This window comes from Mobula birostris, chromosome 4 (genome assembly GCF_030028105.1).
Source record: "Mobula birostris isolate sMobBir1 chromosome 4, sMobBir1.hap1, whole genome shotgun sequence".
Lineage (NCBI taxonomy): Eukaryota > Metazoa > Chordata > Chondrichthyes > Myliobatiformes > Myliobatidae > Mobula > Mobula birostris.
In genome coordinates this window covers 191,786,625-191,858,713 of record NC_092373.1, presented here as the reverse complement: position 1 = coordinate 191,858,713, position 72,089 = coordinate 191,786,625, and the positions used below count along the sequence as shown (strand labels likewise).

The 72,089-nt window shown below is 42.6% G+C and overlaps 2 protein-coding genes across 3 annotated transcripts; both read right to left on the bottom strand.

The window, feature by feature from the left end:
- Positions 1-13,848: 13,848 nt before the first annotated feature.
- Positions 13,849-16,034, bottom strand: ap5s1 (adaptor related protein complex 5 subunit sigma 1). The gene is made up of 2 exons (XM_072254809.1): positions 15,799-16,034; positions 13,849-15,025 (listed from the first exon to the last, which is right to left on the bottom strand). The coding sequence occupies exons 1-2, from the start codon at positions 16,008-16,010 to the stop codon at positions 14,599-14,601; spliced, it is 639 nt and encodes a 212-aa protein (XP_072110910.1). The 5' UTR covers positions 16,011-16,034; the 3' UTR covers positions 13,849-14,598.
- An 11,868-nt stretch (positions 16,035-27,902) lies between these two features.
- Positions 27,903-68,758, bottom strand: cdc25b (cell division cycle 25B). 2 transcript variants are annotated; one of them, XM_072254807.1, is made up of 16 exons: positions 68,346-68,758; positions 67,320-67,393; positions 63,748-63,799; positions 52,871-52,912; positions 48,941-48,974; positions 47,409-47,534; positions 45,190-45,300; positions 43,439-43,567; positions 42,510-42,596; positions 42,244-42,420; positions 41,242-41,343; positions 36,382-36,444; positions 35,835-35,933; positions 34,067-34,197; positions 30,794-30,911; positions 27,903-29,928 (listed from the first exon to the last, which is right to left on the bottom strand). In XM_072254807.1, the coding sequence occupies exons 1-16, from the start codon at positions 68,573-68,575 to the stop codon at positions 29,788-29,790; spliced, it is 1,716 nt and encodes a 571-aa protein (XP_072110908.1). In that variant the 5' UTR covers positions 68,576-68,758; the 3' UTR covers positions 27,903-29,787. The 2 variants fall into 2 exon arrangements, with proteins under 2 accessions (XP_072110908.1, XP_072110909.1); XM_072254808.1 differs by lacking the exon at positions 52,871-52,912.
- Between the last annotated feature and the right edge of the window lie 3,331 nt (positions 68,759-72,089).

Genomic DNA, 72,089 nt, shown 5'->3' with positions numbered 1-72,089 from the left:
ACCAGTGTCATACTGAGGCAGAGCTACAATGAACAGTTGTTATCTTTCAACGTAAATATCAAAACAAGCCCCTTAATCCCTTCGATTGTGAACGGTGTACCTTTACCTAAACAGTACAGGGAGGTAAATTGAAAAGGAAGGTGAAATTTTCCCTTGAATTAAGCAGTGGAAGTGCTCAACATATTAAGTGGAACTGATAGGACCAATAGCAAAAGTCAATTTCTTCAGGTTGGAGAGCCTTGGACCAGTAGAAGATGAAGAAGAAAGCCCTTAACTCCCAGTGGAGTTTTTGGGACGCCACCATGACGTTTTTTTTAGCAGGCTTTCTTATTTTTATGAGGCCGAGTTGCTAGCTCAACACTCAACCCAGCACGGATGGAAAGCGTGCAAGGGAGCCGGCTGGATTCAAACTTGGGAGCCTTCACTCTGAAGTCCAGTGCTGATGCCACTACGCCACCACCCGGCATCCTTGAACCAGGGACAGAATGTAAAATTAGACCAAACCCTCAAAGAGTCGTAGTCGCAAGGCACAGAGGCAGGATCTTTGGTCTATTTAGTTCATGCTGAACATCATACACTCATTTACACTAACCCTTTACAAATCACATTTTATCCTCACATTTCAGAATCAGGTTTATTATCACTGTCTTACTGTATATGATGTGAAATATGTTGTTTTGCAACAGCAGAAAAGTTCAAAAGCAAAATTACCAGAAATTACAAAATAAATAAATAGCGCAAAAGAAAGAAATAGTGAGGTAGTATTCATGGGTTCATGGACTGTTTAGAGATCTGATGATGGAGGGGACGAGGCTGTTCTTGAGCCAGTGAGTGTGGATGTTCAACTTCCTGTACCTCCTCCCTGAGTGAGAAGAAGGAATATCTTGGATGGTCAGGGGCCTTAATAGTGGGTGCCGTCTTCTTGAGGCAACATTGATGTCCTCATTGGTGGAGAGATTTATACTAACCTGGCTAATCTACAATCCTCTGCAGTCTCTTGTGATCCTGTACGTTGGAGCCTCCATACCAGGCTATGATGCAACTAATCAGAATGCCCTTCATTAAACATCTATAGAAATTTGTAAGAGTCTTTGGTGACGTACCAACTCTCCTCAAGCGCTTAACAAAAAGCTATTGGTGTGCCTTATTGTTGATTGCATCAATATGTTGGGCCCAGGACAGATCCCTGAAGATGTTGACACCCAGGAACATAATGCTACTCACCTTTCCATTGGTTATTCCTTTATAAGAACTGGAATGTGTTCTCCCAACTTCCCCTTCCTGAACTCCACAATAAATTCTTTGTAGTCTTATTGACGTTGAGTGTAAGGTTGTTCCTGTTACATCAGTCAACCAGCCAATCTAACTCACTGCTGTCTGTCACCTTGTTGGCGTTTGAGATTTTGCCAACAGTGGTGCCATCTGCAAATTTATAAATGGTCTTGGTTAGCATGTCATTAATTTCACACAGAATTTCCTCTTTTCTCTCACATTAGCCTTCTGTAAGTTGCACCTGGACTTCTTGCAGAGTTCTGGATTGGTGGTCTTAAATGCCCCAGATCTAATTTGCAGCAAACTACAACTCTCTTGGTATAACCAGGGCTTCTGATTTGGAAAAACTAAGTGTTCTCAAAGGCACACTGATTGCTATGGGTCAGGGATAGGAGACAAGAAATAGCAAAGTTCAAAGTAAACTTTATTATCAGAGTACATATATGTTGCCACATACAACCCTGGGATTCATTTTCTTGCGGGCATACTCAGCAAATCTATAGAATAATAACTATAACTGGATCAATGAAAGATCAAGTAGCGTGCAGAAGACAACAAACTGTGCAAATGCAAATATAAATAAATAGCAATAAATAACAAGAACATGAAATAACAAGAAAAAGAGTCCTTAAAGTGAGATCATTGGTTGTGGGAATATGTCAATGGATGGGCAAGTGAGGGTATTATCCCCATTTGTTCAAGAGCCTGATGACTGAGATGTAGTAACTGTTCTTGAACCTGGTGCTACGAGGCCCAAGGCTCTTGTATCTTCAACCTAATGGTAGTAGCCAGGGAAAAGCATGACCTGGGTGGTGAGGATTTCTGATTATGGTTGCTGCTTTCCAACAACAGTGGTTCATGTAGATCAGATCAGCCATGATACTACCAGATGGTGGAACAAAAGAAAGAGATAGAATTAACTCCTCTTGTACCTATGTTTGTTGTTCTGTAGCTGGAAAGAATGCAGATCAAGTTTCCTGGATGATGAAAAGGCTCTGTCATGTTCAGGAAATGAGTCACTCAAAATCAGAATCACATTTATAATCACTGACTTATATTTGTTGTGTTGCATCAACAGTAACATGCAAAGATACAGCAGTGAGGTAGTGGATTCGTGGACATTTCAGAATTCTGATGGCAGAGAATATGCTGTTTCTAAATCATTGAGTGTGGGTCTTCAGGCTCCTGCGCTTCTTCTACAATGACAGCAATGAAACAGAGATGCTGGATGTGAGGTACATAGTGATCGATGCTGCTTCCTTGAGGCACCACTTCCTGAAGATGTCCTTGATGGTGTGGAAAGTAGTGCCCATGATGAAGCCGGTTGGGTCTACAATCCTCTGCAGCCTCTTGCAATCCTGTACGTTGGAGTTTCCACACCAAGCAATAATGCAGCCTGTCAGAATGCACCACAGCATATCCAATGGCCTGCTGGTGTGACAATGGTAGTTAAACCATTGGCCTAGTTGAGTCTCTTGCCACTGATGACACTAGAATATGTGGATGATGGAAAACTTTGTGATGGTAATAACTTTGATATCAAGGGTAGGCCATCAGCCACCATTTTGGAGAGCATTATCGATGACCTTCTATCTCACTGCTACAGATGGCTTGACTGTTTGTAAAGAGACTCCTTGGTTCTGAGTGGCGATGTTGTGGTTTTTCAAGGACACTTCTGTTTACCTTGAATAGATGTGTTCCAGAAGGATCTGATGGCAACATCGACCAAAGAACCAGATTCTCAAAAGGACTGAACACACAATGCCTCAAATGAACACAACCTTTAATCGAGACTTGAGAGCAAAGCAGTGATGTGTACACTGAGCTGCCAATTAAGTACTAAATGCAGCCTTGATTAACATCTGTTATCAAACCCAAAGGAACTGGCAGAACATCTGTGATGATACTTAACCCTCATTATGTGCAGGGACAGCATAAATTAATTCAGAAAGCCCATTTGAATGCTTTTTAAGGTTTGGATGGAAACATCACACAAAGGAAGTTATCCCGATGCAGCCATGATGACCTCTGTGCAGATGGAAGAGAATCTCAAAAGGCAAATGGGGCTTGGAGATTTAAACACAGGAGGAACTGAATGAACTATTAAGAAAGCAATGCTGAATTTATATGAAGCACCAGTTAGTCAAGCATGGCAGAAATTTACCCATTATTGTTTGGAAAAACATTTAAAGGATTTGGAGCCAATGCCAGTGAATGGAGGCTAAGCCCAGGATAATTTGCAAGATGATAAACAGGTTTGAGATACTGAATGTCTTCTGATTACTATGTGGCCTTAATTCATTCATAATGAGACAAGAAGGGCAAAGGTTCATGCCAGTGATAAGAGGTCATGGTTATGAAGAAAAGCTCAATAATGCTAGAAACTCTCAGCAGGTGCATGAAATGTGCAGCTTGAGAATTATCTGGATCTGACTTGGAGAGTCGAATAATCCATGATAAAGACCGGATCTCAGGGGACTTCCTTGCTATCACCAGGTCACCCAAACATAAACCAGGCATGAGGCTGCAAGCTGCACTTGTATCTGCAGACCCAAAGGCTGGAGCTGTGTAGCTAGCACTTAGAAATCATGGTCAATCAGGTGTCATTAGATTAATTAGCTTGGTACAAAACTGAGGGCTGAAGGGCAGATTCCAGTGCTGCACTGTTCTATGTTCTAAACTAAAGCAGTAAGTTCCACCATTAAATTCAGCAGGAATCAGGAGAAATTTGCTCGTCGTTGCTTTCCGATTGCAAAGTCAGAAGTTGTTTTTTCCTCTCTCCTGGAAAAGATTGGGGCTCCATTTTATCTCACAAGACCATAACACATAGGGACAGAATTAGGCCATTCAGCCCATCAAGTCTTCTGCACATTCAATCATGGCTGATTTAATATCCCTCTCAAACCCATTGTCCTGTCTTCTCCTTGTAACCTTTCACGCCCTTACTAATGAAGAACCCGTCAACCTCCACTTTAAATATACCCAATGACTTGGTCTTCACATGATATGTTATGTGGTTCCAGTACTTACTATGTTTTGCTTTATACATCCAGTATTGTGCTTTTATCTGGAGAATTTGAAACTTTTGTGGATACTGGGTAATTCTAACAGTGTATTCAGTGATGGTGAGACTACTTTCACTATTTGTTAAAGTATCTTGACTGGCTCCATCAGAATCAGAATCAGGTTTATTATCACTGGCATGTGACTTTAAATTTGTTAACTTAGCAGCAGCAGTTCAATGCAATACATAATCTAGCAGAGAGAGAAAAAAATAAATAAAATAAAATATAATAAATAAACAAGTAAATCAATTACATATATTGAATAGATTATTTTAAAATGTGCAAAAACAGAAATACTGTATATTAAAAAAGTGAGGTAGTGTCCAAAGCTTCAAATTCCATTCAGGAATCGGATGGCAGAGGTGAAGAAGCTGTTCCTAAATCGCTGAATGTGTGCCTTCAGGCTTCTGTACCTCCTGCCTGATGGTAACAGTGAGAAAAGGGCACGCCCTGGGTGCTGGAGGGCTTTAATAATGAACGCTGCCTTTCTGAGACACCGCTCCCTAAAGATGTCTTGGGTACTTTGGAGGCTAGTGCCCAAGATGGAGCTGACTAGATTTACAACGTTTTACTGCAGTTTTTTTTGATCCTGTGCAGTAGCCCCTCCATACCAGACAGTGATGCAGCCTGTCAGAATGCTCTCCACAGTACAACTGTAGAAGTTTTTGAGTGTATTTGCTGACATGCCAAATCGCTTCAAACTCCTAATAAAGTAATTGAGAGGCATAATATGATTAGGAATAGTCAGCATGGCTTTGTCAAAGGCAGTTCATGCCTTTTGAGCCTGATTGAACTTTTTGAGGATGTGACTAAACACACTGATGAAGGTAGAGGCATAGATGTAGTGTATATGGATTTTAGCAGGGCATTTACTAAGTTTCCCCATGCAAGGCTTATTGAGAAAGTAAGGAGGCATGGGATCCAAGGGGCCATTTCTTTGTGGATCCAGAACTGGCTTGCCCACAGAAGGCATGGAGTCATATTCTGCATGGAAGCCAGTGACCAGTTGTGTGCTTCAGGGATCTGTTCTGGGACCCATCCTCTTTGTGATTTTTACAAATGACCTGGATGAGGAAGTGGAGGGATGGGTTAGTAAATTTGCTGATGACACAAAGGTTGGGGGTGTTGTGGATAGTGTGGAGGGCTGTCAGAGGTTACAATGGGATATTGATAGGATGCAAAACTGGGCTGAGAAGTGGCAGATGGAGTTCAACCCAGATAAGTGTGAGGTGGTTCATTTTGGTAGGTCAAATATGATGGCAGAATATAGCATCAATGGTAAGACTCTTGGCAGTGTGGAGGATCAGACGGATTTTGTGGTCCAAGTCCATAGGACACTCAAAGCAGCTATGTAGCCTGACTCTGTGGTTAAGAAGTCACACGATACATTGGCCTTCATCAATTGTGGGATTGAGTTTAAGAGCCGAGAGATAATGTTGCAGCTATATAGGACTGTAGTCAGACACCACTTGGAGTACTGTGCTCAATTCTGGTTGCCTCACTACAGAAAGGATGTGGAAACCATAGAAAGAGTGCAGGGGAGATTTACAAGGATGTTGCCTGTATTGGGGAGCATGCCTTATGAGAATAGGTTGAGTGAAATTGGCCTTTTCTCCTTGGAGTGACAGAGGATGAGAGGTGACCTGATAGAGGTGTTCAAGATAATGAGAGGCATTGATCGTGTGGATAGTCAGAGGCTTTTCCTCGGAGCTGAAATGACTAGCGTGAGAGGACATAGTTTTAAGGTGCTTGGAAGTAGGTACAGAGGAGATGTCAGGGGTAAGTTTTTTTATGCAGAGAGTGGTGAGTGTGTGGAATGGGCTGCCGGCGGCAGTGGTGGAAGCAGAAGCAATAGGTTCTTTTAAGAGACTCTTGGATGGCTACATGGAGCTTAGAAAAATAGAGGGCTATGGGTAAAGCCTGGGTAGTTCTAAGATAGGGACTTGTTTGGCACAGCTTTGTGGGCCAACGGGCCTGTATTGTGCTGTAGGTTTTCTATGTTTCTATAGCCGCTGTCTTGCCTTCTTTATAATTACATCGATGTGTTGGGACCAGGTTAGATCCTCAGAGATCTTGACACCCAGGAACTTGAAGCTACTGATCCCTCTATGAAGATTGTATATGTTCCTTCACCTTACCCTTCCTGAAGTCCACAATCAGCTCTTTCGTCTTACTGATGTTGAGTGCCAGGATATTGCTGCGGCACTATTCCACTAGTTGACATATCTCACTCTTGTATGCCCTCTCATCACCACCTGAGATTCTAGCAAGAATGGTTGTATCATCAGCAAATTTGTAGGTGGTATTTGAGTTATGCCTAGCTACAGAGCCATGTGCATACAGAGAGTAGAGCGGTGGGCTAAGTACAAACCCCTGAAGTGCGCCAGTGTTGATCGTCAGAGAAGAGGATATGTTACCACCAATCCGCACAGACTGTGGTCTTCCTGTTAGGGAGTTGAGGATCCAATTACAGACGGAGGTACAGAGGGCCAGGTTCTGCAACTTCTCAATCAGGATTGTGGGAATGATGGTATTAAATGCTGAGCTATAGTCGATGAACAGCATCCTGACGTAGGTGTTTGTGTTGTCTCTAGGTGGTCTAAATCCATGTGAAGAGCCATGGAGATTGCATCTGCCATTGACCTTTTGTGACGATAGGCAAATTGCAATGGGTCCAGGTCCTTGCTGAGGCAGGAGTTCAGTATAACTAACCTCTCAAAGTATTTCATCTCTCTCGATGTGAGCGCTACCGGGTGATAGCCGTTAGGGCAGCCCATATTATTCTTCTTTGGCACTGGTATAATTGTTGCCTTTTTGAAGCAAGTGGGAACTTCTGTCCATAGCAGTAAGAGGTTGAAAATGTCCTTAATACTCCTGCTAGTTGGTTGGCACAGGTTTTCAGAGCCTTACCAGGTACTTCATCAGGACCTTCTCCCTTATGAGGGTTCATTCTTTTTAAAGACAGTCTAACATCGGCCTCTGAGACGGAGATCATGGGTCATCAGGTGCAGCAGGGATCTTCACAGCTGTAGTTGTATTCTCCCTTTCAAAACGTGCATAGAAGGCATTGAGTTCATCTGGTAGTGAAGCATCGCTGCCATTCATACTGTTGGATTTCACTTTGTAGGAGGTAATGTCTTGCAATCCCTGCCAGAGTTGCCATGCATCTGATATCGCCTCCAACCTCATTCAAGTAGTCTGGTGCAGCAATTCCAATGTGCAGGAACTCAAAAGGTGCAGAGAGTAATGGACTCAGCCCTCCCCACCATCAGTAGTATCTACATGAGGCACTGCCTTAAGAGGGCAACTTCTGTTATCAACAGTCCCCACCATCTGGTTCATGCCATCTTGTTGCAGCTACAGCAGCCTGAGGTCCCCCAACACCAGGGTCAAGAACAGCCATTTCCCTTCAACCATTTTGTTCTTGAACGAATCTGTGAAGCCGTATTTAACACCTCATTACAGCAACATTATGACTACTAGCAGTACAATACAATGTGTTTTGTTATTACTCTAATTTCATTCTTGTATAAGTTGTTGTACTCGTGAATGCTGTGTCACTGCACCAGTGATGTCGCTGCTAGTCAGTTTTTCATTGCACATGTGCATAAATATACTTGTCTAAACTCAACTTTGACTCTGCTGAATGGGGAATAAAGCAGATTGTGAACAATTATCAGTGAATGAAGATCGTTCTTCTACGTGGATGAAGAAAGATGGGCGAATAGTTAAAAGCAGACTTGTGGCATTTACTCTGCTGTGTCATTGAGGACAGTGCATACCAAGTCATTGCACCAATTTCTATAGAAAGCATCCTCTCCAGATGTATTGCAGCTTGGTATGGCAACTACTCTACCCAAGAAATTGCAGGGTGTTTTGAGTGCAGTACAGTCTTTCATGTATACTTGCCTTCCCTCTGTTATTTATTCCATTGACACTTCCCACTGCCTCAGGAAAGCAACCAATATAATCAAAGACCCCTCCCACCCCATCTTCTTTTCTCTTTTCCCACCCTATCACATAGAAGATACAAAAGTTTGAGAACATATACAACCTGACTCTTCTATCCTCCTGTTATCAGACTCTCAAACACAACTCATATAAACTATAAAATTAATTATTAAACTTTATATTTACTTCATTATTGCACTTGCGACTTATTTGTCTACCTACACTGCACTTTCCCTGTAACCGCAACAGTACATTCTGCTTTTTTCACTGCCGCAACGTACTTATGTACAGTATGATCTGCCCGGATGGCCCACAAACAAAAAACATGCATCTCTGTCCATGTGATGATAATAAACCATTCACAACCCCTTAACCTGCTGCCACCTACGGCTCTAAACAGCCCACGCAGCATTGTGGTTTTGATCTGCCATCTAGCCACGTTAACCAGCAGCAACTGAGATAAGGGAGGAAAGAAAGGACATATAGCTGAATTTCTTTGTTAATGAAATTCCATTTCACAATAAAAACACTGCTGGATTCAGTCTAGTTCATGGATGCATGACTTCATGGGATCAGTAAGGCCAAAGAGCCTGTTTCCATGCTATCTTGCCAATAGTCTCCAATTCCAAACTAAAACTTAAGCCTACCATTCTAACTCCAACACTTAACAGTGTTACACTTAATGTGAAACATATCAAGTTAAGTCAAGTCAAGTCACTTCTTATTGTCATTTCAGCCATAACTGCTGTTACAGAACATAGTAAAAATGAGATAACGTTTTCCAGGACCATGCTGCTATATGAAACAATACAAAAACTACATTGAACTACGTAAGAAAAAACACAAAAACTACACTAGACTACAGACCTATCCAGGACTGCATAAAGTGCACAAAACAGTGCAGGCACTACAATAAATAATAATAAATAATAAACAAGACAGTAGGCACAGTAGAGGGTATAGTAGGTTGGTGTCAAACCAGGCTCTGGGTATTGAGGAGTTTGATGGCTTGGGGGAAGAACCTGTTACATAGCCTGGTCGTGAGAGCCCAAATGCTTCGGTGCCTTTTGCCAGATGGCAGGAGGGAGAAGAGTTTATATGAGGGGTGCGTGTGGTCCTTCATAATGCTGTTTGCTTTGCGGATGCAGCGTGTGGTGTAAATGTCTGTGATGGCGGGAAGAGAGACCTCGATGATCTGCTCAGCTGACCTCACTATCCGCTGCAGGGTCTTGCGATCCGAGATGGTGCAATTTCCGAACTAGGCCGTGATGCAGCTGCTCAGGATGCTCTCGATACAACCTCTGCAGAATGTGGTGAGGATGGGGTGGGGGGGGGGTGGGAGATGGATTTTGCAATAGGCACAGACTGTTTAACAGGACCTGGTACATTTATTTATAAAGAACTAGCTAAATCCTTCTTAAAGAGAATGTAATATTATCTTGATACCCGATCCAACCAAATGTGATGCACATTACTGGATCCCCTCAGGTTTGAATCAGAATTCCAGAATAAATCATCAGATTAATACTAATGGCTGAATATTGTGTGTTTTAATCATTTTTACCATAAATATTTCCACAACCTAATTAACTTAAATGTTTCATAGCCAATCTCAATACTGGAATTTACAACCAAGTAGGATCTGAATGTTTTAATTAAAACAATTTTCAAATTTTCCATCGTTTGCCATTTGTGGATGCACACTGACCCCTGGTGGCAACTTTCATTAGTATTGGAACACTCCCAAGCCAAATAACCTCGTCAGCATAAATCTATTCACTCAAGAGGGTGGTCCAGTTTTAATTGAATACCAACTTGTCACCGGTATGGGGTAACATCTCCATTTTCCATGCATTTAATGCCTTTTAATGGATTTTTAAAAAAGTTACAATAGAAATGTGTCTCTAAACTTACATCACTTCAGTTAGTTTCATTGTTTATTCTGCCAACCTAGGAAGTTGGCGGTGAGAATTTCGGATTCTTGTGCCATAGTACATCCAAGACACAGAATGTAAACAATGAGAAGGCTTTTGAAGTAGCTGTATTGAAGACCTTTATTGCTACTGCTTCTAAAAGCTCTGTCATTCTTTGCACAATGTAATATATACTATATATGCCCAAGACAAACAGTTACATAGCACATTTCATAAACTAAAATATATCTCAGGTTGCTTTGGTATCAACCTCCTGAAATGTAGATACTGTTGTAATGCAGGAGACGCAGCAGTATATTTCTACTTAACTGGCTCCCACAGGTAGCAATGTGATGTCTCAAACCAGGACTTCCAGGGATAAATCCCCTAGTATTCCTTTTGAAAATAGTTACAAACTTGGCTTCAGTGTAATGCATGTACAGTACATAAGTCTACTGCTCCAACTATACTACCTTTGGAGTATCACAAGATTCTTGAGAAACATTTGACCAACAGCACGACTGAGACCTTTGTCACTTGTGATTGGTGTTCATGTGCGTCACTTCTTTCAATCCTCCGACTGCTGGTGTGTTTTCTCCAGTCATATGCAAAACCAGTTCCATTTCACACAATACATTTTAGTAGGAGTTGCACTGTGTTAACAGTCAAACTGCATGTACAGAGATTTGAGTCCACATGGAACTGGTTACCCCAGAGCTTTCCAAGAGTTGGGTACATTCAAAGCTGAGCAATTTTGGGAAGAGGTCATTCAAAGGGTCTGAACCCCATGTTGGATTTTCATTTTAGCGACCCATAACACAACACAAGACATAGAAGCAGAATTAGGCCATCCAGCCCAGCAAGTCTGCTCTGCCGCTTCATCATTACAGATTTATTATCCTTCTCGACCCCGTTCTCCTACCTTCTCCCCATAACCTTTGACACCCCTACTAATCAAGAAACTACCAACCTTTGCTTTAAATATACCCAATGACTTGGCCTCCACAGTCAAATGTGGCAATGAATTTCACAGATTCACCACCCTCTGACTTAAGAAAGTTCTCATCTGTTCTAAAGGGATGTCCTCGTATTCTGAGGCTGTCCCCAGCACCCAAAAGAATAAGACTCATAATTCATTCAAAAATAAAACAAGTCAATATTGCAGGTAGATGACTCAATGTAACAACTGGCTGGTTATGACAGCTGCAAAAGCCAAACCTGCATCTGTTTCCCCAGGAGTCAGCCCATATCTGAAGCGCATCACTGGAATGATACATCCTAGCCTACAATTATCATGTCATTATGTATGTTATCACCACTCACTCTCTTGGAATTTTCTTCTCTTGCTGTTCCTCATAACTCAAAGGCAAAAGATCTGTTTCCCTCCACAACTCCCTGGCACAACATAGAAAATTATTTTATAACTTCAATGCAACACTCCCTGGCAACATCCTCTCTATGGTTTCAACAGATGATAATTTTTAAGGTTCAACTTGTAATTATTTTTTGCCTGGTTGACTCTCAGCACAAGGATAAACTTCTTCCTCTCAGACTCCATTATTAGTCCTGATGCCAGGTTTCAACTGGAAACAATTACAATTCCTTCCCCCACCCCCACCCATCCACCAGATGCCAAGTTCCTCCAGCAGATTGTATGTTGCTTAGCCCTAAATGCCTTCCAGGCCATTGAGACTCAAATCATGTGGCCATTTAATTTAAACTTCCCCAGTGCCACTTGGGTTGGTGGTCTGCAGAGCATTCAATGTATCTCCTGCTGGTTTTAATTTTACTAGATTAGGATGCTTAGTAAAAAAAAACATCTGAAATCCCCACTGTCAAATCACTGACCGCTAACCAAGCTCAAAATGCCACTAGTCGAAATATGAAAGTGCACCTGAACTGAGGCAGCATCTGTGGGGCAGATTAGAAACAGAATTAACATTTCAGGTTAACATCTCATCAGGGGATGTTGGATAGGTAGATCGCCATCAAACCCTTGAATCTTTTTCTCCCTTCAAATGCACTGTGCTTGGTCAATATCTCAGCCACAATTTTTCCAGTCTTGCTCTTAATTGCAATTGCAGATCTCGTGATCTCAGTTCTGAGTGGTTAGTTTCTGCGGAAGCCACAGCTTTGTTTGAAAAAGATTTCTAGATTTCCAATACCTTCATTGTATTTCATGAATGACTCTTAATTTTCATCCTCCTGGTATCAAATGTGTCAAAGCAAATTTCTCTCCATCTCTATCGAATTTTATTTGTTCCAACATCTCAAGCTGTGACCACCCCACCCCCCAATCCCCTGAATTTCTTATTTCTCTACACCAAATTGGTCCTTGTGGTTTAAGCCTCCTGAGTTGTATATACAGCAAGAGGAAATGAAAGGCCTTCTGCAAAATGAATGAATACACATTGGGTTGAGGTGCTAAACCTGATGGTTCTTGGACACAATATTTACTTTATTATCCGTAACAGCTGGAATTAAAGCCAAGTAACTCTTTACTCTCGGCACAGTGAAATTAAAATGTATTTGATTTTGTGAAAAAATAACACATCATCGTTTCAAATAAAAGTGTTTAGGACACACAGCAAGAGGAGTGAAGAAGAGTTTAAGATCCATAATGACGTGGCAAATGTGGACCAGGGTGTACAAGAGCATCATGAACACACTTTCCTGCTCCATGGTGCTGTCATAGCCTCTATTTCTTACCTATACAAAGCTTCAATTAAGAGTCACAGAGCTATACAGCACAGCAGCAAGGCCTTTGGCCCAACTCATGTAAGGTAGCCAAGTTGTCTACCCAAACTTGTCCCGTTTGCTCATTTGACCCGCACTGCTCTAAACATTTCTTATCCATCTACCTGTCCAAATTTTCTTAAACACTGTAATTGTGCGCACTTCTACAGTACCTCTGGCAGCTTGTTCCCTATACCCATCAATCACTCTCTGTGAAAAAGTTTCCCTTCAGGTCCCCTTTAAATCTTTCCCCTCTCACTTTAAATCTATGCCTTCTAGTTTTAGACTCCCTACTCCAGGAAAAAAGATTGTAACCATTCACCTTATCTATGCCTTGAATGATTTTATATACCTTTATAAGGTCACCCACCCCTCAGGTCTCCTGTGCCCCAAAGAAAAAAGTCCCAATTCTGTCCAGCCTCTTCTTATAACTCTTACTCTTCAGTCCCAGTACCATCCTTGTGAATCTTTTCTCAAATCCTTACAGCTTAATAATATCCTTACTATAGACCAGGGATTCCTAACCTGGGGCCCACAGACCCTTTGCTTAATCCTATTGGTCCATGGCATAAAAAAGTTTGGGAACCCCTGCTATAGACAGACAACAGAACTCCACACAATATTCCAATACGACATACTGTATACAGATGCAATATGACATCCCAACCCTTGTAGTCAATATCCTGACTGATAAATGCCTTCTTCACCACTCCACTCTGTCTACCCATGTCATCAGTTTCAGGAAACTATGTAACTGTACCCCTAGGCCTCTCTGTTCCACACACTCTCCAGGGCCCTACCACTTACTGTGTAATCAAAGTTTTGCTTATAAAAGGCATCCATTAAATAATCCATAATTCTTCCATTTCCTTTATTTGATTTTGCATTGATATAGTCATGAGCTTTCAAAATTGAATAAACAAAGTTGTTTATTTTACTGTTATCTGACTGCACAGATACAATATGAAATTTGCCATTAAAATATGAACATCTTTTTGCATTTTTCACTGACAAAACAGAGAAGACTTGCATTTCTGTGGCACCAGTCACAGCCTCAGAATGTCCCAAAGTTTTACAACCAATAAAGGATGTCTTCATTGCTCCAAGAAGGGCAGTAGCCAATTTGAACAGACGATCACAATTTCAAATTCAAATTAAGAGAAAATCAAAGTCACCCCCTCCCCTTTGTTTCATTAAAATATCATGGGATGTTTTACACTTACAGAATATGACAGATGTGAGCAGCAAAGATAATGCTGGAGGAATTCAGCAGTCAGGCAGCACATGTGGAGGGAAATGGACAGTCGCTATTTTGGGACCCTTCACCTGGAGTGGATACGACCTCAGCCTAATATTTTAACTAAAAGACAAGAAGCCTGAATTGTTGCACTGAGCATCCACGGCAAAACATCAGCTGCTTCATCTCTCAGACAAAACCACTACACCAGAATGTTTTTGTGCTCTAGATAGGGCCCCTATCACGACACGATGATTGCAGTTAGAAGGTGCAATTATTGAACTGGAACAGGATATGGTTGGAATCAGATGTGTTGCCCTGGGCCATATATCTTTTTCAGGTTCAGAATGAATGTAGGCATAACTTTGAACACTGGTTCTCTCTGAGCTGCTGCTGAGCATCTTAAGTGACTTCTGCTTAAGTCTTACTTCAACATGGAAGCATTGAGCTCCTTCTCCAAACTCTGAATAAAGCAACAGTTAAGAAACATCAGTTGACCATGAGGTAGAAATGTATTGAGGATTGCCTCAATTCGATCTGTCTTCAGCACAATGTCATTACTGTGGTTGAACAGTCTCAAATGCTCTTTAAAGTACCTAACCAACAGGCGCAGGGTGTTCTCCGCTAACATAAGGTTCTCGTAGGTATCACAGATTAGGGCAAAGCCCAGGAGGTGGACTCCTATCCATACAACTGTTGTTTCTTCAGCGAAGATATCGCCAGCAGGGAGCCGGAACACACCCAAATCCGGCTCCTGGAACCCAATGGATTCCTCACCCAGTGCAGCCCCCGAGTCAGGGAGTGGTTTATCTGCTGCCTGCCGAGCCAAAATACAGGAGGAAGACACTTGCCTGAAATCAAAAGGCACAGTGACTTTATTCTACTGCATACACAGTCTAAGTTTCACTGGTCCATGTACCTGCAGCTATGGAGGCCAAGCGCCACATTCTGATTGATGCCTGCTCATATCACTTCTTCCTCAAATTCCAGACTAGTAGTCCCTTTCCCTAACTTCTCAAATGTTCACACTCATTGTATCTTTGCCTCCTCCCACCTCTGCCTCATCCCCCCAATCCATTCCTCCAGAACTCAAACTGCAGTCGACCCCAGCCCTTGCTCTGCTACACCTGCTCCTTACCGCTCAGTTCTGACCCTCCTACCCCCTCAGTCTACCAACACTTCAGATATTCACCCCAAATATTACTCATCCCCTGTATCATGCCACTTGTCACTCACCTCTGCTATCATCACTCTCCACCACCATTCTCCTCCACTTGTGCCTCTCTGTTTTACAAAGCAGCTCTGTCACTCTCTCGGAACTCTGCCACTATCCCTCCTCAAACCTTGCTCCAAGTACTCAAGCTCTCCCCAACCCCACCAGCTCGCCTCACTCACTAGTCCGCACTCCCAACCTCCTCCACCCACCACAACCCTCATCACCCATCTCTCCCAACGCCTCCACCCACCCAAATCCCTTCACCCATCCCACCCAATCCAACGCCTTCTTCTACCTCACGCCGTAACCACCACCATCACACACCCACCCCTGCACCACCCCGCTTCTCCACCGCACCCCCCCCCTCCGCGTCCGCTAATCACCCGCCGACCCCTGTCTGTCCCTGACCTGGCGACGGCCATCAGCTGTTCCTTCGCCCGTAGCCTATCACGCTGCAGGCCATAACTGGCCTGGTCGGAAACTGGAGCCCCGAGCTCGGCTTCCCGACTGGAGGCTGGAACCGGGAGCTCGACAGGCGGTCCCTCGGGCCCGAACAGCCGCGAGTAGAGCAGCCGGGTCCGTCCGCGGCCGAGCGTTAGCAGCACGAAGCCCCGCACCATGGCGACCGCAGTAGGTCGGTATCGCCTCTCGCGAGAACAGGGGGAGTGACGTCAGCGGGAGCGCCGAAGGAACTCAGCAGGTCAGACAGAATCTATGGTGGAGTGAAAAAACAAGCTGGCAGAGATCCTTTCACCAGAACTGTTTATTCCCGTCCATAGACACTGCCTGACTAATGGGGCGCTCCAGCATTTTCTGTGTGATGCTCAAAATTTACAGCATCTGCAGAATCTCTTGCATTCAGGACTACATTACCCAGAGTGCGGCGCGGGTGCGGCGCCTCCTGGCGTTGATGACACTTGTCGGGGGGGGGTCGTCACCACCCACCTTTGCGTTGAGGGTTCGATACCCACTTCAGCCACATGGGCGTACAGCATGTACCTATGGTTAGGCAGTTTTTGGAGTGCTGCTTTACAGATTCAATATCAAATTTTTTTGTTGTTGTCTGTTTTGATTTTTTAAGTGAAGTAAGTTTCAAATTTTAAACTAGTGATTTTTCAGAAGGATATCTGTTCTTATCTTAACGCCAGACTTCCAGGAAATGTCACAAACAGGAGAAAACCTGCAGCTGCTGGTAATCCAAGCAACACACACAAAATGCTGGAGGAACTCAGCAGGCCAGGCACCATCTATGGAGGGAAATAATCGTGGACATTCTTCATCAGGACACCAGACTGAACTACCTGGTTCATCCAGCATTTTGTGTGTGTTACTTTTCACTTTCTTTTTCTTTACTTATGTGCTAAGAATGATTTGCTTCTGCTCCCATTCTGTAGGGGATGTACAGGTGGATAGGTTGGACAGGTGGTGCTGGATAGATTTCTGTCCAGGCTGCATTCTCAGGGCCTCCACATCAGACAGAATTGAGTTGTTTTGTACCTTCCCAAAAGTGTCCTCTCCATTACCTTCTTAGTAATGGTACTGTCATATGTATGAACATATAGTGAAAAACTTGCCTTGTGTATTGTTCATACAGACCAAATCATTACACAGTACTTTGGGGTAGATTAGATTAGATTCAACTTTATTGTCATTGTGCAGAGTACAGATACAAAGCTGATGAAATGCATTTAGCATCTGACCAGAAATGCAAAGAATAGTGTTATTTACAAAATAACTGCGAATAAAAAAAGTGCTACAACACACAAATATAAAAATACTGAGATAGTCTAATGTGGGTACAATACTGCTTAGCGCTGTGATGAGAGGTTCAGCAGTGTCACAGCTTCAGGGAAGAAGCTCTTCCTGTGCCTGCTGCTGCGGGAGCGGAGGCTCCTGTAGCACCTACCGGATGGGAGGAGAGTAAAAACTCCATGGTTAGGGTGAGATGCATCCTTGATAATGCTTTTCACCCTGCCCAGGCAGCGTTTATGGTAGATGTTCTCGATGGTGGGCAACTGGGTGCCGATAATCCGCTGGGCAGTTTTCACCACACACTGGAGTGCTTTGCGGTCCGATACGGGACGATTGCCATACCACACTGAGACGCAGTTGGTGAGTATGCTCTCAATGGTACAGCGGCAAAAGTCCGTCAGTATCCTGGGACAGAGGTGAGCTTTCTTCATGCTCTGCAGGAAATAAAGGCGCTGTTGCGCCTTTTTGATCAGGATGGAGGAGATAGAGTAGGGTAAAACAATAACCAAGCAGAATCAAATGTGAAAGCTAACAACAGAGTGCAGTGCAGATAAATGATAGAGTGCCAGAGCATAATGAGGTAGATTGTAAGGCCAAAAATCCATCTTATCATACAAGTAGTATGTTCAAGAGTGGGGAAACAGCTGTCTTCTATTCCACTGAAATTTATAAAAATAACGTTTGTATATATTTCTTATTTAATCTTGTAGTTGCTTTATGTACTGCATCACAAAACACCAATTTTCACGACATGTGTCAGTGATCTAAACCTGATTCTGGTTTTGTTCTTGAGCCTGGTGGTACTTGCTTTCAAGCTTTTGTATTTTCTGCCCAGTGGGAGAGGGGAGAAGGATGGGTGGTCCTTGATTATGCTGGCTGCTTTACTGAGGCAACGAGAAATATAGACAGCCTGTAGAGAGAAGGCTGGTCTCTGTGCTGACTTGCTGCTGTCTTTCGCAGTCACGTACAGAGCAGTTGCCGCACCAAACCATTATATATCCAGAAAAAAGCTTTCTATGGTGCATCAGTAAAAAAAAAATAGCAAGAGACAAGCTGGACGTGTCAACATTTTTAGCCTCTTGAGGAAGTAGAGGTGTTGGAGGTTTTCTTTGTTGTGACATCAACATGGTTGTGAGTAGCATTTTCGGGTCCAACCAGGAACTCAGACCAACTTGACGTAGACAGGAGCATGTGCACTGACCCCTTTCCGAAGGCAATTCTATTTCAGTCTCCTTCAGGGCAGGCCTTATGGAGGTGACAAACTGGAGTAGAATACAGTCTGTGGAGCAGCAAGTGACACTGATGATGCAGACATCCTTACAGACTCTCATACGGACAGTAACATGGGCCAACAGATACAAATACTCAGATGAGGAATCTCGAACCAAAACACCAACTGGCAGTTTCCTTCTACAGATGCCATGTCACTCATCGGGTTCTTTCAGCTTCTTGTTTGTTGCTACCAATTCCAGCATCTGCAGTTCCCTTGTGCCTCCAAATGCCTGGATTGAGGGAGTTGGTTAGAGTTCTTGTTGCAAAGGGTTTGGAGTTTTACAAAGTGAAGTTCTGTTACAATGGTATGGGGATGTTGGTCATAAGGGCATATCTGGAATACCCTCTCACAGTCTGTATCTGAGTGAGTGAGTGAGGCCTCTGTCAGTCACAGTTGACCATAGATGTTGCATCCAAACTGTCTAGGTAAGCAAATCTGGCTAGTACAGTAATGGAAACCTGTAGTCTCCATATCTCCATGAATACCGCCTGACCTGCTGAGTTCCTCCAGCACTTTGTGTGTGTTGATCTGGATTTGCAGAATCTCTTGTGTTCTCAACATCTCCTCTGTTTTATGCCTCCTAGGATCCAAAAAGTTCCAATAAGATTGCCATTTTTCTAAATTGCAAAAACTACAGTCCCAAGTGGTTAAACCTCTCTGTATAGACCAGACGTTTCATCCCAGGAATTAGCTTGCTGAATCTCTTTTGGACAAACTCTGTGCTGCTCTATAATTTCTCTGGTAAGAAGACAAGAACTGGTTCCTTCAAGTTGAACCCAAAGCAACAGCAGAGACCAATACAGCTTGGTACCAGAAATATCACAGGAGTTGCCAGTCTGCATTGAACTCAATGTAGAACTGTCTTAGGGACTCCAGCTCCAGATTTTTCCCCTCGAGGTTTACTCCCGATGCCTTCCCCATGAGTGGGTATGGCTGCAAGGCAGCAAGAGTTTTGAGATCAGAGTTTTCCTTCTCCTAGATGAGCTGCCATGGCTGATGAGCTCCGTCTGCCTGAAGTGCCTGGTTTTAAGGTGCTGGTAACCCAACCAGGTCCATTTTCCTGACAGTAAAAATGGTTCTGCCAGGTTTAGTAACTAAGTCACTAAGGAGCTGGTGGTAGACCTGAGGAGAGCTAAGGTACCGGTGGCCCCTGTTTCCATCCAGGGGGTCAGTGTGGACATGGTGGAGGATTACAAATACCTGGGGATACGAATTGACAATAAACTGGACTGGTTCAAGAACATTGAGGCTGTCTACAAGAAGGGTCAGAGCTGTCTCTATTTCCTGAGGAGACTGAGGTCCTTTAACATCTGCCAGATGATGCTGAGGATGTTCTACGAGTCTGTGGTGGCCAGTGCTATCATGTTTGCTGTTGTGTGCTGGGGCAGCAGGCTGAGGGTAACAGACACCAACAGAATCAACAAACTCATCTGTAAGGCCAGTGATGTTGTGGGGATGGAACTGGACTCTCTCAGGGTGGTGTCTGAAAAGAGGATGCTGTCTAAGTTGCATGCCATCTTGGTCAATGTTTCCCATCCACTACATAATGTACTGGGTGGGCACAGGAGTACATTCAGCCGGAGACTCATTCCACCGAGATGCAGTGCAGAGCGTCATAGGAAGTCATTCCTGCCTGTGGCCATCAAACTTTACAACTCCTCCCTTGGAGGGCCTGACACCCTGAGCCAATAGGCTGGTCCTGGACTTATTTCATATTTACTGGCATAATTTACATATTACTATTTAGCTATTATGGTTCTATTACTATTTTACTATTTATTATTTATGGTGCAACTGTAACAAAAACCAATTTCCCCCGGGATCAATAAAGTATGACTACGACTATGACTTGTAAAGCACGGGAGATGGACTTGGTTCTCAGAGGCTATTTGAGATGCACGCCATTGGGAACATTTAATAGGTAGTAGGAGCTTGTCCCCATTACCACCCAGCTATAATAACTTTAAGGAACCAGTTTTTGTTTCCTTACCAGAGAAAGGATATAGCAGCACAAAGTTAGTCCAAAAGAGATTCAACAAGCTAATTCCTGGGATGGAACGTCTCATCTACAAAGAGAGGCTTAACAGGTTGGGTCTGTAGTTTTTGGAATTTAGGAAAATAAGTGGTCTTATTGGAACTTATAGGGTCCTAAGGAAGCATAAAACAGAGATACTGAGAGCACAAGAGATTCTGTAGATGCTGGAAATCCAAAGCAACACACACAAAATACTAAAGAAACACAGCAGGTCAGACAGCATCCACAGAGAAATGGGTGGGGTACATCATCAGGACTGGAAAGGAAGGGGGAATAAAGCCAGAATAAGGTTGTGGGGTGAGATATTAAGATAATTTCACAAGTGGGAGATTCTCAAACAAGCAACATAGTTTCAAGTTAAGGGGACAATCATTGAAAATGAGGCAAGTGGGAATTCTCACAAGGTAGTGATTCTCTGGAATACTTCTCCTTGGAGAGCAGTGGGGTAAAATTATTGGATGTAATTAATGTCGGAGTTGATAAATCTGGGAATCGAGAGCCACAGTGATCTGGCACGGAGGAAGAGTTGAAAACTGGTTTAGATTTTCCATGATCGTACTGAATGCTGGGGCAAACTTGAGGAACTAGGCAACCTACACTGCTGCTCCTACGTCCTTGTCTTCTACTCGGGCCCTTTGACAAAACAACGTACTGGTTAGGAGAAGAGCATGATCTGTTTGTAGGACTCTAATAGAATTTGCTTTCCTCACTCTAATGCTGACCCTTGCCTTGGTCATTTTGCCAATTACACATTTCTGGAGATTTGTGTTTCCCTTAATCCAGGTGTTGAAATTAGTACATGCTATTCACAGGCTTCCAAGCACAAAATTAAACTGTCTGCCTATTATCACGCTAACTCTGTATCCAACTTCCTATATTTTTCTTGAATCCCAGAGGCTCTAACCTTTTGGACCAGTTTCTCATACTTTCATTCTATGGTTAAATTTTGCCTTTCTAAATGTGAATTTTATCCTACCCCTCATTCTTATTTTGCAATAATTTCTCTACCATTGATATTAGAGTCCCTGGTCTCTAATTATCTGACTTAACCCTGTTGCCTTTACTGAGTAAAGGCATTGCATTTGCTCTCCTCCCGTCATCTGGCACCTCACAGGGAGCCAATGGAGATTTAAAAATCTTTATCAGAGCCGTAGCAATCTCTTCCATTATGTCTTAAACTGCCTGGGATTCATCTTACCAGGCTCCAAGGATTAATCTGCTCTAAAACCACTACAATATCTAATCCTTTTCAAATAACAAATACTGGAATTTCACTGCACCTTCCCTGAAATCTTCAAGAGTAATTTTTACTTATTAATTTATTTCAGGATGCAGCGTGGTAACAAGCCCTTGTAGCCTAACAAGCATTTGTGTCCATCCAATTACTTCCACGTGAGCAATTATTAGCCCATACATCTTTGGAATGTGGACCAGAAAAAAACCATCATGGTCATGGGAGAATGTATAAACTCCTTTCAGACGGTGGTGGAATTGAATCTGGATAGCTAGCGCTGTAATTACATCACACTAACTGCTACACTACCATACCGCCCAATGTCCTTCTCCTTGTGAATACAACTGAAGAGTATTTATTAAAGATCACAATCATCTCTACTGGTTCCACACAAGTTCTTGCAAAGCCAAAGTTCAGAGTAAATTTTATTATCAAAATACATACATGTCACCATATACAACCGTGCGATTCATTTTCCTGCAGGCATCCTCAGCAAATCTATAGAATACTAACTATACCAAAATCAATGAAAGATCAGCTAGAGTGCAGCAAATAAACTGTGCAAATGCAAAATAAATAGATAGCAATAAATATCAATAACATAACAAGATAAAGAGTCCTTAAAGTGAGGTCATCCAACAAGTGATGGCTCTTGAAATAGTGAGAGTTTATGGCTAACACTGGCAAATAGGTGAGAGCTTAGGAAGGCAAGTTCAAGGAATCCAGGGTGTAAAGCAGGGGTTCTACTTAGATTGGGTGAATCAGGTTGGTCAAGGAAGTCCTGAGGAGGACTTCATAGAATGCATCCGTGATGGCTTTCTTGAGCAGCATGTTAGTGAACCTACAAGGGAAAATGCAATCTTAGATCTAGTCCTGTGCAATGAGACAGGTAAGATTAATGATCTTGTAGTCAGGGATCCTCTTGGAAAGAGTGATCATAGTATGATTGAATTTTGCATACTGATGGAGGATGAAAACTAGTGTATTATCCTTGAACAAGGGAGACTACAACAGGATGAGGGAGAAGTTGGCTAATGTGGATTGGGAGCACAGGCTATTTGGTCAGACATTGAGGAATGTGGAATAATTTCAGAGATTTTTCAGTGCTCAACAAAAGTATATTCCAGCCAAAAGTAAAGACAGTAGGTGAGGGGAGAGCCAGCCTTGGATAACTAAGAAAATAAACGATAGTATCAAATTAAAAGCTCATGTGTACAAAGTCACAAAGAGTAATGGGAGACTGGAGGATTGGGAAAACTTTAAAAAGCAACAAAGAACAACTAAACAAGAAATAAGGAAAGGGAAGGTAGAGTATGAAAGTAAATTAGCACAGAATATAAAAACAGGTAGCAGAAGTTTTTATAAATATATAAAGCAGAAGAGGGTGGTTAAAGTCAACATAGGTCCCTTGGAAGATGAGAAGGGGAAATTGATATTGGCTGATAAGGAAATGGCTGAGGCATTGAACGACTATTTTGTGTTGGTCTTCACGATGGAGGACACGTCTAATATGCCAAAGAATGATGTTATGGATGAAATGGGAGGTGAGGATCTCAATAAAATCACTGTCACTAAAGAGATAGTGATGAGCAAACTAGAGGGCCTGAAGGGAGATAAGTCTCCTGGTCCTGATGGGATGCATCCCAGGGTGCTGAGGGAATTGGCGGAGGTTATAGTAGATGCATCGGTAATCATTTACCAAAATTCTCCAGAGTCTGGGCAGGTCCCGGCGGCTTGGAAGACAGCAAGTGTCACACCACTTTTTAAAAAAGGATGTAGGCAAAAGACGTGCAACTACAGGCCAGTTAGCTTAACATCTGTAGTCAGGAAAATGCTTGAGGCTGTCATTAAGGAAGAAAGAGTGAAACATTTAGAAAGGGGTGGTTCCATTAGACACAGCATGGATTCAGAAAGGGCAGGTCCTGTTTGACAAACTTACTGGAGTTCTTTGAGGACATGAGTGCAGTGGATAGAGGGGAACAGGTATATGTAGTATACTTGGATTTCCAGAAGGCGTTCGATAAGGTGCCGCACAAGGCACTTATAAATTAGCTACGATACATGGAGTCAGAGGAAGTGTATTGTCATGGATAGTGGATTGGTTAACCGATAGAAGGCAGAGAGTTGGTATAAATGGGTGTTTCTCCAGTTGGCAGTAAGTGGTGAGTAGGGTGATACAGGGGTCGGTTCTGGGCCCGCAGCTGATTACCATTTACATTGATGATTTGGAAGAGGGTACTGAGTGTAGCATAGCAAAATTTGCTGATGACACTAAACTGAGTGGAAAAGCAAGTTGTACAGAGGATGTAGAGAGTCTGCAGAGGGATATAGAAAGGTTAAGTGAGTGGGCCAAGGCCTGGCAGATGGAATACAACATTGGTAAATGCGAGATCATCCACTTTGGAAGGACTAATAGAAGAGCAGATTATTATTTAAATAGTGAAAGATTGCAGTATGCTGTTGTGCAGAGGGACTTGGGAGTGCTTGTGCATGAATCACAAAAAGTTGGCTTACAGGTGCAGCAGGTTATTAAGGTGGCAAATGGAATGTTTTCCTTCATTGCTAGAGGGATTGAATTCAAGAACAGGGAGGTTATGCTGCAACTATACAGGGTACTGATGAGGCCACACCTGGAGTACTGTGTGCAGTTCTGGTCTCCATATTTGAGGAACCATATAATGGCTTTGGAGGCAGTGCAGAGGAGGTTCACCAGATTGATTCCAGAGATGAAGGGGTTAACCTGAGGAGAGAGTGTCCCCTGGGACTATACTCTCTGGAATGCAGAAGAATGAGAGGGGATCTTATAGAAACATACAAAATTTTGAAAGGGATAGATAAGCTAGAAGCAGGAAAGTTGTTTCCATTGGTAGGTGAGACTAGAACTAGGGGACATTGCCTCAAGATTCAGGGGAGAAGATTTAGGATGGAGATAAGGAGAAACCGTTCCCCCCAGAGTGGTGAATGTGTGGAATTCTCTGCCCAGGGAAGCAGTTGAGGCTTCTTCACTAAGTATATTTAAGATAGTTAGATAGATTTAAAAAAAACTAGTAGGGGAATTAAGGGTTATGGGGAAAAGGCAGGTAGATGGAGCTGAATTTACGGACAGATCAGCCATGATCTTATTGAATGGTGGGGCAGGCTCGATGGGCCGGATGGCCTACTCCTGGCTCCTATTTCTTATATTTTTACATTCCCAACCCGGGGTCCACAGACCCATCAGTTAATGGTAGGGGTCCATGGCATCAAAATGGTTGGGAACCCCTGGTGTAAAGGGGCATTAAAGGTTGGATAAAGCAAAGAATGTGAGCAAATGGTGGGTAATGGGAATTGAAATTGGGAAACCCTTCGGTCCTTAATGACTCTACCCATTCCCTGGCCCTTATTATACATGAAATTTATTAAGCTTGTCCACCAGTTGTATTTTATGAACCAGCTATGCCTTCCTAATTTAAGTATTTTCCCCACCTCGATTTTCTGTACACCTTGGGCCTTTCCAACTTCAGTTCTGCTTACCTGCCATTTGCTTATATTTTTGGATCTATACTCTTTACACTCAGGTTTCCTTGGACATGTCTCCTTTAACTCTCATCCTTTTGTAAACGTTGGTCCAAAACACTCATTATTTCAGTTTTGATTAAACTTCTCTTGTCAGATATGCAAGAAACTGCTCCCAGAACACTAGCAGTTTCTGGACCAAAATTGGTCGTTCCTCCTACCTTATCCATTTCTGTGACTATCTTCAAACTCACAATTCTGATTACCAATTCCAAAAACACTCCTGCTGACACTTCAGCCTCTTGCCCAGCTACAGGTTGGGTCCAATACCATGACTTGTCTAACACTGGCTCAAAAAGATGTCCTGGAAGGACTTCAATAATTCTACCCTTCCATCTTACAGCCTTTTACACTTACGAGTCATCCTACTTAACATTGGAGAAAGTGAAATCACTTACAACAGTAACCCCACTACTCTTGCCCTTCTGTAATTTGCCTGCATGTCTGCCTCTGTCTCACATTATAAGGAGGCGTACTGCAAATACCTCAGTGATCAATCCCTCTATCTCTCATCTCCACCTATGTTAGCCTTATTTGAGGAGCCTTTTGAGGACAAAATTGATAATACAATGGTACATGGATTCTATTAGTAATATTGTAATGCCTTTTCCCTTACATCATTGCTAGATGATTCTCATAAGAGTTGCCAGTCCTTTCTTTCCAGGAGCACAGTAGCATCACAGTTAGCATAACTCAAAGTGTCAGTGGCCTGGATTCAATACCCACTGCTGTAGGGGTAGGGAGTTTGTATGTTCTCCCCATGACTGTATTGGTTTCTTCTGGGTGCTCTGGTTTCCTCCCATGTGTCAAAGACACACAGGTTAGTAAGTTAATTGGTTGCATGGGTGTGATTAGGCAGCATGGGCTTGATGGTCTGGGAGGGCCTGTTACTGTAACTCTAAATAAAATTGAATCAGTGATAGCAATATTAACTCCCAGATGCTTTCTGCACAAGCAACATTTTCACATGCATCTGCTAAGACCCTAAGGATAGGGGATCTGTATCTGGGGTCCACAGACTCTGGTTAGTGGTAGGGGTCCACGGCTTAAAAAGGTTGGGAACCCCTGCCTTAGGACCTTACATCAAACTGTCCTTCTAAACTTAAGCAGATATCAGGTTGGACTGTCCAAAATTAAAAGGCAAAATGAAGATGTATTGAGATCACGTCAGGCAAGTGAAGAATCATCCTAACATGTTCGGCTTGGACAAAGGTCATTTTTACATTAACAATGCTTGTAAGATTCATTTGCCGATGACTGCAAATCAGAAATACATAGTTGGCCATACAGCAAGAGGGATTATTGTGAGGCAATTAGAATCACTAAGTGAGTGGGACATTGCAAAACAATGTTTTGAACAGACATTCAGGTAAACAAGAACATCTATAAACATTGTAAATCACAGGGCCTATAGGAATTTTGCTGACCCCCAAACACATTCATTGAATTGTCATTAAGAGCCTTCGTTGTAGTTGGGGGAAGAACGAGACACTATTAGAGCTTAGGGCATTGAGTTCTGAGTTCAGGTCTGACATGGCTTTCTACCAAGAACTCATGTTACTCCCAGTCCAAATATGCACCAATTAGTAGGTTAATTGGTCATTGTAAATTATCTTGCGATCAGACTAGAGTTAAATCAGTGGGTTGCTCAGCAGGTCTATTCTGCACTATATTCTCAACAGGGCCTGATGAAGGGTCTTGGCAAGTGCAGCCAGCAGAGGGAGGAAAGTTAAACATGCAGAAGTTTCCAGTCACTTACCTTCCTTCTCATGTTTTTTGGGACCATGCAAAGGGTGGAAATTAGTAACATCTCAGCTTCAATCTATTCCAACGTTGTTGTGGTTTGGATGCTTGCATGCCAAACCACATGCCAAGCTTTTTTTTTCTTTTTTTAAACCGTGCCCATGGTCTGCTCTGATCAAATTACAGTATTGCTTTGCACTGTTCTAACTATATGTTATAATTATGTGGTTTTTGTCAGGTTTTTAGTCTTGGTTTGTCTTGTTTTCTGTGATATCAGTCTGGAGGAACATTGTATCATTTCTTAATGCATGCATTACTAAATGACAATCAAAGAGGACTGCGTGTTCTCATAATCTAATCTAATCTAATGCCTCTATGACCCAGAGAGCTTTGTTGTCTGGAGTCAGGGCCCTATATTTTGGCTCTTGGAAAAGCACCCTTGTCAAACAGGTCAGCCCACCAGTCCTCCAGGTTCAGGGGTTCAGCTCAGGGCTAAAACTTATGGAAACTGCAATGAAGAATGCTCCTTCAATTGAGTGGCCAGATGGAGGACTTTGATTGCTGCCTTAAATGCCAGTGACCTAACAGGCAACAAGTTTTAATCTGAACAGGATGCTTGCAATTGCTTAAAATGGAAAATTGTAGCACAAATCCCAAAAGCTAATCAGAGTTGCTTGCAAAATGCTGGAGAAACTCAGCAGGTCAGACAGCATCTATGGAGAGGAATAAACAGTCAATATTTCAGGCTAAGACCTCCAACGTCTCTCAGCCCAAAACATTGACTCCTTTCCATAGATGCTGCCTGACCTGATAAGTTCCTTCAACATCTTGTTGGTGTGGTGCAGAATCTCACATTCAAATCAAGGTCAACATTCGTACAAAATACCACCGTCAAGTCATTGATGGGCAAGAAACACATTTATCTGGAGCCATTTATTTCTCTGCACTCAGACAGCTTGGCTGAAATAGGTACATCTTTGCACAATATACAATTAAACCACTTATTACAGCCGCATGTAAAATCACACCAATTCCCATCCCTTGCACCACACAGTTTGCATTGTTAACTTTCAAGGCAGTAATGACCAGTGCACAGAGGTGTTGCCACAGGCTGTCAGATCACTGAACAAAGGTCATTTAGGCAGTATAAAAGAATCTACAACTTTACATGGTAGTATACAACTGTAGCTCTCAAAGGCACGAGTCTGGAATCCAGTACTGGACTTAATGCACATTGCAGGCAGAATAAGTCAGCCCATAGACGAACTGGTGTGCTTAAAGTGTCTGAATGCAAGATGTCCCATAGAGTTAAATCAGGAGTGTTGCAACGAACAGCAGTGGAAGGTTAACAATTAACCCAACCACTGGGACTGAAGTTACTGGTGATTAAAAATCAGGCCATTGTGGGGAAACAAGCACTCCCATTTTTGAAATATAGGCCCTTTAGCAGCACAAGTTTCAATGAACTCAGTTTTCCAGAATTTCACAGGAACGAGACAGGTTCATTTATAAAGGGTGCAGCAGTCAGGTGGTTCTTCATCATTCGGTGTATGAAAACTTTTTTTTAAAAAAACTTGTATTAATGAAGAATTCAGTGGTCACAGAGCCATAACTAAAAAAGCTCTGGAACAGTCACTCATCCTGCATAGAAAAGATAACCAAATCAAGGTTTCCTTACTGTCAAGTCAGTTTTCTAGTATCACTGATTTTCCTTCATTGTGGAATAAGAAAACAAATTTAAAATATCAAAAGGTATGCAAATGGAAATTTAGGAAGTATAATTTTCAATTGTCCAAGAACAGTAAAATCCCATAATGAATCCATGGTTTATCCTGGTATTGAAACAGCAAGGTTGATCATTTTTAAAAAAACTTGCCGTACACCCAGTACTAAGCCAGGAACTGGGCACGTAAAACCTCACCATATTTACCTGATTGAACTAAAAGTAAAATTTCGAAGAGTTGTCAGGCACAATGTAAGACCTTTAGAAATGGTTCCACTGGGTTTTTGGCACTTAAAAGATTTCTGATCACATGTCTGATAGATTAATATATCAGGATGAGGTACAGTTTTAAGTGCTGTTAAAATGCATGACAAATAAAGAGCAACTTTAAAATATATTTGGCAGATGAGAAAATGTTAAACCTTGCGTGCCAGACACAAATTTAAGACTGGAAACTTGCAAAGTAAAAATCAGAAGCCCCAAAGCTAGTCTGATTACTTCAACCTATTCACAAGGATAAAAGTTGTCATTCCTTATTCTGAAGGAATTACAATTGCAAATGAGGGATCTCAAAATATTTACTGTTTTCTTTTGTTTTAAGTTTACAGGTCCAATATTTGTTGCAGAGGCTTCACTAGGCAGTTTTTCGTGATCTAAGATCACACTGGTTGCCACAGACCATCTCTTTTCCATTTTTTTTCTATTATTCAGGTAATACCCCACAAGCCTCCAGCACTAAATGGATGACAGAACTAAATGCACAAGTCACTAGTGCAAGCTGACTGTGAAGCAGCCAACTACAAACCCATGATGCCTTCAGATAAGCCTACACAATTACAGTTAACGTGGGTTTTATGCGAACATGGTTGTTGAGATAATCAGCCTCACACCAAGCACAGGACTTGTTTGAAATCATGTGGTCCTTGCCCACGTCACTAATTCAGTGTGCAGAATGTGTATTGAACACCGTTGAAACTTGGCGCCGCATCCCAACAGAAGTATCTGGTGCTGACCAATGGTCAGGCATAACGTACATACAAGGAAGTAGTCCAAAAGTTCAACGTGAAGAATCATAAGACACTTCACAGCTTCTTAAGACGGCTATACATGTCCCTCTTGCTTCGCTCACCAGCCCAGGTTCTGCTCTTTAAGCGGAATTTCCGAAGGTCATCTTTGAAGTCTTCATGATTCATCGGGCGATAGCCCTGAGGCTCGCAGTACACCTGAAATAGAGTTACATTTATAGATGTGAAGACAGTTACGTTCACTGAATCAACTTCATTTTTGTACTTAACCACATGGGAAGAGAAATAAGGGAACAGCTGATCAGTCTAGTTTAAGAACAAGGCTGCAAAGAGGAAAGTGTTTGGGCAAAATTATACAAATCTTCACAACTGCATGGGATTCTTCCCACATTTCCAAGATTCAGGTTGTGGGCTTGCAGTGTTGATGCTGGAAGCATGGCTGGCACACAATCCTTGCTATTTAGTTTGATGCAAACAACGCACACTGTATATGCTTCAATATATTATTTAAAGATACAGAACAGGCCCTTCTGGCCCATCAAGCTGCAGTGTCCAGCAGCCCACCTATTTAATACTAGCCCAATAACAGGGCAATTCACAATCACCAACCTATGAACCGATCTTTAGAGTGTGGGAGAAAACTGGAGCACTGTGAGGAAACACACATTGCCCATGGGGGGGGGGGGGGGGGAAGAGAAACATACAAACTGCTTACAGATACTGCCAGAATGGAACTCCGAAAAGGCCCGAGTGGCAAGTGCTGTGCTAACTGCTACGTTACCATGGCACCGAATACATGTGACAAAGCTAATCTAATTTTTTTCCCTCAAATACAATACTAGCTTTACTGTTCAGGAACAAATTCACACTGAGCACAAAATTTTCCATCCCATTAATTTGGGTGTCAGTTTTGTGGGGGAATTTTCTACAATGCAAACCCAACCATATCAAAAGCAAAATATTACCTCCTGCTCTAAGCTTCAACTTCTTATTTGAAAAATGGCCTACAGAGTTCAGTCCTAAATGATCAGTTATTACTAGCAATGAGAGTGCTGATACTTACTTTAAACTTTGGAAAGAATTCCCGGTAGCCCCCTTTCAGGACGTAGAGCTCTGGGTAGTGCAGTTTTGGGTAGTCTGTACCATTCACCTCACGGTCTTTCTCCCGCAGAAAACGACACCTGAAAAACAGGCTTGGTTAAAGGCAGATCCACAATTGTTTTCTCATCCCCTCAGTAGAGGAAACTGGACTGATAACACATAATTGGTAACAGGACAGCTTTGAGACTACAATGTTGGCCAAGATATTTTACTCTTTGCACACAGGCTGTAGGAATGATCATATGGACACCTGGACTTTGTTGGTTCCTGATGCCTTTGCAAGCACAGGGAAGTTAAAGAAAAATAACAATTTGACACCCCAATCCAGCAAGTTCCACCATTCAGTACATATTTTCAATTGCTTCATAAGCAACTGGATGTCTCAGTAAATTGTGGTCATGCCATCTTGGCAACTGACAGCACAGTGATACTTGCCCCCAACACAATCACCAGACTGTGTTGGTCACTGATATACATGTTTCAATATACATGTGATAAATAAAATTAATAACTTTAAATCAGCCCTAATGTGAGGTAACAAATAGCAAATCTTGGCCAGTTTTCCTCAGTACCAAGAGCATTATTAAAGCCTACATTCTGACCACAAAGGTTTACATCGTCTTCATAATACAACTTTCATTTGCCCTTGAACACTAGGTAGGTCGGCATGTTTTTGTTCCAATTAACCTCTGAATGTTCTTGCCCCATATTGGAATGAATACAACACTGAACTGGTCCACAGCTTGAGTAAGCACAGCGAACTGTCTGTTCTATTTAACATGATCAACAAGACTAATATGCACCGGAAAAAATACCCACTAGTGCACAATTACAAGCATTATGGAATAAATGATTCTGCCTCCCACCAGGACAAGAAGTGTCATTTCAGGAAGTAAAAACCATTGACAAGAATGCAGGATCAAACCACTATCACAAAGAAAGCAATCCCTGGCCTTTCCATCTCCTAGTCACTTGTAAATCTCCCTCTATAACCTCTTCAATATATTCACATATTTAATGAGATAACCAGACCTGTGTGCTTATTCAAGCTGTGAACTTGTGTTGTATTTTGCTACCACAACCTCTGCTCTGATAATCTAAATCAAGGAATGTTGGCTTTTATAACCAATGTTTTTACATTTAAGGATCAGTGGAAATCACCTCAAAACACCAAATCAAAATCCAGAATCAAGTTTAATTTCACTGACATGAAAATTGTTTTGTGACAGTACAATGCAATTTTTTTTTATTATTATTAAAAATACTAGAAAATTCAATAATAAAAAATTAAATTACAACAAAAGAGTGCACAAAAAGTGAGGCAGTGAGCATGGGTTGGTTCAGTGTCTATTCAGAAATCTGATGGGGGTGGGGAGATGTTCCTGAAATGTTGTGTCTTCGGGCTCCTATATCACAGTAGGCCATTCAGCCCTTTGAGCCAGCACCACCATTCACTGTGATCGTAGCTGATCATCCACAATCAGTACCCTTTTCCTGCCTTCTCCCCATATCCCTTCACTCCGCTACCTTTAAGAGCTCTATCTAACTCTTCCTTGAAAGAATCTAGAGAATCCTCTGATGGTAATATGAGGAGAGGATGTCCTGGGTGATGGATGTGTTTTTTTTTGCCTATTCCTTCACACAACTCTCTTCACTTATCGTACACGCCCCTACGTTTCAGCCCCAAACCACCTAAATGCAAGTGAACCTGAAGTTCACTATTCCAGGAAACTGTGGCTTCCAAGTATATTCAAGGGAAATTAAGGTCTCAAGGGATATGATGGTAATCCGGGAGGGTCAAAGATCAGCCATAATCTTATTGAATTGCATAGCAGGCACAGGGCCAATTGGCTGTTTCCAGCTTTTATTCCTCACTCCTGCGGTTGCATTTGTAATATGGTCGGTTGGGCAGCAACTACATTCAGTCTAAAGATTTCATCCTCACTGCACCACATGCATTTTCTATACCTATGAATTATTACATGTAGCACTGGACACAGGTTCTAGTAACAAATCCATCTGCAGTTCTTCATATTAGATGAGTTGTGAGCGTTTTTTTTTAAAAAAAGAAAAGCTTTGTCCAGCCACCCTCAACCAAATATCAAAATCAGTAAAGAAATCAAGTTTTAAGATCCAGTCTGTCAGCCACCACTTATATGCCTTCTGATTGTAGCCCATTTATGCATCTTGAAAACAAGATCCCTTAAAATCAACGCCAGTAAACAAACATTACCAGCGTGTATTATCTGTCCCTTTGCTGGTATGATAACATATGTTCAGTTCTGACACAAATGGATCCAAGAATGAAAACAGTCAATGTCCATAACTAGGAGATTGTGCAGATGGAAAAGCCAGGGAGTGCTTTTGTGTTTTTGTCAGCTGAGGTTGCATTTTTCCTTTTACCCAAGTCTGACAATTTGCAAAAGTAATAAATCCTTAACAGTTTTTATGTTATGCCACCCAATATGTCAGCTTTCTTAACTGCAACACCATCTCTCAACTTTTGTAATAAGTTGCCAAGTTTACTAGTGACTGTCGCTGCATATTTTTGATAGACCTACTTAATCATTGTCTTGTAATTTAGAAATGTCACACTTTAATTCACACTTAATGCAACATTAGAAGCCACTTTGCCACAATGAGTTTGTCACTTACATTCTGGGGCCTCGCTCAGATGAGAACTCGGCAGTGGAAAATAATAATCACTCGCTTTGCCTTATCGACAGGGACAATTTCTGCTATCATTCATCCATGTATTTTTACATTAGCAAGGTAGTTACTGCAGTTGCACCCTCATGTTTGAAGAATTCTGGTTTCTTCTTGGAAACCAGAACAAAAAGGTCAATGTGCTTTGTCATGGATCTTTCTGCCGATTAACACACCACACAGAAACCAGAACTCTGTAAATGTGAAGTGTGCCTTCGTCCTTTCAAAGGCAACACCCAATCACTCTACAAACTGCTACAACAGCACTTTAGCAGAACCCACAAACATACATTCGCAAATACCACAAGGCAGGTCAGCCAACCTCAGTTCATCTCCAGCTAGTTTAAGTGTGCAAACATTTACTTCTTACTGACATCGAAAAACTGCAAAAAACCATCAGAAAATAGTGAAGTTCATAACCATTAACACACCAGCTTTTATATAAAATAGCAGATTTTGGTACATCCTTCAACATTCACATTTAATGCAACATTAGAAGCCACTTTGCCACGATGAGTTTGTCACTTACATTCTGGGGCCTCGCTCAGACGAGAACTCGCAGTGGAAAATAATAATCACTCGCTTTGCCTTATCGACAGGGACAATGGGTTTCTTCAGAAGGTCCTCTACCTCATCCTCCATGTGCAAATTAAGGGCACCCTTAATGTCAGGAAACAAAATATTTAAATTTTCAACTGCGCAGTGGATGCACGCGATTTTTTTTCCCCCTTCTACGGCATGATAATACACATCATATTCATTGATCAGCAAACAAAAGGTTGGAGGAATTCAGCAAGTCAGGTAGTATTTTATTTTATTTATTCAGAGATACAGCACAGTAACTGGCCCCTCAGACCAAGGAACCTGCACCAGCCAGTTACACCATGTGACTTATTATCCTACCTGTCGATCACCTGAATGGGATAAGAAACCAGAGCACCTAGAGGAAGCCTACTGTTACAGGGGAAAACGTACAAACACCTTACAGGCAGCAATGGGAAACGAACCGCTGTGCCATCTCAGTTTCTGCCCGAGACGTTGACTACTTAATCCCGCCCGCCTCCCCCCCCCCCCCCATATAACGCAACTTGCCGAGTTCATCCAGCATTGTTTTGTGCTCAGGATTTCCAGCATCTGCAGAATCTCTTGTATTTCTATTTAATGTCCATCCTCAAAAGTTTCCTGCTGACACCTCAAAACACGATGTTGAGATGCTTCTGGGTTATTTAAAAGTATTGCCCACAGTAGTAGATAAACAAAACCAAAAACAGAACAACAGTTGGAGAGAATCTGTGGATGCTGATCCTTTACAAGTCATGGTTACCCAATTTCTACTCAAGCAGGATCAGCCAAAGCTCTCAACAAGCAAACACACATTAAGGCAGAAATACAATTATTCCATCTACCGAGTTTAAATTGATTATCTCCTGCACAGGCCAAAGGAGACATTTCTGGTTCAGTTCAGAAATCAGTGCCAATTTCAAGCCATTACTTAGATGGATAGAAATTTGCACAGTAAGGGAATTAGGGGTTATGGGGAAAAGGCAGGCAGGTGAAGATGAGTCCATGGCTAGATCAGCCATGACTTTATTAAATGGCCAAGCAGGCTCGATGGGCCAGATGGCCTACTCCTGCTCCTATTTATATTGTTCTTATGAACAAGCTTTGGTTCAGAGGGACAGAGGATCAGAATTCCAACTGAATCAGTTTGCAGCTCGGTGTAGCAACATACATTGCAAGGTCAAGCAGTTAACACCCCTCAGGAAGAAATTGGTGTAGTCATGAAATCTTGCTAATTCAACCAGAAGTTCGAGTGTTGGAGATGGCCCAGAAGAGTTTCCTGAGAATGTTTCCAGGGATGAAAGGATTAATGTACAAGGCGTGCTTATGGCTCTGGGCCTGTATTCACTGGAGTTTAGAACAGCAGGGATCTGATTGAAACCTAATCAACTATTGAAAGGCCTCAATAGAGTGGATATGAAGGATGCATCCCAGTGGGAGAGTGAAGAACCAGACAGCACAGCCTCAGAATAAAGGACATCCCTTAAAAACAAATGAGATGGAATTTCTTTAGGCAAAGGATGATGAATCCGTGGAATTCATTCCCGTAGATGGCTGTGGAGGCCAAGTCACTAAGTATATTTAAAATGAAGGATGATAGCTTATTGATTAATAAGGGCACCAAAGGTTACAGGGCAAAGGCAGGTGAGGGGGTTGAGAAGATAGCAAATTAGCAATGAACATGAAATTGCCTAATTCTGCTCCTATGTCTTATGGTGCATGCTTGCTGAACCTACCTTAATATGTCCGCCTTCATATTCGTATGGGTACCGGCAGTCGAAGAGCAAGAACCGCTCAACAAGTCCATCAAACTTTCCATTTACTAACTGAATCACCTGAAATGCAGCAAGAAAATAGTTACCATCACCCCTCAGGCAGAGCTCCAGCACACTGGCATGAAGTCAAACTCAAATATTCGGTCACCTCTAAAACACAACTTAACAAGGCATTGGTCAGTATTCCTGCCTCTCACATGCACAGGCACATCTGCAATTGACTATGTTCCAGGAGATCCAGTGGGAAAGGAGCTAGGAGGATTAGGAAAAGATCTTTCAGGGGAGATTGGAAGACCCAGAAACTGCAATTCCTAAGTGCAATTCTTCACAGCATAAATAATGCAAAAATTTAACAAGGATCACGGAGGGGAAAAAAATGTACATCTCACTTTTATAAACTCAAAAAAAACTGCTTAATCTCAGCAAGGCATGCAGCTAAACAAAGGTTGTTATAACAAGGAAACGTCCTTTACCTCACAGAACAAGTCAAAAGGCAATTTCAACTTACCATTTCTGGTGTTATATATTGCAACTCTTGGTGCCTTCCTTCTACTGTGGGCAATATATACGGCTGTAAAGAGAACAGACATGCATTGAGATACAAGTTATGTAACAGATCTTCTGTACAAAGTATAACTGCAGCTATTGTGGGGATGTCGAAGGATTATCGACAACTTTCTGCGTACAATAAACATGTAAATCCAAACAATCAACATAACATTCAAATTTCAAAATGTGCTAATTACAAACTGTATTTTGCAAATTCAAAGGACGGACATCATAGGCAAGATCCTTGTCTGTCCTGAAATGAACTCAAGTAGCTAAAGTATAAAGTATAAGTAGCTGCCACTTCAGTTCAGATGATAATGCTCCCAGCACCGTTGAGTAACAAGGGTCAGAGAACCAGAAATACATTTCCAAGTCAGGGTGACAGGAGACTTTAGTTATCTGTGTGCTGTGGCATCTAGGACTGAAAATGGAGGTTTGCCACTTAATAACTTACTTAACAATTTGCATCAAAGGCAAAGTAATAACCAATGATCCTTTAATGTGGTTACTAGAAACCCGGGTGGCCAAATTTACATAATCACACAAAACTGAACACAAGCAACTGGAGGACTTCTGCAGATGTTGGAAATTCAAGCAACACACATCAAGCAACTGGACTGGCTTTTGAAATCAGATCAACCGGCAGCTCTAGACAGAAGCCTAGGCAACAGAGCCAAAATTAAAAGTTAGATCACTGCAGTTAACATAACCAATCAACCTCTGGGCTGTGATAAGCCAGTCAATGCACTCTCCACCATACAACTATAGAAGTTCATCAAAGTTTTAGATGTCATACCGAATCTTCACAGACGCCCCCCCAAGTAGCAGCTCTGGCATGCTTTCTTCTTAGTGGCACTTGTGCTGGGACCGGATAGGTCCTCCAAAATTATACCAAGGAATTTAAAGTTACTGACCCTCTCCACCTCTGACAAGGACTGGCTCATGGACATCCAGTTTCCTCCTTCTGAAGCCAAACAGCTCCTTGGTCTTACTGACATTGAATAAGGATCTTGAGGTACCACTCAGCCAGATTTTCATTCGTCATCACGTTTGATTTGGCTTTTAGCAAACTTGAATATGGCATTGGAGCTGTGTTTGGCCACAGTCAAGGGCAAAGCAAGTTGAGTAGGGGGCTAAACATACATCCTGGTGGTACACCTGTGCTGATGGAGGTTGTGGCAATGTCGCCAATCTGACTGAGTGGGGTCTTCAAGTGAGGAAATCTAGGATTCAATTGCACAAGGTGGAGTTGAGGACAAAGATCTTCCCGTGTTGAGTAAAGAGCCAATGAGATGGCATCTACTGTGGACCTGCTGTTCCAATAGATAAATTGTAGCAGGTCCAAGTCACTTTTCAGGGAGAAGCTGATATATTTCATCACCACCCTCTCAAAGCACTTCAGTGGATATGAATGATAGTCATTAAGGCAGGTTACCACATTCTTCTTAAGCACCAGTATAAGTGAAGCAACGTAAAGCAGGTGGGTACCTCAGACCTACCGAAGCAGGAGTTAGTGACCTTAGAACTGGTCTTTATTACCTGGCCAGCTACCTCCATCCAGGCCAAATGCTTTTTGTGGGTGCACCCTCCTGAAGGCTGCTCGCACATCAGCCTCCGATTTAAATCACAGAATCATCAGGGGTTGTGGGATGCGTGATGGTTCCTTCATGCTTTGACAGCAAAGCAAAACAGAGGCATGAGCTCATCGAGATGTAAAGCTCCATTGTTGCCCTGATTTTACTGTATAAGAATGGAAAATCCTACAAAAAGTGGTGGATATGGCCCAGTCCATCACGGGTAAAGCTCTCCCCACCATCAAGAGCATCTACACTTCACCAGAAAGCAGCATCCATCAGGTCTGCCCCCCTCTCCACCAGTCATGCTCTCTTCTCGCTGGTACCATCAGGAAGGTGGTACAGCAGCCACAAGACCATCAGATTCAGGAACTGTTGTTACCTCTCAACAACCAGGCTCTCCATCTAGAGGGGTTAACTTCACTCATCCCCAACAGAGCTGTGCCTAAAAGCTAACAACTGACTTTCAAGGACTCTTCATCTCCAGTTCAATATTTATTGCTTATTTTTTTTGTATTTGCAGTTTGTTGTTTTTTGCAAACTGATTGAACACCCAAGTGGTGAGGCCTTTCATTGATTTTATTATAGTTATTATTCTATTATGGATTTTTTGAGTATGCCTGCAAGAAAATGAATCCCAGGAGTGTACATGTTGTCATATATACTTAATAAATTTACTTTGAACTTTGGGGGAAAAAAATCAGTTGAAGTTCTCTCATACTGTCATTCCAAATGTATATTTTGCTAAATTTCTTATGATCACCAAACCATAATTGTAATGGACATATACTCAGCAACATTAAAGCCCAAGGAAATGATTAAAAACTTGTTCAAATCCTTGTCACATCAGTTAGTATACAGGATATGCTGCTATCATCAACAGTTTGGTTTTGGCATTAATACTTAGCAGGCCTAAAGGAAAAATGTGATGCAATACTAAATCTGGTGGTTTGAAACTTGCATATAGACTAACCATTTATGGTATTCTGAAATGCCAAATGCTGTCATACAAACTCGCTGACATTCACAGTCTAATCACAAATACAGGCTCGTTCAATTTAACAGGATGGCATGTGAACCACAAGTAACAAACTAAAAAAGTGAACTAATCACATTTATGCACGACTAACTTGCATGCATGTCAACCACTTTGAACAAAACAAATTCAGATTGTTTTAAATAAAGATAAACCTTAGGTAATAGGCAATAACTTTCCAAAGACCCAAGTGTCCTCCCATGCAGGAGTAACAAATTAGGAAGGCAAACATAAGCCATTATTACAGGAGTTTGAGTACGAAGATTCTGGCTGATCCCTGAATGGAACAGAGCAACATTCCAGTAAAATGGGACTATTCTCAATAGTTTAGAATAAGCAATCATTGAAACTTGCCGTCGTCAGGTTTAACAGGTCTGGTTGCAGGGAGGATGGTCTCCTAGGCTAACTGATTGAGAGATCGGTCTCTGAATATGGGATACAACATTTGGAACAAGACCAGGAGAAATGGCAAAGTTCAAAACAGACATGGATTTCTGGAAATTTCATCAGAATATAACTGAGGTTGTGGCAGAAGATCAACTTTGACCTTGAGAGGAAGAACTAAATGACCTGCTCTCATTTTCTAAAGCTCTGAATGTTCTACCAAAGAGCATTTGTATGCCAAGACAGAACCTAGCATTAAGCTAAAGGGAAATTGAGTACTGGTTCAAATTCAGAAAGAGAAAGTTTAAATTCCAGCTGCCATTCCAGAATTTAAGCCAGTAACATAATTAATTGACTTTAAAAAATAATCACCCAACAATCACTTTAAAACTGGTTGACTAATAGTTATTTTATTTCAGGAAGAAAACCTGCCAGGCTTACCCAGTCAGGCTAGTGACAGATATATCAATATGGCTGATCTAAATGTGTGCCATGGGGGCACGTGGCCAAGTGGTTAAGGCTTTCGACTAGCGACCTGAAGTTCGCTAGTTCGAGCCCCAGTCGAGGCAGCATGTTGTGTCCTTGAGCAAGGCACTTAACCACACATTGCTCTGCGATGACACTGGTGCCAAGCTGTATGGATCTTAATGCCCTTCCCTTGGACAACACCGGTGTCGTGGAAAGGGGAGCCTTGCAGCATGGGCAACTGCCAGTCTTCCATACAACCTTGTCGAGGGCTGTGCCCTGGAGAGTGAAGACTTTCCAGGCGCAGATCCATGGTCTCGCAAGACTAATGGATGCTTTAAATGTGTGCCAGCTCAAGGCAACTGAGGGCAATAAATGATATTAACATTAACTTCCATGTGTGCTCTTTGTAGATATTACTGGTTTAACACAGACAAAATAATTACATCAGCTGGATCAAGGTCTCAGCAACCTCACTTGGCACTGCGTCAGGCAGCTGGTAGTGCAGCAACTAGCATAATGCTTCACAGTGTCAGCAATCAGGGTTCAAATCCCACTGCTGTCCATGAGGAGTTGGTACGTCCTCCCTGTGACCGTGTTTCCCCTCCGGGTGCTCCGGTTTCCTCCCGCACTCCAACATGCACCAGTTAGCAAGGGTTGATAAGCTGTGGGTGCCAGAAGCATGGTGACACTTGCTGGACTGCCCCCAAGCACATTCTCAGACTGCATAGGTCACTGTTGTAAACGACGCATTGCTCCGTATGTTTTGATGCACAGGTTAAAAAGTGAAGCCCATCTAATTTAAGTTCTATCTTTTTAACTAGATAGCAGTGGAACAATGTTAACTTGAGCTCCTCCCCCCACCCCCACACAAACAGTTCTGAGACTACTGGCAGTTCGTTAGTAATTTACCCCACGTACTCTGAATAATTAATGTGAATACATTATATTTGGACTAGAAAAGATCTAGATACCTGGGAAAATTCATGGCCTTATGAATGCCACAACTACACAGGTGGGACTGGATTCTCTAGCATGCAAAATACTTTCCCTGGAAGACAACCTGGTAGGTACTATACTGGTGCTATGGGTACTGAAACACAGGATCATTTGTCCTTGTATGACTGAAGTGATTAGAAAAGTTCTACAACATCAAAAATAAATAAGTGGCAAAGTAGCTTTAAGAACACAAAACAAATTTGGTCAATGTTAAGGCAAGTACATTAAAGACCAACAGCATTCAGAGAAGGCACACGTCAGATCTGGTCAGTGAATGTCAGATACCTGTCCATATTAATGGGCATTAGTCATTGGCTACTTCACTCACTTTAAGAATCAAATACTAGAGAAAGTTTGGTACCTTTGAGAAATCTCCAATCATTCGTCTGCCATCATCAATTGCCAGTACTCTTTCAATTTTGGCATCACAGAAAGACTTGGACCGCAATAGTGTGCGCTGATTCTAGAATGGGTAGAGTTAGGTCAATTCAAGAATTGTCAGTGTGATGATACAAACTTAACTGTGAAGCTACCATTGTTATGGCACTTTACAAGCAGGAATTGTACGTTTGACAGATAATCCAAACATCAATATGTCAAAGAGCGAGCGAGCTTTAAACCTGACCTGACTACATTGGAAAAAATGGACATAATGTTCGCTAATTTGAAGCGAAAGGGTGGGGGGCGGGGGGTGGGGAGATGACACTGGATTGCAAGTTTATTTACCCCAACGCAGCCACAGGGACTCTGGGGATCAATGCAGAGACAGACAGGGTCAAACACAACTTAGTTTACTACTGATCTGAAGGATTGTTGAGTGGAACAGTTAGAAAATTGAAAATTACAGCACAATACAAGCACTTTAGCCCATGATGCTGTGCTGACCTTTTAACCCACTGTAAGATCAATCTAACTCTTCCCTCGTACATATCCAGCTCATTGAGTTGCTGCCTCAGTTCCAGCAACCAGGGTTCAATCCCAAGTTGTGCTGTATGTGGAGGCAAGTTTCCCCGTTAACTACATAGGTTTTCTCTGGCACGTTGGATTGTCTCCATAATGCAAGGTGCTAGGTGGTGGGTAAACTTTGACCCACCATTGACCCAGGGTGTAGGCAAGCAGGGAGCTGATGGGAATAAGACTAAGATAGGTGATTGAGGATCACTGCAGTTTGGGTGGGCCGATGTCTAGTTCTGTGCTCGGCTTAGTTCAATCCCATCCTACAGTAAGATCAAGACTACCAACTCAAACTGGATCTACTCACAGTAATATCTGAACACCTTCAAACACACAAGCTTTAACTACGGACACCAGACACTCATTCACGCCTCTGCGATAATCTGGTTCCCCAGTTATTCCTCCTTACCAATTTCTCATCTCCTGCCTCCGCCACAGTGGAGCCGGCAAGACTTCTCCTCCGCTTATTCTTCACGGGCGTCTCTTCATCTTTGGGGCGATCCTGTCGCTTTAGGATAGGTCTTATTTCAAATGACGATCCTGGTGACTTGGAGCTGATGTCACAGGATAATTTACTAGGAGTCCCCTTATGATTTAAAAAGATTATATATTTTTTCCAAACTGCAGTTGCATTGTTTGATGCATTAAAATATTTGAACACAACCACAAACTTACATCATTCAGAGTCCCTGGCAATTCCTTTCTAGTCACAATTGGAGCATTCAGCAAACTTGCCATGCCAGAAGGTACATCAGTTTCATTCTGTCACAGAAAAGGGCCAATTTAGTGTTTAATAATAAAATTAGAAATGGTAAAAATACACTTAAACCTTCCTTTCCAAAAAGACAGAGGTCATAGTATGGTGGCAAGTATCAGTCTTGCAACCTGGTCAAGTTACTAAAATAAACAGCTCAGTCAATTTCAGGAAAACCCCTCCACACCATTGAGCACATTTACAAGGAGCACTGCCATAAGAAAACAGCATCTGTCATCAATGTACCCCACCATCCAAGCCACACTCTTCTCCCTGTCGCCATTTGGAAGGAATCTTAGATCGCACACCACTAGGTTCAGTAACAGCTACTACCCTTCAACCTTCTCAACCAGCATGGATGACTTCACTCGCTTCAAGTCAGAACTGATTCCACGAATTATGGACTCACTGTCAGGGACTCAATTTCCGTGTTCTTATTTCTTGCTTTTTGGCATTTGCAGTTTTCTTTTACACATTGATTACTTGTCTGTGCATAATTTTATCACTGTTTCCATTATATTTCTTTGTATCTACTGTGTATGCCCACAAGAAAATAAATCTTAAGGCGGTATACGGTGACACAAAAGTATGTATTAAACTGAAAAACATGTGTAAACCTAGCTCGGTGTAAAGACCAAGTACAATACATCAGCCTGTAACTACATTGTTGCATGATGTGGTACTAGATTGCCATACACTCCATTGTGATCAAGGATAAATCATGCACTGAAGAATGCATTGTGTAGATTAATGGTACTACATAAACAACTAGATTGTGCAAGTAGGTTGCTGTTTCCATCTTAAAAACAATTCACCACATTCAAATGGTTTAAACGGCTCAGAGCTTTACCTCAACATCTTCATCAAGCAGCTCCAAAAATCCATCATCTTCATCATCAGCAGAACAGGTCAGCGAAGACCGGTGCAGAGATACTGGACTGGCGACATCCATTGAGTCACTGCCCACACCAGACGAGAGCTATATTTAAAAGAAATGGGACAGACTTAACAACATAGTTCTACAGGCAGGATTAGTCCCACTGGCAATCAGTCACTCCAGAGCCAGACTTAACCCCAAAATTCAGAGTGAGTAGAAATGGACAAATCTCACATGAAAGCATCCAAATGTGGCAAAGAAATCAAATGCTGCACAAGAATATGAAGCGTGAATATACAGTCATTCAAATAGAACAAGCTGTTGGAATTAGTGGAGATGGAGCATGAATGCAAATGTCTATTTATGACACCACTCAGCAGAACTACAGATCTACAACCTATTTTTTCCACCATGTGTGTAAATTTATGGACGCTACTAAAGTTATACACAAGACGTCTGTGATATTTTTAGAATAATCAATTGGGCTGGAGAAGGTGCAAGTTTCAGAAACTTGCATGAACGGGATCCTTAATTCGCACTGCTTAAAGCAGCCATGTGAACCTCACACCTAGATGTAAACAAGGGCAAAGCTTCTTCAAACTGATCATCAATTCCTCACTTTCAAATCAACATTAGTAACCACATTTCCAAATACCGAATCCTGCCATTACACTTATTCTCCTTAAAACCAAGAATTCGGACAAACTTCCACAGATGCACCATGGAGAGCATCCCATCCTGCTATATCATGGCCTAGTATGGAAACACAATTGCCCAGGGATGGAAGAGTCTCAGGTGATGGATATAGCCTATCCCATCCCAGACAAAGCCTTCTACATTTTCATGGATGCTACTTTCTTGTGGCAGTGCTCCAAAATTTGCCATCATCCAGGCCAGCCTCTCTTCACTACTACTGTCAGGCAGGAGGTTCAGGGGCCTTAGGTCCCATACCACCAGGTTCAGGAACAGTTAATACCCTACAACCATCAGGCTCCTGAACCTGCGTGGCTAACTTCACTCACCTCAACTCTGAGATGAATCCATTAGCTACGGACTCACTTTCAACATCTGCAAGAAACTGATTCTCAGTGTAGTATATGGTAACTGAGTGTAATACTTTGATAATAAATTTACTTTGAACCCACAAACTGCAAGTCAGGAAGGGAACTGGGAAAATTGCTAATGAAAGCAATAAATTGCCGATGTTGATTATCTGAAATAAAAATAAAATGTGGAAACATTCAAACAGCATCTCAGCAAACAGTCAATTCAGATCCTTGAAAAGGCATTGGTTCTAAGTTGCCAAGTAAATAGGAAGGGATGGCTAGGACACAAGGAATTATCTCCAATAAAAGCACAACATGAGCATCAGTTGTTAAAAAAGGCATCAAGCTAGTAAAGACATGGGAGGAGGTGAAAGGCAAGAACAAAGGGATGCCAATTGTGAAACGGAACTGTAGGACGTACCCAGGACAGGGCGAGCTAATGGAGAGAGAACTAGAGCTAATATTAGTCAGTCCAAATACAAAGAAAGTGATCCCAAGGTGTCAAATTCAGCAACTGGAAGGCTGCAACGATCCCACATAGGTGACCTGCTAGGCATCCCACTTACAGCAAAAGGCAGTCTGGATGAGTCCTTACAGAAGGCAGGGTGGGGAGAAACTTGGTTCAACGTGGAAAATAAGAGTGACATCTTTTCAGCCACAAGGCACTACATTACTTGCCATTAATGCAGGTGCGGAACTGGGTCGTTGCTCTTGTCGGCCATCACCGTAGAAGCTAAAGAGGCGGTTTCTAGAAACTGGTCGGACAGGCTTTTTGAATTCAAATACTTCCTGTGAAGAGGCAAAAAAAAAAAAAAAAAAGCAAAAAGTGAGATGGTCTGCAGTTGGACTTCTGGCTAACAAGTCACTGCTGTGTAGTACTGTGCAAAAATCTAGGCACATAGCTCAGTTTTAAGTGTTTAGTAACTGGAAAGTTACAGTACTGCGCAAAAGTCTTGGGCTCCCTAGCTATGAATGCCCAAGACTTTTGCACAATAATACATGCCCATCCTTTAAGTTCAGATAAGTACATGCCTGTCCAAAGGGAAGAATGATCATATTTGCAGGAAAATACTCAAGATTTCCAACAGTCAGGGGTTTCTGAAGTGTACTCCAAACTATGCTCCTCATCAGTACATTGCTGACCCAAGTAAGGTGGTATTCCTGTGCTTGCAATTGCAACTGGAAAATTTACAGGCCAAGGAAGGTTTCAGTGGGCAAATAGAGAAAGATCAATCTTTTTTAAAACAGCCGTGATAAAAGATATTGACCACCCGAGGTCAAAATGGTCATTAGAGGAAGGACAATTTCAAGGGGGAAGAACCATAGATTTGGAGTCAGAATCATACCATGTTTGTACCAACCTGCAAGAGCCCATTACATTAATGTAACATTAATCTTATTTCATATCAGTATCCAACTGTACCACTCAACTATACACAAAAGGCAATTTCCAATAGCCAATTTAACCCACCAGCCCGGATATTTGAGATGTGGAGAGAAACGAGAGCACCCAAGGGAAAGCAACACCACAAGAACATATGAACTCCACACAGACCGCAGTCAGAAATGAACTGTTTGCTGGAGACATGAGACAGCAGCTCCAAGACAGGCTGTAATAATGTTTTAGTTGCATACCGCCCACTTTATTAGGTGTGTTAACACAAATATCTAATCAATTATGGCACTGCAGTGAGTGGACTTGAATGCTTTCCATTCGTGCTGGGTCGAGTGTAGAACCTGCAACTCAGCTACATAAAAAACAAATACTAAAGAAACAGCAAGGTTGCCATCCGAAGCGCCACAAGGTGCGGACAGGAACAATAACCACATGGTAGCGATTCAATAGATAAAAGCAAGCAGACATGGTTAAGAGTTCGGGGTTAACTGTTGTTCAGACCAAACTTCAGAATGGGGAAAAATTTGTGATCCAAGTGACTGACTATGGAATGACTATTGGTGGCAAATAATGTGGGGTGAGCATCTCAGACTGGGATTCACTAGTTTGCAAAGAATGATGCAACTAAAAACACCCTGTGAGCGGCAGCTGTGGGCAAAAATGCCTTTTTTAAAATTAGGTCAGAGGACAATGGCCAGACAGGTTCAAGCTGACAGGAAGTAACTCAAACCACCACCCATTACAGTGGTGTGCAGAAGAACATCTCTGAACGTACAACACATCGAACATTTAAGTGGATGGGCTACTGCAGAAGGCCACATGTGTACACTCAGTAGGGCACTTTATTAGGTAGAAGAGGCGCCCGAGTGTAGTTGTTAATCTGTTTTCCAACCGACTTCTATACTGTATACCAGGAACATTTATGAATTGAAAATGGATTATCTCTGACCTCAGTATACCACCATGACTCTCTTCAGCTACCAACTCAGAACATAAATAGTTTTGAATTGCAGTCTAAATTTATGATCCTCAGCCACTTTGGGTCTCAGCTTTCTGGTGAGGGGGAAAATATTCTACCAATGTCCTTCTGAGCAGTTTCCATCAGAAATCTGACCGACTCCAGGGCCACAATCCCTAACTCATGAGTAATCTCCCCAGCTCAAATAGATGCTGCCTGGCCTGCTGAGTTCCTCCGGCATTTTGTCTATGTTGATCTCTATCCTTGTTCAAAATGTGTATTGAAAAGTGGCTTGGCATTGTATTCTAACAGTATCATTCCATCATCTTTTAGCACTAAACCCCACCACTGACGTCAAGGCCAAAATGCACACAGGTTGGTCAAAATCAGAAGTAGTTCCCAAGAGTGATCAAAATACCATGGCTGAATTTGGAAAGACCCAAATGCCCCAACAGATACATGTAGCAGCCAGCAAAACAAAACAAACAAAAAATCAAATTTTACAAACTGCACCCCAATTTCTTAGATATACAAGGAACTTACATTTTCTTTATTTTCTTTGTTTCCTTCACTAGAGTGAATGCCACTAGCTGCTGGGCAAGGCACCTCAGAACCCGGAGCGTCGCAATGGATTGACTTTAGTGCAGGACTTGCTCCAAGAAATGTGAGCTATATTAAACAAAGCAAAAAAAAAAATCACTCGTCAAGACACAACTAATGCCAAGAGTCAGGACAAAAGATCACACGTGTCTAATACTAGAGGGACAACAGACTTTTCCCCATTGTAAAATAGTTACTGATTCCAGTTTAGTACATTCACCCAAACTCAACCACGTTGATTCAATTAGTGAGGAGTTCTTGCAATGCAAGCACCTCCGAGCGCCACTAATTCAGTAAAACTTGTTCAGTAAACTAGTCGATGCGTGCTTGCAGCCATCTATTTTGGCTTCCTTTAAAACTGACAAGCAGCTGTGCATCTTACTGAAGAGCAGTGAGAGCAGCTGCTGGTTGACTGGGTCACAACTGATCTTTCAAGCTCAGTGGCGTAGTGGTGAGCTCCTCTGTGTGCGTTTGCCAATGCAGCAACACAGCCCACAGCTTACTAAATCTAAACCACTACTCGGCAACCCAGAACCTCACTACACCCAGAGTAAAGGTTTCAGGAAGAACTCTTTAGAGTAAGATAACGAATTCACAAAAATATGTCAAGCATCTGAAATAAGTGTCAAAGATTACAGTGAAAAGGCAGGAGAATGGGGTGGAGAGGGATTTAAAAAAAATAGTCGTGGTCGAATGGTGGAGCAGTTGGTGTTGGGGACAGATAAACGTGTATTCAGCATGATTTTTATTTACTAGGTAACTAAAATCTGCCAACTAAACAGGAACAAAATGAGGAAAGGCAAGGAAATTCCCAACTGGAAAACTTTGGGATTCATGTTGCCTATTGTTCCCAGCTACGACCATCCAGAAGACATATGAAACAGCCAGAGGTTATAACAGTGAACCCATAATGGAAAAAAAGGTTTTGTACTTGATATATTTGCTTAATTCAATCACACTCAGATGTAGCAGGTCATTAGGCAATTTGTCAATGCTTGGTGGGTTGGGGGGTGGTGGTGAGAGGTAGCTTAAAAGAGCTGGCAAGAAGAAAATACAGAACAGAAATATTGAGCTAGAAATAGAAAACGGAAATACCCAAGTTTGCACAGAGGTGTAGAGAAAGGCTGGAAAATTGTCAGGAGCCAGTTAATGATACTGGCATAACAAGTATAAGAAAACCAAGGGGGGAGGTAATATTTTAGCAATTAAGAAACATGGGTTGAAACAAGAATGGAAGCTTGGATACATGGAAGATACCTTGGCAGATAAAATTAAGGCATATTGGATGCTCGGCAGGATCATGAGTGAGAGCTCTGCCAGCCAGTGGTAACCCCAACCTGCAAGGCAAGCTCCAAAGCACTCTAATGAAAGCCCCAATTTCAATGGGCAATTGTACAGTCCAGAAGTTTTCAGTTCTGCAAAATTTTTTGAAACGTAAGCCAGCACACCCAGGCAAAACTGACAAAGTGACTCACCGGAAGGGAGTTCATTCTTCTTATGGGGAATTTGCTAAAAATAAGAAATGAAGAGCTGTTAGTGTTAATTCATTTACATATTTTTAACTTAGAGATAGAGCGTACTAACTAGCCCTTCAGGGCCAATGAGACCTCACTACCCAATATATCCATATAACCAATTAAACTACTAACCAGCACATCTTTGGACTGTGGTAGGAAACAGAAGCATCCAGAAGAAACACGTATGGTCATGGGGAGAAAGTATGCAATCCATATAGATGGCCTTGGGAATAGAAGCCAGGTCACTGATGCTCTAAGAGCACTACATAAATCCCTGCTACCATACTACCATGTTCAAAATAACAGACCAATATATTTAGTTCCTTGCCACTTACTGCAAAATTAACAATATTCAATTCTTGATCATGTGCTTTAAGATCTGAAGTAAAATACACTTTAAAAAAAAATCTATAGCACTGACATGGGAGGGTGGGGCAGACTCTAGCACCAGAGGGCACAGCCTCAGGATAGATGAACATCCCTCTGCAACAGAGATGAGGAGGAATTTCTTTAGCCAGAGTGTGGAGAATCTGGAATTCATATCCACAAATGGCTGTGGAGGCCAAGTCATTGGGTATACTGAAAGCAGAAGTTTTGGTTCTTGATTAATAAGTGTGCCAAAGGTCACAGACAGAAGGAAAATGCAGATGAGAGCAATAACAAAATCAGCCATGACAATGCTGGAGCAGACTTGATGGGACGAATGGCATACTTCTGCTCACATGTCATTTAGTTTTCCAGAATGCAATTTAGTTTTACTGAACATTGTAACCACCAGTCCCATGGGTTTCATGTTCAGCTACAGTTCTACAGGATTAGTCAATTTTAATTACATCTTTGATGAGGAAATTTCACATAACTGGTGGGATTAGATGCTATGCAAAGCCACAAAAAAAAAAACCTTTTATATTCCCCAATATTAAACAAAACTGCATCTCCCTGAATGGATGACTCATGTGCAGAATAGCTTATGCCAGAGGCTGTATTCACTTCTGTAAATTTGAAGACTAACAGCTAACTGGGTAGCATTGTATCATAGGAGTTAACACAATGCTCTACAGCGCCAGTTGTAAGATCGGGGTTTAATTTCTACTGCTGTCTGTCAGGAGTGTGCACATTTTCTGCGCAACCACGTGGGTTTCATCTGGGCACTCCAGTTTCCTCCCCAATTCCAGAAACATACAGGCTGGGGTCAGTAAGTCCTGGGCTGGCACAGGAAGCAGGACAACACTTGCGGGTTGCTCAGCAACACCCTTACTGATTTGAATTTGAAGCGATGCATTTCACTGCAAATTCAGATGTGGCAAATAAAGCCCATCTTTAAAACTTTACGGGAAACACAGAAAAGTAACCAATTTCAAAACTAAAAAACTATACTAGAAACACTCAGCAGGTCAGGCAGCATCCATGTGAAGAAACAGTTAACATCTTAGATTCAATCACCAGAGAGAGGTCTAGAGTGACTAGAAAAATTCTTTCCACAGATGCTGTTTGATCTGTGGAACATTTCCAGTATTCAGTCCCTCGGTGGCTTATGAACACCAAATGCCATAGAGCCGAAACATGAACAAGCCCTTGGGAGATCGGTAAGATATATTTGCCAGCTGGTGCAGGCATCTTCAGCTGTGGGGAAACTTGGGTCATTGCCACTGTTCTGACTTCTATTGGATTGGACACTGTAACCACTGGCCCCAAGAGGCTCATGCTCAACTGGAGGATCACAAAACGTGCATTGACAGGGAAAATTCACATTCAATTTCAGTAGGGACATGGAAACCTATCGTAACCTGGGCAGGACCTGTACTCTTACTTTAATTACTACTTATTACTAATATACAGCACAATAACAAGTCCTGTTAGTCTAAAGAGCCAGCACCACAAAATTACACCCATGTGACCAATTAACCTACTGACCCATACATCTTTGTAACATGGTACCCAAAGGAAACTCATGCAGTGATAGCAAGAAAGTACAAACTCCGCAGACAGTTGTGGATTGAACCTGGGTTGCTGGTGCTTCAATTGTTACCTCAGCACCCCAAGTATTTCAGATATTATGTAGTAATTAGGAAGACACACTTACCAGTTCTTAGTTTTACTAAATTCATCCGGTTTAAAATGAGAATATAAAATGTAAATGAGTAACTGGAAAGAAGGGACGGGTGGGGGGGGGGTAGGATTAGTCACAATCGATGCTGAACTACCAGGCAAGTTTTAGCTTAATTTTATTTTAATGTACCCCAGGCTACTGTGGGAGGCGAGGGGGGAGATTGCTGAGCCTCTGGCAATGATCTTTGCACCATCAATGGGGACAGGAGAGGTTCGAGGATTGGAGGGTTGCAGATGTCGTTCCTTTATTCAAGAAAGGGAGTAGAGATAACCAAGGAAATTATAGACCAGTGAGTCTTACCTCAGTGGTTGCTAAGTTGACAGAGAAGATCTTGAGAGGCAGGATTTATGAACATTTGGAGAGGCATAATATGATTAGGAATAGTCAGCATGGCTTTGTCAAAGGCAGGTCGTGCCTGATGAGCCTGACTGAATTTTTTGAGGACGTGACTAAACACATTGATGAAGGTAGAACTATAGATTTAGTGTATATGGGTTGCAGCAAGGCATTTGATAAGGTACCCCATGCAAAGCTTATTGAGAAAGTAAGGAGGCATGGGATCCAAGGGGACATTGCTTTGTGGATCCAGAACTGGCTTGCCCACAGAAGGCAAAAAGTGGTTGTAGACAGGTCATATTCTGCATGGAGGCCGGTCATCAGTGGTGTGCCTCAGGGATCTCCCTACTCATGATTTGTATAAATGACCTGGATGAGGAAGTGCAGGGATGGGTTAGTAAGTTTGCTGATGACACAAAGATTGAGGGTGTTGTGGATAGTGTGGAGGGCTGTCAGAGGTTACAGCGGGACATTGATAGGATGCAAAACTGGGCTGAGAAGTGGCAGATGAAGCTCAAGCCAGATAAGTGTGAAGTGGTTCACTTTGGTAGGTTTAGGTCAAATATGATGGCAGAAAATAGTAAGACTCTTGGCAGTGTGGAGGATCAGAGGGATCTTGGGGTCCGAGTACAGAGGACGCCCAAAGCAGCTGTGCTGGTTTACGCTGTGGTTAAGGCGGCATACGGTGTATTGCCTTCAATCGTGGAATTGAATTTAGGAGCCAAGAGGTAATGTTGCAGCTATATAGGACCCTGGTCAGACTTCACTTGGAGTACTGTGCTCAGTTCTGGTCGCCTCACTACAGGAAGGATGTGGAAACCATAGTAAGGGTGCAGAGGAGATTTACAAGGATGTTGCCTGGATTGGGGAGCATGCCTTATGAAAACAGGTTGAGTGAACTTGGCCTTTTCTTCTTGAAGCAACAGAGGATGAGAGGTGACCTGATAGAGATCAAAAAGATGGAGGGGCATTGATCATGTGGATAGTCAGAGGCTTTTTCCCAGGGCTGAAATGACTGCCACAAGAAGACACAGGGTTAAGGTGCTTGGGAGTGGGTACAGAGGAGATGTCAGAGGTTAGTTTTTTTTTAAATCTCAGAATGCTGATTGTGTGGAATGGGCTGCCGGCAACAGTGGTGGAGGCGGATATGATAGGGTCTTTTAAAAGAATTTTGGATAGGTACATGGAGCTTAGAAACATAGAGGGCTATGGGTAACCCTAGTAATTTCTAAGGTAGGGACATGTTCAGCACAGCTTTGTAGGTCGAAGGGCCTGTATTGTGCTGTAGGTTTTCTATGTTTCCATGTTTAAAATAATTTATCAAAATAATCAGTCTGAACAAGTAGAACTTGAGCAGACAGCTGGCTATATTTAATGATGTGTTAATTGAAGTGCACATGCAGAGCAAAACCAGATATGTCACGTGACAGGGACAAACTTACTTGACAAGCACTTTTCCAGATTCTAATATTGCTTTTTCAAATCTGTGAGAGAATAAGAAATCAAACTTAATTTGATGACAAGAGCAACTGAAAAAGTAAAAACAAATATGACTAAAGGGTAGGCAGGCATTATGTACAAATACACAATACGAATCTCAGGTTTGCAGATTACAGGAAGACCTAAAGACATTGAGTTCTGTGGTTTAACTATCACACTGCACAATAGCCTTGCAGGTGCTGATTTGGAGGTCAGGGTTTTAAGATAATAGACTAATCTGAAACACATAGGAACAGAATTAGGCCATTCAGCCTACTGAATAATTTTAAATATACACAATGACTTGGCCCAGCAGTCCATGGTAATGAATTCCACAGATTCATCACCTTCTGGCTAAAGAAATTCCCCATCTGTTTTAAAGGGACATTCTTCTATTGTGAGGCTGTGCCCTCTGGTGCTGGACTCATCCACGATAGGAAACATCCTCTCCCCTACAATGGTAGTTACATAGGCTTACATACAATATTTTGGACCAGAAAGAAATGGTCCAGAGAGATATGGAAATTATTATTAATCCACTATTATTACTATTTTTCTTAACTAATATCATTACTTAGCCTAATAGAGTAGAATTTCAACTGCACATAATTATCTATTTAAGTGTCTAATTTCTTTTTTCATCATCTCAATGTGTACTTAGGAATGTATAATTAGATTTATACATATATTAAAAAATGGAAAAGGTTATACATGTGAAAAAAGTTCATGATACTTCTGAATTCCTTATCCAAATAAAAATAAAAAATTATTAAAAAAATTTGATAGGGAGAAAAAAAAAGGAAACATCCTCTCCACATCCACCATCTAGGCCTCAGGAACGATTCGCAAGCTCGAACACAAGCACAAGAGATTCTTCAGATGCTGGAAATCCAATTAACACTTTAAAAAAAACACTGATGGGAGTCAACAGGTCAGGTAGTGTCTCAATCAATGTTTCGGGCACAGACTCCATCAGGACTGCTCACATTCCTGGTGAAGGGTATCAACCTGAAGCATCCACTGTTACTCCTTTCCAGGATGATAGTTTTAATAGCCCATATCACTACTGTTGGCTGGAATACACTCTTATTACCTTCAGCAGGGATATCACATCTGTTCCTGAACAGCATGTGAGCCCTGAAGTACTGCAATGAATGCAGTTTGCACAGAGAATGATAAAAGGATTCCAAGCATTCGCAGCTCAAAAAGGATTCAAAATTGCCATTACCATTTCCATAGTGATGGATTTCAGACTCGCTGCCTACCACCTGTATGCAAATAAGCTGCTTTGTCTGCCTTCGAGAATGGTCCCCGTCACCATATGCCATGCCGCGACCCCCACAGCTGTCACCATTTCATCAATGCCACACTCAGGAAGACGCAAGCGTGGCGGAACAAAGCAGAGGCACAACAGAATCGGTCAAGCAGAAAGGGCAGGCTCGTCCCTCACATCACATGTGACCTTCTCTATCCAGCAGGTTGGCCCATGAATGAGCAGATGGCAGAGCAGCCACCCCACAATTAACTGGAGGTCTTAGAAGTTTACTCCATTAACTGGAAGAATTCTGACATTTTGTAAAAAGTTCAGTGGTTCAGTAACATGTAAATTCTAAGCATGTTTTGCTTCAAAAGCAGAGACATCAAGGAAATAGAGCACAAGCTGTTAACTTGAAACATCTGCCAGAACATAGCCTAGGTTCCAAGACATTTGTGCTATACCTTACCACAAGACCACTAAAAATTCAAACTGCCCCTTTCCAGTCCTGATGAAGGGTCTCAGCCCAAACATCAACTGCACATTCTTCTGTTCTGACCTGCTGAGTTCCTCCAGGATTTTGAGTGTATTGGTTAACAAGCATGGAGGAACTCAGCAGCTTGGGGTGGGGAGAAGAACCAACACTTCAGATCGGAACCTGACATCAGGGCAGACAGCAGAGAGATGGCCAATAGTGGTGAGAAATGATTCCGAGAATGGTGCACTGCAGAGGAGTATAGTATAATAGGCATACTCACCTCTCTGCCTTCGAGAACATATTGCACATACCCAAACCAGAGATGAACAGGGACATTCATAGTCTGCTGAGGGCTAGATTTGTGGCATTCAAGACCGGTGATCTAGAGCTAGACAACCAAGTATGGCCTACAGAAGGCTATGTTAACAGAAGACAATTCTGACGAGACAAATGTCCATGATGTTGAGGGAGTCCAGAACCAGAGGCCACAGTTTAAGAATAAGGGGTAGACAATTTAGAACGGAGTTAAGGAAAAACTGTTTTCACAGAGGGTTGTGGTTCTGTGGAATGCTCCACCTCAGAAGGCAGTGGAGGCCAATTCTCTGGATTCTTTCAGAAAGAGTTAGATAGTGCTCTTAAAGATAGTGGAGTGAAGGGATATGGGGAGAAGGCAGGAAAAGGGTACTGATTGTGGATGATCAGCCATGATCACAGTGAATGGTGGTGCTGGCTCAAAGGGCTGAATGGCCTACTCCTGCACCTATTGTCTATTGAGACCGAATCAGATGCACATCAGCTCTGGTAGAGTTTGCAAGCCATTACTTCCTACAAAGAAAAACCCAACATGAATGAGCTAAATGCCTTTTATGAATGCTTTTAAAGGGAGAATAAAACTATAGCTACAACGATCCCTGAGGCATTTCAGCAGCTGGTGACCCTGTGATACATCATCTGGCTGACGTCAGAACATCTTTCAAGAGGGTGAACACTCCCAAGGCATCAGACCCTGATGGTGTACCTGGTTGGGGACTGAAAACCTATAACAAATTGGGAGTGTTTAAGGACATCTTCAATCAAGATCCCAAGAGCAAGATGAACTGGCTCAATGGTTATCACCCAGTTGCACTCAAACCTACCTGCATCAGGCTCACCACTCAACACAATGACACCCTCAGTTCTAATCAACTAGCCCCTGGAACTCTGTATCCACCTTGGCTTCCTCAGGGAGAACAGTCAGTGTGGATCAGAAGTAACACCTCTTCGCTGAAATCACAGAAGCACTTCAAAGGATGTGCAAGTAGCCCACTGCTCTACTCACTACACCCATAACTGTGATGCTAGCTCAAATGCCATCTACAAATTTGCCAATGACAGAACTATTGTAGTCAGAGTTTCAGATGGAGGCAAGGTGGCATGCAGGAACGAGATTTATCAGCTGAATGGTGCCACAACAACTCAGTACTCAATGCCAATGAGACCAAGGTATTAATTGTGAACTTCAGGAAAGGGAAAGTCAAGGGAACACACACTAGTACTTATTGAGGGACCAGCAGTGGAGTGGTTAAGCAGTTGAAAGTTCCTGGGTGTCAGCATCTGAAGATCTAACATAGGGTCAACATATTGATGAAATTACAAAATCACGACAGTGGCTATATCTCTAAGGAATTTGAGGAGATTTGGTATGTTACCAAAGACTTATCAGAAATTTCTACAAAGGGACCATAAAGAGCATCCAAATGGCTGCATCAGTTTGGTGTGGAGGGACCACGGTACAGAAGAGGAAAAAACCGCAGCAAGTTTAATCTCAGCCAACACCATCACAGAGGGAACCTTCAACATGCGATGCCTCAAAAAGGCAGCAGCCATCAAGGAAACCACCCCCCCCCCACCCCAACCCATCACCCAGGAGATGCCCTCCTCTCAATTCTACCATCCACAAGCCAGAAGACAAACGTTTCATGAACAGCTTCTTCCTTTCCACCATAAGATTTCCAAATGGACAATAAACCCATGAACACTGCCTCACTTATTTCTTGTTTATCAACTAATTTAAATATTTCTTATTGTAACGTATAGGTTAATCTATTACAATGTACTGCACCACAAAACAACAAATTTCATGACATATGCCACCCAACCAATTCTTATTCTAAGACAGTGGCAAGTGAATGACAGATGGAGACAACCAAAAAGGAAACAGTTGGAGCAAGGTTTTCACAAGGCCTTTGACAATGCACAAGACTGCATAACAAGCTACACGTCATGGTATGACAAGAAAGATTCTAGCATGGACAAAGCAGCAGCTAATTTGCAGGAGGCAGAGTGGGAATAAAGGGAGCTGGTGAATAGAGGTGTTCCACACAGTCTGTGTTTGGACCAATTTTATTTACATTATATGTTAATGATTTGGATATAATTGACATCTTTATTGCAAAGTCTGCAGATGATACGAAGATAGGTGAGGGGAAGGTAGTTTAGAGAAAGTAGAGCAGCTTCAGAAAGACAAAACAGATTGGGAGAATGGGCAAAGTGGCCAACAGAATACAGTGTCAGGAAGTGTATGGTCATGCACTTTGGCAGAAGAAGTGAAAGGGTTGACTATTTTCTAAAGGGAGAGAAAATACAAAAAACTGAGACACAAGGGGACTTGGGAGTCCTTGTGCAGGATTCCCTGAAGACTAATTTGCAGGTTGAGTCAGTGATGAGGGCAAATGCAATGTTAGCATTCATTTTATGAGGACTAGAATAATAAAAGCAAGGACGTAATGTTGAGATTTTATAAAGCACTGGCAAGAACTCATTGTGAGTACTGAGCAAGTTTGGAACACTTTTCTTAGAAAGAATGTGTTGAAACTGGACTGAGTTCAAAGGAGGTTCACTAAAGTTGAATGGCTGATGGCTCTGGGCCTGTATTCACTAAAATTCAGAAGAGGGGCAACCTCATTGAAACCTATCAAATAGTGAAATGGCTTGATCGAGTGGGTGTGAAGAGGATACTTCCTATGATGGGAGAGTCCAAGACCCGAGGACAGCCTCAGAAAAGAGGGGTGTCCTTTTAGAACAGACGAGGAGTTCTTAGGCCAGAGGGTGGTGAATCTGTGGCATTCTTTGCCACAGGCACCTGGAGGCCAAGTCTTTATGTACGTGTACCATGCTGTAGGGAGTCAGTGTATTGGGCATCTGGTTCAGTTACAATTGTACGCGAAATGAAGCTATTGGGTACTCGCCATATCTGATGTTTGGGCGCGAGGCAAAGTTGCCCATTGACCTTTGTTTTGGGACTGATGAGGCTGACTTACCACCGAAGACTTATCTGAAGTATGTGTCTGACATGAGAAGAGTTGAAAAGGGCTTATGAATTAGCTGGGGTCACAGCTGCCCAGCAGAATCAAGTGAATAAGAGAAGGTATGATCAAAAGATGAGGTTCTCCCAACTCCTGCTGGGAGGCAGAGTCCTCATAAGGAATTTGGGGCTACCTGGAAAGCATAAGTTAGCTGACCGCTGGGCGGCTACTCCCCATGTGGTGGAGTCAGATGCCAAACCTACCAGTTTTCCGGGTGAAACCAGAGGATTGGAAGGGGCCTGTCAAGATTCTCTATCGGAACCACCTGTTGCCCTGAGTCAGGAGATGCAGGTAGACCCAGAGCCCAGCTTGGAGCCTACACCTAGTAAGAGGACTCTTCGGAAACGCGGGGGGACTACTGGGCCCCCAACAGGTGAGGTTAGGCTGGCCCCCACCCCTGAGAGGGATACTGATTTGGAGGATGAGGACGTGGATGTATGGTATATGCTGCCTTTCGCTAACTCCCCAGTGATTGAGCGAGAGACTCCCAGCCCTTCTCCCTATGAAGTGGGGTTGGTGGGGGGAGAGGAGGAGGAGCTATCTGTGGGCAGCCTGGGTTGCAGCGGGACTTGGTTTTTGATCACGGAACAGAGGGCTCCGAGTTGCAGGGGGGCACGAGTGAGATCTGGGGGGGGGGGGGGGGGGGGGGGAGAGAGAGGCCTCGCCAGGTAAACCGGTAGTGTCGGAACCTGAAGAGCTAGATGAGGGGGTGCGGAGGTCTCAGAGAATTAGGAGACCACCTGATAGGTTAGCCTACGTAGCACCAAGGGAACAGAGTGTGACCCCTACTGTGTTGGGGAGCTATGCCACTGTCTTTTACACCTGGATTGGGCTTTGTGTTTTGTAGGAAGGGTTGACAAATTATCTCAACATCATGACTAAATTTGGTGGGCGAGGGGAGGGGGGATAAGAGTGTAACATCCTGTAAGGTTTCACTGATAAGGTAATGGTTTCTCTGTAGCAGCAATGTTTGGCTTATGACTAGAGATAATGGGGTTTGGAATGCTGTTCTTTGTGAGCTGGAAGAGAGATTTTTGCGGTCTTTGCACAACAGACTGTTTAGTAAGATTGGACCCTTCTCCTCCCCCCCCCCCACACCAAACTCCATTTCTTTACTAACCATATAGTCAAAGGAAGAATTATAAAGCTTAATAGTTTAATCGCATATTGGGTACTGTTTGTTATTTCGGGGTACTGATTTGTAACAGCATCCACCCAAACGAGAATTTTTAAAGTTTGGCCGGGCCAGGGGCCATCACCCTCGATATTAAGCCGCTAGCCAAAGCGAGAGTTACATATGCTTAAGGCGGAGGTTGATAGATTTTTGACTGGTCAAGACATGGAAGGATATGGGGAGAATGCAGAAGATTCAGGTTGAGGGGAAAATTAGATCAGCCATAATGAAATGGTGGAGCAGACTCGATGGGCCAAATGGCCTAATTCTGCTCCTATATCTCATGGTCTAATGTAGGGGGAAGAGGGGTGAGGGTGATGAGAGACAACTGCCGGTGGGAAATATCAGGAACATAATCGGTTACTAGTGCTGATAAGTAAAGCTGGTGAGAATGAGGTGACCAGCAGCAGGAATCTACCTTGTTATCTTCTTGCACCCTATTGTCTGCCAGCACTGCACTTTCTGCAGCTTTTTTCACTACATTCTGCATTGTGTTATTGATTTACCTTGTACAACCTCAGTGTACTACGTAACGATTTTATCTGTATGAGCAGGATTCAGTCAAGCTATTCACTATACCTCACTATAAATCAATTCCATCCTGTGGATGGATGGGGTGAACCTTGTGTGACGTGAGTAGGTGGAGGGGGGAAAGAAGAGGACAGAAAGAAAGCTGTTGGGGGTGTGTTGTGAAGCAATAAAAATAAGACCAAAGAAGGAGCTGGGGAACTCCTAAAATTGAATAACTCAGTAGTCATTCCATTAACTTGTATACTGGATGTTATCGACAGCTTCTACAATTGTATTAAATACTGAAACAGCAACAATTCTTGTTTTTCTAAAAATGCCAGAGATCAGGGAGCTGGAACATTACCTTTCATTCAAGGTATTTGATAGTCTCAAGCCAAATACTAATGGATTGAGATTTTCACCATTCGCAGTTTGACAGTAAACATTGTTAGGCAGCTTATTGAACAGCAGCTATTGAGCATCATTCCCAAGGCAAATACACTTGCACTGTTAGATTGACAATAGAGTCAGGGTGCCATCGCACTGCGATGAACAAAACACTCTAGCAGGGATGACAGTGGAACAACAATGGCAGGTATTTCTGGGAATAATGCAGAAGGTGCAGGATCAGTTCATTCCAGAGGAAGAAAGATCCTAAGGGGAGTAAGGGGAGGCCACGGCTGACAAGGGAAGTAAAGAACAGCATAAAAATTAAAAAAGTATAACATAGCAAAGATGAGTGGGAAGCCAGAGGACTGGGAAATTTTTAAAGAGCAACTGAAGATAACTAGAAAGGCAATACGCAGAGAAAAAATGAGGTACGAAGGTAAACTAGCCAAGAATATAAAGGAGGATAGTAAAAGCTTCTTCAGGTATGTGAAAAGGAAAAAAATAGTTAAGACCAAAACTGGGCCTTTGAAGACAGAAATGGGTGGATTCCTTGTGGGGAACAAGGAAACGGCAGACAAGTTGAACAGATACTTTGGATGTCTTCACTAGGGAAGACAAACAATCTTGCAGATATAACCAAAGTTGCTGGTAGACGCAGCAGGCCAGGCAGCATCTCTAGGAAGAGGTACAGTCGACGTTTCAGGCCAAGACCCTTCGTCAGTCCTGAAACATCGACTGTACCTCTTCCTAGAGATGCTGTCTGGCCTGCTGCGTTCACCAGCAAACTTGATGTGTGCTGCTTGAATTTCCAGCATCTGCAGAATTCCTCTTGTTCCCAGATATAATAGTGGCCAAAGGACCTAGGGTAATGGATGAACTGAAGGAAATTTATATTAGGCAGGAAATAGTGTTGGATAGACTGTTGGGTCTGAAGGCTGATAAGTCCCCAGGACCTGATGGTCTGCATCCCAGGGTACTTAAGGAAGTGGCTTTAGAGATCGTGGATGCATTGATAATCATTTTCCAATGTTCTATAGATTCAGGATCAGTTCCTGTAGATTGGAGGGTGGCTAATGTTGTCCCACTTTTTAAAGAAAGGAGGGAAAAAGAAAACAGGGAATTATAGACCAGTTAGCCTGATGTCAGTGGTGGGAAAGATGCTGGAGTCAATTATAAAAGATGAAATTACGACACATTTGGATAGCAGTAACAGGATAGGTCCGAGTCAACATGGATTTATGAAGGGGAAATCAGCTCAACTAATCTTCTGGAATTTTTTTTTTTTTTGAGGATGTAACTATGAAAATGGACAAGAGAGAGCCAGTGGATGTAGTGTACCTGGACTTTCAGAAAGCCTTTGATAAAGTCCCACATAGGAGATTAGCGGGCAAAATTAGGGTACATGGTATTGGGGGCAGAGTACTAACATGGATTGAACATTGGCAGGCTGACAGAAAACAAAGAGTAGCGATTAACAGGTCCCTTTTGGAACAGCAGGCAGTAACCTGTGGGGTACCGCAGGGTTCAGTGCTGGGACCGCAGCTGTTTACAATATACATTAATGATTTAGATGAAGGGATTAAAAGTAACATTAGCAAATTTGCAGATGACACAAAGCTGGGTGGCAGTGTGAAATGTGAAGGGGATGTTATGAGAATGCAGGGTGACTTTGGACAGGCTGGGTGAGTGGGCAGATGCATGGCAGATGTGGATAATGTGGATAAATGTGAGGTTATCCACTTTAGTGGTATGAACAGGAAGGCAGATTATCTAAAATGGAGTCAAGTTGGCAAAAGGGGAAGTACGATGAGATCTTGAAGTTCTTGTACATCAGTCACTGAAAGCCAGCATGTAGGTACAGCAGGCTGTGAAGAAAGCTAATGGCACGCTGGCCTTCATAACAAGGGGAATTGCGTCTAACAGCAAAGAAGTCCTTCTGCAGTTGTACAGGGCCCTGGTGAGACCACACCTGGAGTACTGTGTGCAGTTTTGGTCTCCAAATTTGAGGAAGGACATTCTTGCTATTGAGGGAGTGCAGCGTAGGTTCACAAGGTTAATTCCCAGGACAGCGGGACTGTCATATGTTGAAAGATTGGAGCGACTGGGCTGGTATAGACTGGAATTTGGAAGGATGAGAGGGGATCTGATTGAAACATTATAAGGTTATTAAGGGATTGGACACGCTGGAGGCAGAAAGCATGTTCCTGCTGATGGGCGAGTCCAGAACCAGAGGCCACAGTTTAAGAATAAGGGGTAGGCCATTTAGAACGGAGTTGAGGAAAAACTTTTTCACCCAGTGAGAGGTGGATATGTGGAATGCTCTGCCCCAGAAGGCAGTGGAGGCCAAGTCTCTGGATGCTTTCGAGAAAGATGGATAGAGCTCTTAAAGATAGCGGAATCAAAAGTTATGGGGCTAAGGCAGGAACAGAATATCGATTGTGGATGATCAGCCATGATCACAGTGAATGGTGGTGCTGGCTCGAAGGGCCAAATGGCCTACTCCTGCACCTATTGGCTATTGTCTATAAAACTTTCAGCCCATCCAGTCTCAAACTGTTGCCCTTAGTCCCATTGACCTGCACCACAGCTCTCCATACCCCTCCAACCCATGTACTTATCCAAACTTGTTAAATGTTGCAGCACACTGCACACCTCAGACTGAAAATCCCTCTCATCTTCCCCTTCCGCATTTAACACACGACCTCTGGCTCTCATCTTACGGAAGAATAATCATTCCTGTCCCTTCTACAGATTAGAACCTGCTGCCACTACTGGAGATCTAGATGGAAGAGTATTATACCTCAAGCTTTCATTGGGCCTCATTGTAACTGTACAAGAGGCCACAAAGGCCAGGATGGGAGCGAGAAGGTGAAATGGCAGGTAACTAGTTCAGGATTACTCCCTGACTGAACAGAGGTGGTCTACAAATGGTGCAAGTGGACAAAAGCACCTAGTCATGAATAAAGTAGCTAGGTGCAATAAAAGGTGGAGATACATCTCTACCAAAGGAGGCACAAGGTGCTCCTTCCCTCTGCTAGCCTGCAGATCACCCTTGGGCAAGTTGTGTCACCTGCTTAGCCCCCAGTCACTTAAGTCACGGAAGCGGGTGGTGGATGTTTGTATGAGCAGCTGGTGCATATCAAGTCCAAGTCATGTGACCACTGATGACAGGCAGACAACCTCTGAACAGTACTGATAACGGCTGGGGTCACCATCTTGTAAAGACACTGCCCAGAAGGCAGCAATAGCAAACAACTTTTGTAGAAAAATATACAAAGAACAATCATGGTCATGGATAAACCATGATCACCAACATCACACCACAAGGCACATGATGATTTGTTATTTAAATTAGTTTCTTTTTACATCTTGCTCTGTACTGCTGCCCCAAAACAATAAATCTCATGACATGTCAGTGATAATAAACTTGATTCTGATTTTAATTCTGAACGTATTGGGCCCATGGTACACTGCCCAGAAAGCAGCAATGACAAACCACTTCCGTAGAAAAATTTACCAATGTGAAGACCATGAATGCCCACATGATATGAAAGCACATAATGAACGAACAAGGTGCAATACAAGTTTCAAAGTGTACAAACAGAATACATCAGCAACGACGAGTCGAAAAGCAGCCACTGCATTGACATCAAGAACCAAAAACAGTCAACTTTAAATGAGTGACTCACGTTTCATCAATTTCCTTTTCATCCATTGGACTTGGCGAATCCATACAAAGCCCTGTACAAGACAAAGAACACATTATTTTTGTTCTGGATTCTGGTTGTTTTACAATGCAAAGTCTCCTCCAAAATCAAGAATGAGACGGAGCTCACAAAATGCTGGAGGAATTCAGAAGGCCAGGCAAGACCACACCTATGGAAAAAAAGTACAGTCGACGGCTTGGGCCGAAACCCTTCAGCAGGACTGCTGAAAGGTTTCGGCTCGAAACGTCAACTGTTCTCCAACCCCCCCCCCCCCAGATGCTGCCCTGCCGAGTTTCTCCAGCATTTTGTTTGTGTTGTTTGGATTTCCAGCATCTGCAGACTTCCTCTTGTTTATGAGACAAAGATTATTGCTTTCAAAAGTTTTATTAATTATTAAGAGAATAGAAAAAAGAACAGAGAACAAGGGAAAAGCAATCAGTTGCCTCAGGCTCAATAGAGAAAACCAAAATTCTACTGGTAACAACTAACCTATAAAATAGCCTGATTAATGACATTTGCTACTAAAGACTAAAGTTTTAGAAAACTACATAAGCATTTGCACTGTAATCACTGAAACTTCACTTAATTACATGAACAAGGGCCATCATGTAAAAACAAGCACAGAAAATAACCCACTGGCCACCCTGCTCAGCCATTTCAGAAGCCAAGCATCAATCACGAGGCATCCAGAATTGCAACTAAGTTAAGATCTCCGGAAAGGAAAACAGTGAACTATCACTTTCTTTTCACAGTCCATTGTTTCATGATGACCATTACTGGCAATGCCATTGTAGTCCAGATTTATCAACTAAAACTTAAAACAGTCCAGCTTCATTGGTGGGTTTTGAAATAGCTTTAGAGAACACGGACCTGGCTTCTGTCTGTTAGACAAGTACCCCCAGGTACATTCCATACTGTTACGAAAAGACCCTGACCCACACTAGTAACAGTAATTCGCCTTCCAACTTTTTTGTACTCAGTGGATTCCTATTAGTAATCAGTATTCAATTCCCGTCACTGTCTGTAAGGAGTTAATACGTTCTTCATATCACAGCACGAGTTTCCTCCAGATATTCTGGTTTCTTGCCACATTCCATAGGCGAACTGATTAAGGGTTAGTGCATCATGGGCATGACGTGCTGGAGCAGAAGTGTGGTGACAAAGACCTGCTGGTTAGTAGGTTAATTGGTCAATGTAAATTGTCTCATGATTAGGATAGGTTAAATTGGGCCACACGGGTCAAAGTGCTGGAAGTGTCGATTCCGCACACTATCCTAATAAATAAAAGACTCTTGCCGGCTGAACACAGCACATTTGGACTCTGCTGGTCACCAACACAAATGAGGCATTTTACTGTACACAGAACTAATAAATTTCACCTTCGTCTTAAATTCCTTGAATACACAAAGACTTCTCCACTATTCTCTAGAATGCCAGAAGACTGGCACCAAAGCGATTTTTCCTTACCTCAAATCCAAATAGCATAAATCTATGTTATTTGGATGAGATAAGGAAAAATGCTAGGAGGTGATGTCTGAATCAGAACTCTCAACATACACCCTATTAGGACAAACTATAATGAACACCTGAAATCTGAGAAATGCAGCAACCCTATTTTCAAAGGAGGGAGGAGGCACTCAACGAAGAACAAATTCACATCTTAAATTAATCTCCTTTAAAACACTTCCTTCATATAATACAATTAACAATCAGTAAAAGTAAGGATGACACCAAGTTACAGCAATAGAGAAAGTATTCATGACAATGTGCATCATTGACTGCAGCTCATGCTCCATATTCCCAGAGCAAGTTAACAGCTGAAAATGCAGTGCGTAAGCTCCTAGTACATCCACCTGTGACTACAGCTGCCATCTCACCCTTGGGGAAATTTCTCAGAATCAGGCACAATGGCAGTTACAATCAAGAGCTACAACACACATGCAGAAAACTGCCAGCATGAAGCCCACCTGCTCCAGAATAAGCCACAGTATCAGTCACCCAACAGCTCGGTGCACGTCACCTCTTTCAAAAAAATCCAGCTGCTTTCAAATGTAAAGCTTACAGCACAAAGCAACTGCCAACAAGATGCTTGTGTTCTATTCGAGACCCTACTTAAACATGGATTCCTTCTCTTTCTGCCTCTATCCTTTCGATCCTTGAGGTAGCAGGTTCCCTTCGCTTGAACAGATTTGGACTGAGTGGCGACATTTATTTTTATTCATCCCGAAACATCGACAGTACTCTTCCTAGATGCCGCCTGGCCTGCTGAGTGCCTCCAGCACTTTTTTTGTGTGATGCTCAGATTTCCTCTTGCTTGTGATACATTTTATTTAGAGATATTGTGAAGAACAGGCCCTTCAGGTCCAACAAGCCACATGGCAGAACCCATACATTTAATCTTAGCCAAATCGCAGGACAATTCACAATGACCAATTGAGCCACTAACCTTTGGAATGTAGGAGAAAACCAGAAAACTGGGAGGAAACACACAGTCATACTAACTGCTTATAGACAGTACCGGAATTGATCACTGAACTCCAATGCCCCAAGCTGTAATTGTGCTATGCTACCATCCTGGCCCAATATGCAATATTGTTTGTACTATGGTCGAACTGGAACCTTCATAGACCCAGATAATTAAGACATCATGACTTTCCAGATTAATGCCCAGCTGCAGTTTGGGTATAAAGCAGGCAGCAAATTTTAAATGCACACTAAGATCACCATGCAATCAGTTGATGCCCTGAAATGTCCTGCAACTCTCCTACATTTCATGTGGTGGAGAGCCGCTCAGTGCTGACACCAACAAACCACTTGCGTGCGATATTCCAATCTGCAGAGGCGGGCTGCATTTCACAGCTGCGGGGCTGTCTAATGGAATGAGGCTCCATTACCTCCAGTGTCACGCTGGGAAAATAAAACAAAATGATTGCAGTTGATGCCACCCCGGGAGGGGAGAGGGTGGCATGACTCAGCCTTGGTCTTATTTGGACAGTACCTGTACTATTCATTTTCTGTTAAAACTCAATGAACAGGAAACCACAGCGTGCCACTCAGAATGTGGTTTATCAACGCTACCAGTCATTAAATCAGACTTTTTTAATTTTTGGGTTTCTTTGATAAATGGCGCTTTGTACCAAAATAAACTTCATGACAAAAAATTATCAATAAACCATGCAATCCGCTTTCATTCTTAGATTCACACTCAATGCTTTCCGTACTGTTCCTTAAAGTAATAGTACTGTTGCTGCCCGGGGGGGCCCTCTTGGGTGCTTCAATAAGGGGATTCCTCCCCCAACAAAGCCCCTCCCTCTCCAAAAGAATTCCGATCAGACAGTTAGCACCTTCTACTAATGTAACTGAAGTGTCCTTGAAAGAAAACCACTTCAATGGAAGACGCTTAACCAATCAGAATACAAGAGGAACAATTTTCTCACTCTTCTGCCTTGATCCTTAAAAAAACTTGCGACATTCTGGATAAAAATAGCTATTACTAAACTAACACAACAGATGCAACTACAAGCAAACAATTAATCTAAACATCGTACACCTACCAGCATCAGAATCAGATGAGAGAGTCTTAATTAAAGGGGATCCGTTTGGTCGGCGCTTCGGTGTATCATTATTGCTACAAAAAAATGAACACAAAAATAAATTACGAATCTGAAAGGAATTAAAATTGAGAAGCTACATTCAAGTAATACTCAACTACAATTTGAAGATACGATAGTTTTAATTTTAACCTACATCGCAGGGTTCACAAACAGCATATTTCCTGATACACTGCAAAAATAACCCAATTCTCACGCCCATATTTTAATCCACACGCCTATGCATTAAAATTTACACGTACTTGTACCAGGATGATTAAGTCTAAAAACTTTCCCCCTAAAAGATGCGTGCAACTTAGTTCCTCTGGACCCGGCAGCGGTCTCCGGCTGAATTGCTCTCCCATCCCGCACCACGACTGTACATAGGACAAAAGATCGGAATTAGGCCATTCGGCCCAGCGAGCTGCTTCTGCCATTTCATCATGGTTGATTTATTAGCCCTCTCAAATCCATTTTCCTGCGTTCTTCCCATAATCTTTGACACGATGACTAATCAAGAACCTCCGTTTTAAGTATACTCAGCGACTTGACCTACAAAGCCGCCCGTGGCAATTAACTCTGAATCCCGAGGCTGTGCCCCCGGTCCTAGACTTCCTCCATTACTGGAAACATCCACTCCACGTCGACTCTTAGACCTTTCAATAAACGAGGGATAACAGTGAGATTCCCTTCCTTCTTCAAAACAGTGAAGGCCCAGAGTCAGCAAATGCTCTTCATAGGTTAAATCATTTAATTCCCGAATCGTTCTCGTGAACCTCCTCTGGACCGTCTCCATCACCAGAACACATTCTCTTAAAGAGAAGCTCCTATACGCTTTGCTCCAGCCAAGGTCACAATACTTCCAAAGCAATAACATTTCAACACAACCCCAATACATCAGCAATCAAACCCCCTCTCCCATTCTCCTCTTTCTTGGCCCCCCACCCCCACCCGCACCCGACACGTCTCCCTTTCTCCCGGTCAATTTACCTGCCCAGGCCTCTGAGGTTGTCCATATTGAGAGCTAAAGTGGTGACCGGGCTGAGCACTGATGGGTCGCGGGGGTAATCGATCCCGGCGCCTGTGCCTGTGAACAGAGCTTTGCACGACCTGGCCTTCTGCAGAGACATGCAGGGTCGCCGGGGAACGAGGTCACCGCCACGGGGCCCGGGGGGCCTGGCCGTGTCCAGGAAGGGCCGAGAGGAGCCGGCTCCGCTCATCGTCTTCAAGACCCAAAATTAAAATCGACTCAGGATACCAAACTAAAAGCAAAGGCGTAGATAGGAAGGAAGGGGAAGGGCCTGGCCACACTGAGCCCAGCGCTCACTGCCCAGCCGGGACACTGCTGCTTCATGAAGCCAGGCCCCGGCTCCAAGCCGCCGCCTTTATTTCGAAAATCAACACCGCGCCACGCCCCGCCCCAATCGACATCGTGTACGAATTTTCACCAATCAGAAAGCTGTTCCAATTCCGCTGGCCGAGAGTCTCCCAATGGGGGTGGCTCTTTCCGCGGACTTCTTCGCTCACGTCTCTTAGCCAATCGCTATGACTCTTACGTGAAAGCCTGCTGGATTATTCCATTAGGGAAGAGCGGTGTTTAGAATCTTTCTAGTTATTATAAGTCCTCCAACCCACCTGAGATTTTACTATAACAACTTTTATATAAAATATTTCCCTTAATTTACAGAGTTTTAAGTTACTTAAGCATTTATTATTCGATAATTTCCCATATTAGTGTGAAAAATATTAGTGACCTTCCCTGCTCTGTGAATGCGGGGTTCGGTTTTGTATCTTTTTTCCCGCGGGAAACAGCTGAGCGGGGATTTTAAACCAAGGTTCCCGACTTTGAAATGTCACTTGAGATTAGTTTTATGAACTTGGATTCTTTTGCAAAAGTCTTGCAGTTAAGATTTCCTATACATCCTATTCACATCCGGTTTTGATATACTTTTTTTTTATTTCGTGGGGAGAGCACAGACAAAGGGGGGAAGCTTCCAAACTATAACTATGATATCATTCATTATGATAACCATAAATTCTTTGGTAGTACCACCAGAACTGAAGGTCTTTATGCAGTAGAAAACTGACAACTTTCTGATAACAACACTGAGTCCCAAATCACTCACAAGGCAAATTCCCATTCCCTCACCCCAGCTCCTGAAAATATCAATGTACCTAGCTGCATTCAAAACACAGCCAATGAGACAATGTTACAAAAAAAACATTTCTTTCTCTTATCATTCTAATTAATTGAAGAATTTCTTCTCTAATTAGGTTGCACTTTTATATGCAATATAAAATTTTATATGCTAGTAAAATACCAATTTGGTAAGGATTTTCTTTCTCTTTTAAATGGGAACCTAACATTAGCTTTAACTTTAAAATATTATTACAAAATTGCAGCAATGTTTTCTAAATTTATAAAATATATTTTTGGAGTGATACTAAAGAATCCTTACAAATTACAATATTATGCTTGAAGAATTAACTATTGTTCAGCCTGTTAGTTCAGAATCCAAGGGCTTTGGGTTCAAGTTGAACATCAGAAAACATTCCAAAGTCCAGGTTGACACTTCTGTGTTTGAAATGCTGCCTATGGGATTATATATTAAAACACAGCAGTAAATATTCTCTCAAAAAATGGCAATTTTTCAAAGAAGGTTTATCTTATCTTTATCCTTCAAACCCTATTTCTAAGAATTTTTTTCTAAGATTTCTAGGAATGACTATCAAATAAAAACATGGAGCAAAAGAAAAGCAAAATGGTGCATTGAAAACAAACTCCATGTGGTGCTAAACATTTTAGTGGTCCTCGTAAAAAGCTGTCCAGTTTAACCCCTCATCCAAAATAAGAACCAGGTTTATTATCACTGATTTAGACGCCACGAACTGTATTGCTTTGCGGCAGCACGACACTGTAAGACATAAAAATTACTAGGGTAAACAAAGAATAATGAGGCAGAGCATCATGGGCCAAAGGACCTGTACCATTTCTGTTCTTTATACAGTACAATGAGGTACCTGGAAAATAATTAGTGTAAGAGAATGAATGAGAAAGTTAGAGAATGAGAGAGAGGAGAGAGCGAGAGAAGGAGGTAGCTAGAATACAGAGAGGGATTGGATGACATGACAAATGAAGGCAGACAATACAGGAAAACGGTGCAGGGGAGAGGTAGCAAGGTTGAAGGTGGAGACATGCTGGAGGGTGATAAGTGGGATCACTAAGGGCTACCAATGCTGTAATCTGATGGATAAAAGAAGTGATAATGGGAAACATTAGAGGAGAGGAAAATGGTAGGTGGTCCATTGGGGGAGGGGAGTGAGGTGGAGGAAAGCTACAGTGGAAAGAACGGAGAGGGGAGACAGGTGGGGGACAGAAATGGGTAATGGTGGATGGATTGTTTGACAGGTAGGGAGAGTGCTGAGGATGGGAGAAGAGAAAAAGAATTGAGTACTATCTAAGATTGGAAAATTGTGTTGTAGACTGCTCTGGCAGAATATGAAGTTTTCTTGTCTTGCCTTATGACTGGGACAATGAGGGATGTTAAAATAGGCTGTTCTTCAGCCTGCTGGTACATACTTTCAAGCTTTTGTATTTTTTGTCCCATGGAGGGGGTGAGAAGGAGAAGGGAGAATGTCCATAGTGGGTGGGGGTCTTTGATTATGCTGACCGCTTTACTGAGGTAGCTGGAAGTACAACTTTCTGTGACGTGCTGAGCTGTGTCCCCCTCCCTCTGTCGTTTATTGAGGTCACGTGCAGAGCAGTTGCCAATACCAAACTGTGAAGCACCTGGAGAGGATGCTTTTTCTTTGGTGCATCTATAAAAACCTGTTCCGATCAGGGTAAGAGTTTACATCCATAGAACTACAGTGATCTCCAGATGTTGTGGGAAAGTAGTTTATGGAGAGAGGACGGGATCTGACATCAAGAAGGAGACATTTAACATTGAGCTGTTGCAGGACCAGGATCCATTGTGGATCAGTGAGGGTAGCAGGAGATAGAATTCCTCTGTCCTGGCTCACTGAAACTGAGGTAGACCATCTACAAAATACACTGCAATACCTCACTGAGACTCTTCAACAGTATCTATTTGACCTGCAGTGCAGTGGGACAGGGGAACTGGCACTCCTACAATTTCCCTTTCCAATCACCCGGGAACTTGAGTATCCTTGTACATGGATCACTGAAAATTAACATCCAGAAGCCCCTGCCAAGAGTGGAGGGAGAGACGGATACATTAGGGACAATTAACAGACACATAGATAGGCACATGGACGATAGAATAATACAGGGCTTTGTGGGACAGAAGGGTTAGAAAAAACTAGGGGTAGTTTAAAGGGACAGAATGGCTTTGTGGGCTGAAGGGCCTGTACTGTGCTGTAAGGTTCTATCTGTTCTTGATACAATGAGGTGGTGGGAAAGTAATTAGTGTAAGTGGGAGAATGAGAAAGAGAGAGTGGGAATAAGAAAGAGAGCCGGGGGGAGAATGAGAGATTGGAGAGAGTGATAGAGGAGGAGAGGGATGGTGGGAGAGAAAATGATGGGGTGGGGGAGGTGGGAGACAGTGATAGGTAGAGTTGGACAACACAACAGATGAAGGCAGACAGTACAGGAAGACGGTGTAGGTGACAGTTGGGGATATGCTGGAAGGTGATAAGTGGGAACATTGAGGGCTACCAGTGCTGGAATCTGATAGATAAAGGAGCTGATAATGGGAATTGTTAGAGGAGCGT

Bases quoted from the DNA above. Each gene is read 5' to 3' on its own strand.
- ap5s1 (XM_072254809.1), bottom strand. From the start codon at position 16,010: ATGGTGCGGGGCTTCGTGCTGCTAACGCTCGGCCGCGGACGGACCCGG. The intron at 15,026-15,798 runs GTCAGGGACAGA...TTTTGATTTCAG, and splicing joins CAGCTGATGGCCGTCGCCAG to GCAAGTGTCTTCCTCCTGTA.
- cdc25b (XM_072254807.1), bottom strand. From the start codon at position 68,575: ATGAGCGGAGCCGGCTCCTCTCGGCCCTTCCTGGACACGGCCAGGCCC. The intron at 41,344-42,243 runs GTAAGGAGGAAT...TACCCATTCTAG, and splicing joins AGGCAGGAGATGAGAAATTG to AATCAGCGCACACTATTGCG. The intron at 36,445-41,241 runs GTACCAAACTTT...TTCTCTTTACAG, and splicing joins TGATTGGAGATTTCTCAAAG to CCGTATATATTGCCCACAGT.